Raw genomic sequence first — 63,619 nt, forward strand, 5'->3', positions numbered from 1 at the left:
ATGTTTCTGCCAAAGTATGTATTTTTCCCATGAGTAAGCTGTTTTATTTAATAACATCCTCAGTTTGGTCTGAATGTGCTGAGTTGTTTATTTTCTCCATGCATTTGCTGCATGTGACCTAGTTTGAGCCGTCTCTTTGTGTATTGCTTCTCATGTGATATTAACCCACTCAAAGATGCCATGGGGTTATGTTGCAGATCTCAGCTCTTTTTTTGTTGGATTAAAGATATTTGTAGGCTGGGCGCAGTGGCTCATGCCTGTAATTCCAGCACTTTGGGAGACCGATGTGGGCAGATCACCTGAGGTTGGGAGTTAGAGACCAGCATTGCCAACATGGCGAAACCGTGTCTTTACTAAAAGTACCAAAATTAGCTGGGCGTCATGACGTACACCTGTAGTCCCAGCTACTCAGGAGGCTGAGGCATGAGAATCACTTGAACCTGGGAGGTGGAGGTTGCAGTGAGCTGAGATTGCACCATTGTACTCCAGCCTAGGTGACACAGTGAGACTGTGTCTAAAAAAAAAAGAAGAAGAAAAAATATTTGGAGATACTTGTATAAAATGTTATTTCTAAAATTTGACTCCCAAATTCAGTCTCCTATTGATAGAACCAAAACCATTTAAGCAGTCAGTAGAAAGTTTTGAAAACCTGAAACGTGATAATGCACATTTCTTGACTTTTCTTTCCTTTCCTTTCTCAGGTACAAGAATATTCCACAGATGTCCTTTGATGATACAGAAAGGGAGCCAGATCAGACCTTTAGTCTGAATCGCGATCTTACAGGAGAATTAGAGTATGCTACAAAGTAAGCACTGGGCCTGTCTTCCATTCTCTGTGGCTTCTTGTAGGGCTTGCCATTTGTTTGTGGCCAGTCTCCTGCTCTCTTAGCATTGGAAATGAGTTAAAACAGTGGGGGAGACTGGATCTTTGGCTTGGTCAATTCTTGGCAGAGATTTCAGTGCAAGCCACAGACTTGTTAACTTGTAAGCAATTGGCAGATCTGAATGAACTCCTAGGGTGGTTTTAGGAAAGATGTATCTCCCATTAGTTTAGGTTAACACTAAATGTGCTTTAGAATCCCTGCTGGGTTATGCAGCATTTCTCATTCCTGTTCCTTGAGGGCAGGAGCAGTGTTTATCCCTACTGTCTTGGACAGGATCTGGCAGGTGCTCAGTAAATGGTCATTGAATTAATTGCCTGTCCAAAGGAGAAGGAAGGACTCAGGAGCTCTGACTTTGCCTGGCTTTTACAAGCTGGAGCTGAATTATTGTTTTACATGGTGGTGAGATACTCATTGAACTATAATTCATACCTTCTTTCCCTATTCCTGTCGTCCCCTAGAATTTCTCGTTTTTCAAATGTCTATCATCTCTCAATTCATATTTCAAAAAACTTCGGAGCAGATACGACAAAGGTCTTTTATATTGGCCTGAGAGGAGAGTGGACTGAGGTAAGATGGGGTTGGAAAGGTTGTGCCCTCATGTCTACATATCTGCACACTGTGGTGGTGGGAGCGGAAGGGAAAAAAGCAAGTGTCACAATTACTCCCAGTTTGTTATTTTTCTTGGTTTTATCAGTATGAACTTTTCGTCTCATTTGACAAACTACAGGTATTTTTAAGGGGGTTGAAACTGTTATTTTCAACCCCCTTAAATATATATTATATATATATATATCTTTTTTTTTTAATATATCTTGGCTCATTGTGACCTCTGCCTCCTGGGTTCAAGTGATTCTCCTGCCTCAGCCCCCCACCCCGAGTAGCTGGGATTACAGGTGCGTGCTGCCACGCCTGGCTAATTTTTTTGTATTTTTAGTAGAGACAGGGGTTCGCCATGTTGGCCAGGCTGGTCTCGAACTCCTGACCTCAGGTGATCTGCCTGTCTCAGCCTCCCAAAGTGTTGGGATTACAGGCATGAGCCTCTGTGCCCAGCCTGAAATTGTCATTTATATTCACAGTTTTCTCCTTTCAAATGCTTTCATTGAGTATTTTTGATAATCTTTTCTATTCATGCACCAGGGATAAGATAATACGATAGACAGGTTCCTGTTCGCATGGTACCCCCATTATAGTAGAGAGACTGAATCTTCAGAGTTACAGGGTGAATCATTGATCTTTGCAGCTTTCTGAAGTTAAAAAGTATCAAAATTGGGAGATATTAGATGATGACTTCTAAGTATTAAAATCAGGCGATATTAAATGATGACTCCTAGAAATGAACCTGAATAAGGACTACTGCAATGTGTGTGGTGTGGGAAAGGACAGTTCTTCTAATGGCTGGCTGACCCAGCCTCAATTTTCTTGCAGCTTCGCCGACACGAGGTGACCATCTGCAATTACGAAGCATCTGCCAACCCAGCAGACCATAGGGTCCATCAGGTTACCCCACAGACACACTTTATTTCCTAAGGGCTGGCCAAGGCTCCCATAGAGGTGCTGTGTCAGTGAAGATGTACGACTACCTGTTGGGAAGGACAAAGGGATGAGGCTCCACAGAGAGTTGGCTGCCACAGCCTCTGCCAAGCTTTGTCTTTGGGGCTTGCTGCAGAAACCTGGCCTACGGAAGATACGACACCACTGGGAGGGTTGTGTAGGTGCCAGGGGACCATCGTTGTTCTCTAGGGCACTGCGGAAATTGGGTCTTGGGCTGGGTAGCATCTGGCAGTCATGGATAACGTTTGCTTTTCCAGTCAATGTGGCCATGTGATTCCAAGTGTCATGTTGCTTTGTGGCAGGATTGTTGTGTGACTTGTTTTTTGTTTTGTTTTGTTTTTTTTAAAGGAAACTTTGTGGGTTATAGGAAACTTTCTGACGCCTCAGGATTGTGTTAATAGTAGCCATCATGAGGGTCTCCAATTAAAACACTTGTTCCTGCTTGCTCCTTTCCCCTCTCATTGTTCAGCATTCTTGTCAAGTTGCCCAGCTTGGAGTTGTCTGTCACGCACATGTGTCCTGTGGTTATAGCTAGAAGGTCAGGAGTCTCCTGCTGATGCGTGATAGCTTAAGCTTGGGGAGAAGGTCTTTTCCACTGCCTAGCTAAGCAGTCTGGGGAGAGCATGGGGATCATTTCTGTGTGTGTGGGTAATCTGGTCGGTAAGATTGAGACTTAGTTAAGATTTCCCTTGGAACTTCCTTAATGTTTATTAGCTTCTAACTAGTGTTGTAAGTCCAATGCCAGAATTTGGAGATCTGAGTTCTTCCTTTCATGGCTTTTATTCACTGTGACTAATAAGCTTCCTAATAAATCCTTGCCAGACTTAATGTTTGTATTTTCTTTTGAGTTCTTGACAGCAGTGATGCAACTTTCATGTCATGGGGAACTGTACTGAACTTTGAAATTTTTTGTTGTTGTTTTGGACTAGGTAGATTATAGGAAGTGCCACAATTAAATCAAGACTGGATCAGTTTTTCCAGGAAAGGTCAAGCTTAATTTTGTACAGTAGACCAAAAACACTCCTACACCCATATATAGTAAAGAAGAAGGTGGGGTTGAAAACCTGTATTTCACAAAAATTAGCTGGGCATGGTGGTGTGCACCTGTAGTCCCAGCCACTTGGGAGGCTGAGGTGGGAGGATCACTAGAGCCCAGGAGGTCAAGGCTACAGTAAGCCATGATTGTGCCACTGCACCCCAGCCTGAGGTGACAGAGTGAGACCTTGTCTCAAAACAACAACAACAAAAACCCTATATTTCATTTTGCACAAGGGAAGTAATTTGTAGAATGACATTTACAAAAATGAGGGAGAACCGATTCTGGAGCTTATCAGAAGAAATGAGGGTGAAGAAAGTAATTGAGCAGCTCATGTGGTCTGCCAGTGGACCAAAGACTTTGGACTTAAAACTCAGTTCAGCAATTCAAGAGAATGTAAGTATCTAAAAAGGGGATTTGATATGGTCAGTATTCTCTCCTTTGCAGAAAACAGGAACAGGTGATAAAGGGAATTAGTGTTGAATCTGATCCTTTTGGGAGAATTCGTCTGAGGGATTGGCCCATGCTGCTGTTTGGAGGATATAGCCACTGTTTCTCCAGCCTGTCCTAGGAAAACTCTGCCACCACCAAACCTTGTTGGCCCTCAAAATTTCTAAAATGCAGCCTGAAATAAATCAGAATACAAATGCTGTTCTTGAAAAGCACGAAGGGTCCTATTCACTCAGCCACAGCCTCTTTATTTCAGTTGGATCATTTTTTGGAGTTAAAAGAAGGGCTATGTTTAAATTTGGAGTAGGGGGAAAAATAAAGTTAGAAATCTTAGAGCAGACGAGCCCTTCACTAATTCCACTAATTAAAGCATTAATCACAGCTCCTGGGACTGAACCTCTGAATTTGAAGCTTCACTGAAGAATTTGTTGTAAGTGTCATGGTGTCTCAGGTGATTGAGGTTGCAGGAGGAACTGTTCATTCTTCCATAAGTGGGGACATTACCCTCCTTTTTCTTTTACATTCAGTCCCGAGTCCTTGGCTTGCGGTGGTCCCCTAGGCCCAAAGTTTTCTGCCCTGAATCCTGGTATTGTAGGCTCCCTGACCTGTTGAGTACTTAGGACCAAATTGCCTCTGGGCCTGGGGGAAGTGCTTCGTTGAGCTTTCAACTTTGTACTGTTTTCTTTCTGTTCAAAGAAAACACTAGTATAGGTTAAGCTGGCAGAGTGAGTCCTAAGTGACTGAGGGGCAAGTGTGCCTCATTTCCTATTTGCAGATCCCCACACATTCTCAGGGCTTCAACTCAGTTTGCCTCCCTTCTGACTTTTATGTGGTCCCTGATACCTATTTCCACTTCAGCTTGAAGGCAGCGTTTTGTGCACTGTCTGCATGACATTGCTTGTGAAGGGCAGCGCTAACACTGCCAGTGACTGTCCAGCTCTTCTGATACGGCTTTTGTATTTTTCCTAGGTCCTTTTTTGCGTGATTAACGCATCATGCTGTGATTTTACTGTATAAAGCATATTCACACAACTTCATTTAAACCTACCAACAAAGCCGTGAAGGAGGCAAGGTGGTTATTTTATATCTCAGGAAGCAGATCCAGAGAGGCAGAATTTCAATGGAATCCCGAGGTCGCTGTTTACTTGCTTCCTTGAACCTCAGTTTCCCCATCTTTAAGGCTGGAGAACTAGATCTGTAAGCTCTCTTCGGTTCGGAGTGTGTCATTCCATTCATGATCCTGGAATAGGGCATGAAAGCCAGTGGCAGACACCCGAGACCTTAAGAAGTGTGTCCCATAGGGATGGCAAGGTGGTAAAGTTTATGCCAACAATAGTGTGAGGGATGCCTCTCCTTCCGGTCAGCCCTCCTCCAGGAGGCGCATGGGTGGTGGTAGCAAGTGGGAGTCTTGGGTGCCCTGTCTCGATTCTACAAGGTGGGAGCGGGAGAGAACCCAGCGACTGCACGACTGAGTGACAGGGAGTGGCCCCACTGCCTCCAACATGGCAGCCTCTATCCAGCGAAGCCGGGTCCCCGCTTCCGGGTTCCGTACTGCCGGCCAGGCTACTTCCGGCAGCGCGATGGCTGGGTTCCCGGGACTCGAACGGAAGTTCCGGCGGGGGCGGCCGAGGGGGAAGAGTGTGTGTCTGCGGGAGAAAGAGGAGAATTGCCCAAGCGGCCTCGGAAGCCCCAGGGAGTGGAGGTAGCCAGCCGGCGGCTGCGGAGGAAGGGCATATGGGGGAGGTCGGCCTTGGGAGGGTCCCGGAGAGCGGGGAGGGGGACCGCGATAGGGGAGGATGGGGGTGGGGAGTGAGGTGCGAAGGCGCTGTCCAGTCTTGGGGACTTCGGGAGTGGAGTGGGGCTAGGCAAGGGGGTGTCTGGGTATAATGGGACAGACTTCGGGGTCGAAAGTAGAAGAGCCCATTGTGGGGCGGGGGCTTCCCCAGAGTCAAAGGTACAAAGCCCCATTGTGGGCAGGTGCGAGTCCCGGGTCGGGGTAGAAAATGTTACTGGGGAGGGTGACCCTTGGTCAGAACAGAAGTTCCCATTGTGGAGAGCAGGAGATCCTGGGTTAGGGTGGAAGTTCTCAAGGTGTAGAAGGAGACAGATCGGGCCCCAAGGAGGGAGCCTGGGCGGGAGGTGCAAGTCCCCACGGTGGAGAAGGAAGGGAATCGCAGCTCAGGGCGGGAGGTGCGTTCCCCAGTGGGAAGAGGAGCCCCGGGTCACAGGTGAACGATCCCATTGTGGGGAGCTGCCCTCAAGGGCCAGAGATGGAAGGTGAGGCCAGTTGGGAGGGGTGGGCAGGCACTTGGAGGCAGGTAGTGGAAGCTTCCGGCGAGTTTGGAGGACGCCGGCGAGTTTGGAGGATGGGGAGGGGCCAGCCAGCCTGACATTCTTTTGTGTGTTTGGGAGTCCCAGAGCGTGGTCAAGCCGGGGCTCGTTTGCAGTCAGTGGCAGCAGCAGCAGGTAGCTCCGTTTAGGGGGGCGTGGAGCACCAGTTTGGGGTTGGGTGGAGTTCTTAACGCTATCTGGAGACATGGGCAGCCCCCTGGGGGTCTGGGAATGGATGGGCCAGAAACTGCTGTGAAGGCTGGATGCGGGCTGGGTCAGGTGAGGTTGAGATGGGGGTTGGAGGCGGCACTGAGTAGGGGATGGAAGCTCCTTTCCCTGGCATTTTTCTCTGTATTTCCCATAGGGCCGGGAGCTGGGGAGGCAGGGACCCAGGGATGATTGGAGAGGAGGGGGAAGGCACTGACCCCTGAGGAGTTAGAGGGGGAATGAAGCAGGCGTGCCGCTGCCTCCCCTCTGCCCCCTGCCCTACAGTCCCTGTGCCCTGCCTCTGCCTGTCTCCAGCAAGCTCAGATCCTGTGGTTGGGCCAGAACCAGAGACACATGTTCTGGGCCACTAGGGTGGCTGCCTTTGCCTTTCAACCCTGGAACTGAGGCAGACTTCCTTCCCCTGTGCCCTGGGACTTCTTGCCTATTTGTGCCCAAGACAGAACCTGGGTGCTGTGTGGGGCTGATGGCCTGGTGGCCTCTTGGGCCAGGAGTGTGTCCTGTGCCTGGTTTTGCTCTTGACCGCCACCCCTAATGTGTGCAGGCCCCCGCCGTGGAGCCGTGTGGTGTATGTGTGGTAACACCATGTCTGTGCCCCTGCTCACCGATGCTGCCACCGTGTCTGGAGCTGAGCGGGAAACGGCCGCGGTAAGGGTCCCCTTTCACGCACGGCCAGACACTGTGGGAGCAGTTGGAGGACCAGCTGGAGGGGGTGTGGGAAAAATGGAGGTGGCAGTGATGAGCAGGGAGTATCCTGAGGCCAGGAGGCTCAGGGTAGTAACCTGTTTGCTACCTGGGTTCCTCCAGATCCTTGGGGGTGGGGAAGGGGTGGGCAGAAGTTGGAGAACCTAGAGGGAACCTTCCTGTCTCCCCATTTCCATCCTTTTCCAGGTTATTTTTTTACATGGACTTGGAGACACAGGGTAAGTGACTGAGGAGGGATGCTTCTTAAGGAGGGGGCCTGGGCCCAGCAGCGGACTGGAGACGCCTGTACGTCCCCTTCTCTTTCTACCACATCGGAGCCTTTTCTCCCATCCCTCCTACAGGCACAGCTGGGCTGACGCCCTCTCCACCATCCGACTCCCTCACGTCAAGTACATCTGTCCCCATGCGTGAGTGTCACCCCAGCAAGGGAGGGGCTGAGGCTGGGGATCATCTGGGGGTGGTCCTGGCATCCCAGGCCTGTTCTCTCCTGTCAGCTGCATCCTGGGGCTTGGGCTCAGGGCAGTCAGAAGTGGCATTTTCAGCCTTAGCTCCTGTGGAGCCCCCAGGAGTGGGGTCCAGCACCAACCCCCAGCTCTAGGGCCTCCTAGACCTGAGCTCTCCTAGAACCCACACCTCCCTTTGCCCCTTCCCCAAGTACTCACTGACTAGCTGGGACCCCGTCACACCAAGCGCTGGGCTCTGCTTCTCCATTGCTGGTGCTTTGCTCCAACCACAGCCTCCAGCCCCACGTGGCAGGTTGCCTGGCAACACCTTAAACACAGGCCCTGCCTGCTGGGAGGGCCCCCAGGGGCGGCGCGGCCCCACTCTGGGCTGTGGGCTGTGGCCTCGTCATTCCTCCTGAGCATGCTGGGCCCTCTGGCTGTCTCCCCAGGCCTAGGATCCCTGTGACCCTCAACATGAAGATGGTGATGCCTTCCTGGTGAGTCTGGGAGCAGGGCTAGGCAGGGGGACGAGGACACTTGGGCTGAGGGAGCTACAGGAGGCTAGCTGGCTGGGGTTTTCTATAGCTGCCTGTGCCTCTACTCCCCAGGTTTGACCTGATGGGACTGAGTCCAGATGCCCCAGAGGACGAGGCTGGCATCAAGAAGGCAGCAGAGAACAGTAAGACCCCAGCCCCTCCTCTGCCTCCTCCTTCCCCCGCCCCCCAGGAAAGCTCTGGGCAGTTCCTCAGCCTGGCTCCGTTCTTGGGCCCCTTGGCAGCTTCCCCCCACCTACTCATGCCCCCTCCCCCCAGTCAAGGCCTTGATTGAGCATGAAATGAAGAACGGGATTCCTGCCAATCGAATCGTCCTGGGAGGCTTTTCACAGGTGAGGGGAGAGGGGTGGGGGTGTGGGGGGTAGGGGTGGCAGGTGAGTGAGTTGTGCCGTCATGATTCCTCTCTTCTCCCTCCAGGGCGGGGCCCTCTCCCTCTACACGGCCCTCACTTGCCCCCACCCTCTGGCTGGCATCGTGGCGTTGAGCTGTTGGCTGCCTCTGCACCGGGCCTTCCCCCAGGTGAATGTCCCCACTGACCCCCCCACCCTTTGGGTCTGCATCCTTGTGGCTTGGGGACTGCTGCAGCACTAGCTTTGCCCTGAGTCCTATCCGGCCCCCAGGCAGCTAATGGCAGTGCCAAGGACCTGGCCATCCTCCAGTGCCATGGGGAGCTGGACCCCATGGTGCCTGTACGGTTTGGGGCCCTGACGGCTGAGAAGCTCCGGTCTGTTGTCACACCTGCCAGGGTCCAGTTCAAGACATACCCGGGTGTCATGCACAGCTCCTGTCCTCAGGTCAGTGGGGGACCATTTCCCACTCCCACTTCTCTGCCTCCAGCCAGGAACCTCTCGTGATCCCCTCTTAATCCCCTCAGGAGATGGCAGCTGTTAAGGAATTTCTTGAGAAGCTGCTGCCTCCTGTCTAACTAGTCGCTGGCCCCAGTGCGGTGCCCCAGCTCATGGGGGACTCAGCAAGCAAGCCTGGCACCATCTTGGATCTGAGCCGGTCGAGCCCCTGTCCCCACCGTTCCTGACCTGTCCTTCTCCCACAGGCTTCTGGGGCAGGTGGCAAGGCCTGGCCTTTCTTCCTGGCCTCAGCCACCTGGCTCTGTCTGCAGCAGGGGCAGGCTGCTTTCTTATCCCATTTCCCTGGAGGCGGGCCCCCCTGGCAGCAGTATTGGAGGGGCTACAGGCAGCTGGAGAAAGGGGCCCAGCCGCTGACCCACTCACTCAGGACCTCACTCACTAGCCCCGCTTTGGGCCCCCTCCTGTGACCTCAGGGTTTGGCCCATGGGGCCCTCCCAGGCCCCTGCCCCAACTGATTCTGCCCAGATAATCGTGTGTCTCCTGCCTCCACTCAGCTGCTTCTCAGTCATGAATGTGGCCATGGCCCCGGGGTCCCCTTGCTGCTGTGGGCTCCCTGTCCCTGGGCAGGAGTGCTGGTGAGGAGATGGAGCCTTTTGAGGGGGGCCTTCCCTCAGCTGTTTCCCCACACTGGGGGGCTGGGCCCTGCCTCCCGGTTACCCTCCTTCCCTGCAGGCCTGGAGCCTGTAGGGCTGGACTGAGGTTCAGGTCTCCCCTCAGCTGTCTCCCCCCCACTTTGTCCCCACTCTAGAGCAGGGAGGCAGTGGGGGAGGAGTTGTGTCTCGTCTTCTGTCTCCATGTGGTTTTTGGGTGTTTTTCTTGTGTCCTGGATTCCAATAAAATTAAAGAAATTGCTTCCTCAGTGCTCAGGCCTGGCTCATTGTATTCCAGGGGTGGATAGTGACCATCTGTGAGAACCTGCCCCAGTGTAAGAAAACTTGTTTTTATTTTTAAATACTTTGGAAAGCTCTTTCAGAGCAGTATAAATGAGTGCCTGGGAGGAGGAGGTTTTGTTCCAGTCACTCGCTCTTGGGGGTCCTGATGAACTCTTGGACCCTGTGGAAGATAAGAGTTAGAGACCTCGGCCTCCTGGTCAGTGGAGCCCTTGGCCTCATGCCTGGTGGGATGAGTGGGCCCAGCTGGGGTTTGAGGTAGGGGAGGCCGTGGCTTGGCCCCAGCAGCTCCAGGGCCCTGGGTTCCTGCCAGAAGCTAGAGAGCAGGCAGCTGCTGCTTTTCCTGGTCCTTGGTAGGGGAGGGTCCTCAGGCCTGCGCACCAAAGCCTGAAGGATTCTGCTTCTGCCAGCGCCACAGATCCTCACCTGCAACACGGCGAGGTGTGTGCTCAGGGCCCACGGTGGAATGCAGAGCCTCCCCCCACTCCACAGCCTGCCCTGGGTGGTCATGCCCAGATCTGATCAGCCCCTCCCTGGCCCCTAACTGCAGGGGTCCAGCCAGCACTCACACATCCTGTCCAGTCCTAAGGCTGCTGTCCACCCCAGCTCCTTGTGGGCCAGGCTGGGGTTGGCGTAACAGGCTGCCACATCACCTTCCCGCCGTGCCACCACCTTGTACGGGATCTGCAAGACAGGAGGTAGTTGGAGCTTAGCTGAGCCGGCCCTGGCCCAGCTGCCGGCCAGGTCTTCAAGAAGCGGAAGTGCAGAGCAGCGGCTCGCCCGCAGGCACCTGGTGCCGGGTGCTAGGCAGGCTGAGACTGGGCAGTGCCAGGTGCCCACAGGAGAGGTGAGTGGGAAGGGCCAAAGCTGCTGTGCTGCTGAGAGCTGGGTGGGGTGAGGTGGGTGGGGCAGGGGGCCTACCTTCTTCCCAGAGGCCTTCTCCATAGCTTGGACCATCTGCAGCACTGAATAGCCTGTGCCCGTGCCCAGGTTGTAGATCTGCCCCGCAGAGAACAGGGTTTATGGAAGGAGCTGGACTGACCACCCCTCTGGGCCTCTCTGCCTGGATCTGGTCCTTCCCCTCCCTCATTTCTCCCTTCTCTTCCTACCCGGCAGCCACACTGCTCTTTCAGCTTCCTCAAGGCTGCAATGTGGCCCTTGGCCAGATCCACGACATGGATGTAATCCCGGACGCCTGCAGAGAAGGGAGTGTGTTGGATGGGGAGTCTGTTCCCCCTGACTCTCCCTCCTGGCTCCCACTCCTAGGCTCACCTGTGCCATCCTCTGTGTCATAGTTATTGCCAAAGACATTCAGGGCCTCCCGTCGCCCGATCGCCACCTGGAGGTGGAGATCAGGTCAGTTCCCCTCAGATCCCAGGCACCAACTATAACCCCAGGGTCACTCCTGTCCCTTCCCTTCTGCCTTACCTGGGAGATGTAAGGCATGAGGTTGTTGGGTATGCCCTGAGGATCCTCGCCGATGCAGCCAGAGGCATGGGCACCTGTGGGGTTGAAATAGCGCAGCAGCACTGCGTTCCAGGTCTGTGGGATGTGGGTCAGGCGGTGAGGCCAGAGGCACAGGCAGTGTGTCCCAACAACCCAGAGCCCTCCCCATGCCTATTCTGTTTTTTTGAGATGGAGTCTCACTATGGCCCAGACTGGAGTGTAGTGGCCTGATGTGGCTCACTGCAACCTCCGCCTTCCAGGTTCAAGCAATTCTTATGCCTCAGCCTCCGGAAGAGCTGGGACCACAAGCACACACCACCATGCCGGGCTAATGTTTGTATTTTTAGTAGAGATGGGGTTTTACCATGTTGTCCAGGCTGGTCTCAAACTCCTGACCTCAGGTGATCTGCCCACCTGGGCCTCCCAAAATGCTGAGATTACAGGCATGAGCCACCGCGCCTGGCCAGTTGCCTATTCTTTATCTTTAGAAACAAGCAGGGGATGGGGCCCTCCACTGCGACTGCCTGAGCCTTAGCTTCCTCCTTAGCGGGGGTGTTCAGAATCCCACCCTCAGGCTCAGGGTGGGCCATCAATCAGTGGAGCCAGGGCGCTATCAAGGGGGCCCTCACCTTGTCTGCCTGGCACAGGTCCCGGATCATTTCCTCGATGAAGAACTTGGACTTGCCGTAAGGGTTGGTACAGCCACCCGTGGGGTGGGCCTCGTCCAGGGGCAGGTACTGGGGGTTCCCGTACACAGTGGCTGAGCTGCTGAACACCAGGTTCTTCACCCCATGGGCCTTCATGATCTGGCCATGGAGAGGTGGCGTCAGTGGCCTCCACCTCACACATTACTCCCACCCTGTTACTCCTCCACAAGAGAATGGGGCTGAGGTGGGGAAACTGAGACTGGGACATAAAGACCTGAGTCCAGGATGATAGAGCTTGGGCTCTGTGTTTGGCACTGCCTGCCAGACTGGGGCCCAGCTGGGCACCCTCCTAATGTCTCTGCCCTGCCCTCTCACCTCCAGAAGCTGGATGGTCCCAGTCAGGTTAACTCTGTAATAATCCAGAGGCTTCTGCACCGACTCGCCCACAGCCTTGAGCCCCGCAAAGTGGATGACCGCCATAAAGCTGTGCTGCAGGGGTGACATGGCCAGAGATTGCTCTACTGGCCTTAGTCCTTGGCAATGCCCCCGGCCTGCCTGCCTGCACCTACCTTTTTTTTCTTTTTTTGACAGTCTTGCTCTGTTGCCCAGGCTGAAGTGCAGTGGTGCCATCTCAGCTCACTGCAACCTCCACCTCCCGGGCTCAAGCCATCCTCCAACGCCAGCCTCCCGAGTAGCTGGGACCACAGGTATGGGCTACCACACCCAGCTAATTTTTGTATTTTTCTGTAGAGATGGGGTTTCACCGTGTTGAGCAAGCTGATCTTGAACACCTGGGCTCAAGTGATCTCCTCACCTCGGCCTTCCAAAGTGCTGGAATTACAGGCATGAGCCACTGTGCCCAGCCTGCACCCACCTTTTTTTTTTTTTTTTTTTTTGAGACGGAGTCTCGCGCTGTTGCCCAGGCTGGAGTGCAGTGGCTGGATCTCAGCTCACTGCAAGCTCCGCCTCCCGGGTTTACGCCATTGTCCTGCCTCAGCCTCCCGAGTAGCTGGGACTACAGGCGCCCGCCACCTCACCCAGCTATTTTTTTGTATTTTTTTAGTAGAGACGGGGTTTCACTGTGTTAGCCAGGATGGTCTCGATCTCCTGACCTTGTGATCCGCCCATCTCGGCCTCCCAAAGTGCTGGGATTACAGGCTTGAGCCACCGCGCCCAGCCTGCACCCACCTTTTTGAAGAGACGCTGTAGGGCTCCCTGGTCCAAAATGTCCATCTCCTCAAACTCCACAGAGCGGCCTGCCAGCTCCTGGACCCGCCGCAGGCTCTCAGGCAGGGAGCCCCCTCCTGGTAGGGTACATGTAGGCCACATCATCACGACATGGGGTGCTGTGTTCCCAGGGACTAGCCAGACACACGTTCCCCACCCAGTGGTGGAGGTGGAATCCAGAGTTTTGCTTCTGCCATCCCCTCAAGTAGTCCCAGCCCCACTGCCCCGCTCACCACGGAAGGCGTTATGGAAGTTGTCGATGACCACGGGCAAGTAGCCGGCCTCCAGCAGCTCCAGCACCGTGTGGCTGCCAATGTAGCCAGCGCCACCTGTTACCAGCACCTTCTCTGCCATGGCACCTGGCCCAGGATACAGAGTCTCAGAGGTGGCTTGGGCTGCCCGCTCAGAGCTTCCTTCCCACTGGAATCCTGTCCCCTACGCTCACTTTGGAAGGAGGCAGCAGTGTGCCCTAGGTACCAGGCTGGCTCAGAAGTCAGCCCTGGGGCAAGTCTGGATACTATCACTTTCTGGCCTTAGGAAATTAGCCTCTTGGCCTCAGTTTCTGCCTCTGTAAAACGGAGCTAATAACTGTATAAACATCATGAGGCAGTGTGAGGGTTCAGTGAGGTGATCTTAAGGGCCCACCACAGCAGAGCTGGGGAGACTGACACAGGCACCTTATTTTCTAGTTCCACTTGTCTTGGAGTTGGAAAGATGGAATCTGAGGATCCACACTTCTTTCTCCAAGGTGACTGAGGAGTGGAGAGTCCTGGGCAGAAGGAAAATGGCAGCAGGATTGGGACTCCAGGGTCCCAGGAAGGAGTTCTCTCTGCTCAGACCCAGGCCTGTCCAATGCCTCCACCTTCGCTAGGTGTAAATTGGCACCTGGGCTCAGTGACTAATACTTCCTGCTCTAGGCGGCCCCCACCCCCTTTCCCTCAAGGGTCAGCTAGGAGGAAGCAGGAAATAGATCACATGGTCTCAAGGATGAGGTCTTTGCCAGGCAGGCTGAGGCCAGCTCAAGGGCAACCACACCGTGGTTGGTCCTGGAGCGGGCCCCACCCAACCCTCGCTCAGTCTCTGCCCATGCCAGGGCCAGCCCGGTCACTCCTGGCTCGGAGTTAGGAATGCCGCCCAACTTAGGCCTCTCTGGGTAGGCCGTGTAGACGTGGACTTGGCCAGGTGCGCACCTCCACCCTGAACAAACTGCGGGCAGAACGGGCGGGACGGGGAGGAAGCCCCAGACACTGAGGCCTTTCATTCCCAGCGACCGGGCCAGCTGCCACCTTCCTCCACGCTGCCTCTATCCCCTTTTGGGCTCACGCAGCTCCAACTCACTTGACCAAGAGCTCTCTGTGTGCCAGGCTCTGTACCGGGCACTTTTGCATGATTTTCCTGAATTCCCCCAGCATCTCGGTGAGGCAGGTGTTATCACCGGCATTTTACAGATACAGACACTAGAGTCAGAGAGGTGAAACAGTTTCCCTTCGGTCCCACAGCTGGCGACAGCGGGCTGGAATCTGGATCGCCAGGCTTGCAGCCCGGCCCCCTCCCCAGGCGGCTCGCCCTTCCCCCACCGCTCCCCGCTGGACTCTGCCCGCCGCGCGGAAGCCGCCCCCGCCCCCGCCCCGCGCCCGGCGCGGACCCCGAAAGTGGTGGCAGAGAGGCCCTGGGCGGCAGGAAAGCTGGTCTGAGCCCGGCTGCGCCCCCGACCCGCGGAGTGACCTTGCTCAGCCGTCGCCCCCTCGGTTTTCCCAGTCTGTCTGCTGGAGGAAAGGGGAGCCGGGCCGTGGGCACTCTAGGGCGGCTGGGTCTCAGGCTGGGCTTTGGGCTGTGGCGCGGAGCGGCGCCGAGCTAGGAGTCCCCAGGCCGGGAATGAATGAACCCCGGCCGCCCCAGCCCAGGCAGCGGGGAACTGGGACAGAGGGGGCGGGCCTGCCCCGTAGGGACTCTGCCAGGAACGCGACCCGCCCCTCGGAAACTCCCTCGCTCCCCGCGGACTCCCCGGCCCCTCGCGAGCCCACCCGGCCCTTCATTCCGCCTCCCGAACCTGCTCGGGTTCCCGCGCCCCGCACTGACTCCAGAGGCACCGCCTCCTGCGCCCGAGCAGCGGGCCCTTTAAGTGCTGACGGCCCACCCCGACCCCGCTCCTCCACGCCCCCAAGGAAACGTGTCACTCGGGTTACGGCCACTACGGGGACGCCGGGAGGACAAAAGACCTCTGCGCTGTGACTGCGACTGCGCGGCGCACGCCCACGGAAAGCGGAAGTGGGCGGTGCCACCCCGCGAAGGGCGCAGCTGGTGCCAGGTCCCGGGAGCGGTTGGGTCCCTGCCGGTGCCCCGGGTCCCCAGGCCAGCTTGTCCCAACCCCTGGAAGAGGGCCGCGCTTCCGAGGGGGCAGGGGGCAGAGGGTAGGGGGCCCACGCCTCCGCCCCATTCTGACCCGTAGGTTTTCAAACTTGCCGGTGTCTACCAGACCCTGAATTCAAAATCTTGAACTACCCGATCCCACGGGACTAAGGCAGAAGAGGGTCGCAGGGGGGCCGTGGTGCCGGAAGTCCAGTCTGCAAATAATGGAGGAATCTGTCAGGCCACACTAGCGGTTCCAGCGCCCTTGGCTCTCAGCCCTCACCGCGGCCCACACCTGCCGGGAATACTCTGCACTCTGCCTGCCACGACGGCAGGTTAGAAAATGATTTTGTTTGTTTACAATGAAAAGTAGTAGAGCTAAAGAATAATATGCACAAAATGTGACATCCTGCGTGATGAAACCAGAGCAAAGGAGCCCTAAATGCAGGAGCGCACAGGTGTCCCGCAGCCGAGAATCAGCGCCTGACCGCAGAGTCTGGGGGAACCGACAGGTGAGCGCTCCCGGGCCTGAGAACGCCAGGGAGAGGCCGGGCCACCGAGGTCCAAAGCAGCAAGTGTGCCCTCGGGGGAGCTTGTGCAATAGCCCCAGTCACAGAGGCAAAGCTCAGAAACAACCCTGTCGGGTGTTCTGGCCAGCAACTGCTGCAAGCAGCCTCCTGAGTAAGCCCAAAGCCACTGATTTCCAGTCACTATGGATTTGGGGCTCAGGTGGGGAAACAGGGAGGAAATGCAAAGATTAATAAACTAGTTCATAGTCTCCATTTTTCTCTCAGAGTGCAACATGGTAAAGTATTTTCCTCCCCCCCGCTCATGTAGACACACAGCTGCACAACTGAATGCTGGAATGATTCTGTGCCATTCAACCTTTAATTACATAAGCTGTTTTCAAAAATCACATTCAGCGTGGAGATTTTCCAGAGATGCTGGAGTTGGCAGATGGCCAGCACGAAGCTCTCCACTTTCCACAAATGGTCTCTGCCAGCTTGGGAAGAAGCCTCATGACCTGTGTCCTGAGAAGTCAGAGAGCAAGGGCCCAAAAGCCATGGCAGGGTGGAGCTGTGTAGAGGGCGGCCAGGTGGCCAGCTCGCAGATTCCATCCAGAGAAGAGACTCAAGGATCATGCCAAGTAGGGAATGGGGTTCCCACATGTCCTCAGGGATTCAACTCCTGGGCCAGGGTCCATAATGAAGGGAGACTTCAGCCCTCAAAGCCTCTTGCTCCTACTCAGGTCTGGGCAGGAGGTCCTGCTGCCAAGCAGCTCCTCCCGCCCCTCACCTGCTTTCTGCCAGGAGAGACCTCTGTGTAGAGCTGGCTATGAGGTACCTGCACCATTTAACCTCATTCTCATTTCCGTGTTTCCATCCATGAATCATCTGTGTGTGCACCTATTTCCATACCATCCCCAGGGCTTCAGGTGGGCAAGGGGCTCAGAGTTTACAGGTAGCCTGAGCCACTTTGGAGCTAGTTTTTCTGTTCAGGGCTTGACAGATAAAGTTCCCAGCTTCCAGAAGCTTCTGGAGATTCACACCCTTTGAGAAACAAGTTAGAGGATGTGGTAAGTCATGGGCATAGCCCTCAACACCAGGGAAAACATCAGCATGGATAGACAACTGTGGTACTGAAAAAGTAAAAGTGAAGAGAAACAGGCTTTTTCCTTGACAGCGGGGCACCAGCTGCCTGTGAGTTCCTGTCTGTCTGGCACCTGGATTATTCCTCTGACTCCCCCTCATGTAAGATGCCCAATCTGTATAATGGTTTGTAGTGCCACTACCAGGGCACAGATCTCATCAGTCTTGTTCAGTACTCTCTCTTCAGGGCCCAGCACAGGGCCTGGTCCACAGAGGTAAAAAACTGATATTCAAGTGAGGATTGTGAGGCAGAGAGGGAGGGATAAAAACACCAACTGAAAGGGCCAGGCAGAAACCCTCTGTTCATACAGTAGCTCATATTTGCTGAAATGCACTCTGTGTTCAGCTGTGTGCTAAGCATTCTACATAAGGTTTCTTTTTTTTTTTATTTTTTGGAGACAGAGTTTTGCTCATGTCGCCCAGGCTGGAGTGCAATGGCGCGCTCTCAGCTCACTGTAACCTCCACCTCCCGGGTTCAAGTGATTCTCCTGCCTCAGCATCCCAAGTAGCTGGGGTTACAGGTGCCTGCCACCACACCCAGCTAATTTTTGTATTTTTAGTAGAGAAGGGGTTTCACCATGTTGGCCAAGCTGGTCTCCAACTCCTGACCTTAGGTGATCTGCCCGCCCTGGCCTCCCAAAGTGCTGGGATTACAGGCATGAGCCACCGTGCCCAGCAATTTTTCTATTATTAGTAGAGACAGGGTTTCACCATGTTGGCCAGGCTGGTCTCGAATTCTTGACCTCAGGTGATCCACCCGCCTTGGCTTCCCAAAGTGCTGGGATTACAGGTGTGAGCCACCACGCCTGGCCCTCTACATATATCTTCTTACTTAATCCTCACAATGGCTCCATGAGATAGATAGCATTATTCTTCCCATTTCTTAGGTTCAGAGAGATGAAATGATTTGTCTGAGGTCTCATAGCCTGTGAGTGGCAGGAGTAGGCTTTAAACCCAGTTCCATCTGATCCTCAAGCACAGATGCTAGTCTGCTTCTGTCCCACCACTGAGGGCCCTGGTGGACTCTGGTAGATCCCTGGTGAGCTGTTTAACTCTACTGTCCGCATTGTACAGAGAACAAAACAAAGCCAAGAGAGAACTGACTCATTTCAGGTCATGAGCCTGACCCTTCCCAGGGCCCCTTCCATGTTCCCTGGTGTCTCCTAGGACTGAACTGTCAAAGTCACCCTGACACTCCAGCCTTCTTGTGCCCATGCGTGTGGCCTCACTAAACCCTACTCTCACAAACATTAAAACATTAGATCAAATATCCATAATCCCTGGCACCCTTCCCCTCTTTCGTTTTGTTTTGAAGAGACAGGGTCTTGCTCTTTCACCCAGGCTGGAGTACACTGGCAGGATCATAGTTCACTGCAGCCTCAAACTCCTGGGCTCAAGTGACCTGCCTCAGCCTCCCAAAGTGCTGAGATTATAGGCACGAGCCACTGTGCCTGGCTAACCCTTTCCCTCTTTACTCCTCCGCACTTTAATAACCCCAAATACCCCCATCTGCTTTTGTTCTCAGCTTCAGGCCAAGCCCTGGTCAGTTCAGGGCTGTCGCCACCAGGGGGTGGGCGGGCTTACCGTGTGAATGCCCAAGCCCTCTAGCATGTAGACCAGGTCCTCCGTGGCCAAGTTTCCTGATGCCCCCTGTGCATAGGGACAGCCTCCAAGTCCTGCCACAGAAGAGTCCACGACACTCACTCCCATCTGGAAACATAAGGATGGTGAAACACGGTTGGCACTGGGGACAAGAGCCCACAGAGCTGGGCCTTGCAAACCTCCCAAGCATCTGTTGCCTGAAATTCTAGAGTCATTCTTTGCTTTGGCTTATTATTCTGTTGACACGAAAATCCCACAGAGACAGTGCTTCTCCCTTTAGTTTCTGTTACACTGTTTCCTCTGCCAGCAGTATCTTTCCTTTCATGGTGGACTCTCACCCTTTAGGTTCCAGTCTGAAAGCTACCTGCTCAGGGAGACCTTTTCTGATCACCAGCCTGACCCCCTCCCAATGCTGAGATTTCAGACCTCTGTTGTTTACTGTGGTTCATTTATTACCCCCCGCTTACCCCTTACCACCTCCAGGCTGGTCTCACTCAGTCAGGGCCTTGTCACATGAGGCCCACATCCCATCTTCCCAGGTCAGTCACCTCCCACTCTCCCAAATGACTATTTCACTTTCTCCTCTCTTGTTAAACCTCTATCACCCCCTTCCCCATCCTCATTCTCATCTGCTGCTTTATGGAAATGGATACAATCAAAAGAGATGTCTCCATTGACTCCCACCGTCACATCTACCCACCTGCCTACATCTGGGCCTACAGAACCACTGTCCCTCATGCTGCCTGAGATGGACCCCGAGCTCCTAGCCAAGCCCAACCTTTCCACCTTGGCATGAGGCCCATTCCCACCTGCTTCAGGATGTGCTCCAATAAATCTATCTCTCCCTCTCTCCTGCAACCTGTTACTCCCCTCCACTGGGTCATCCTCACACAGCCTGCGATCTCTCCCATCTTTTATAAACCTTTTTGGAACCCTCTAACCTCCCATTTCTTTCCCCCCATTCAAAGCAAAGTCCCTCAAAAGAGCTGTTCCCATTTAACATCTACCATTCCCACCTGAACCCATTTGAAACAGGTTTGCATCCCCACAACTCCTCCACTGAAACAGCTCTAGTCAAGGCCACTGGTGGCCTCCATGTAGCTAAGTACAAAGGTCAAGTGTCTTCATCTTTGCACTTGACTAGCTGCATCATCTTGGACACCTTCTCCGCGTGGCTTCCAGGGCTCCACATCCCTTGGTTTTCCTCCTAGTGCTCTGGCCTCTCCTGAGGCCTCGATCCAGTCTTTGCTGGCTCTTCCTCACCTCCCTGATCTTGGCTGGAGCCCTTACTGCTCACTCCTCAGACAGCTTCTCTATCTCCACTCCCTCCCAGTTAACTGCACCCAGGTTAACATACCTGCCTATAGATGTCTCGAGCTTCACAGATCAGACTGCTGAGATCCGGTCACGCACCTCCGCCCTCCAGGTCTCCTTCATGTCTCTCACCTGGATTGCTGTAGGCTCCAAACTGGTTTTTCTGCCTCTATAGTGTATTCTCTACACAAGAGCCAGAAGAGCCTCTTTTTTTTTTTTTTTTTTTTTAAGGAGTCTCGCTCTGTTGCCCAGGCTGGAGTGCACTGGCACTATCTCAGCTCACTGCAAATCACTGCAACCTCCACCTCCCAGGCTCAAGTGATTCTCATGACTCAGCCTCCCAAATAGCTGGGATTACAGGCCCCCACTACCACACCCAGCTAATTTTTATATTTTTAGTTGAGATGGGGTTTCACCATGTTGGCCGGGTGGTCTCAAACTCCTGACCTCAAGTGATTCACCTGCCTCAGCCTCCCAAAGTGCTGGGATTATGGGTGTGAGCCACCGCGCCCGGCTGAGGAGCCTCTCAAAGGGAACATTCAGATCATCTCTCTCCCTGCCCCTGCTCAAGACTCTCTGTTAGCTTCCCAGCTCAGTCTGAAAGAGTCAAAGTCCTACGGGGCCCCCGATCTGGCCTTCCTCTAACCCTGACATCTCTGCCCCCTTCTCCTCGGTCACACTGCTCCTGCCACAGGCCTCCTCCTGATCCCTGAACATGGCAAGCACACTCCTCCCTCAGGGCTCTGTGCCTGCTTTCCTGGGTGGGGCTGCCTTCCCTCCCGCTCCCTGCTAGGGGTCCGCAGGGCTCACTCCCTTGCTTCCCTCAGGTCTCTCTCAAATGCTTCCTTCTGAGTGAGGCCACTCTACAGAAAGGCCTGGCACTGCCTTAACCTGCTTCATTTTTCTCCACAGTGCTTATGAGCACCTGGCCTGCTGTATGTTTATGTGTTTATTTATTATCTGCCTCATCGTACTAGAGTGTCAGCCTCATGAGGTCAGAGACTCTGTTTTGGTCGCAGCTGAATCCTTAATGCTAAGAACGGTGCCGAGCACACTAGGCACTGTCAGGTTAGGTTTTAATAGGTGAATAAATGGTCTGACAATGTGTTATTTACACGCCTGTAATCTTCCATCCGTCTTCCCCACCCACCATGACATGAGCTCCCAGAGGGCAGGGATTGGGTTTTGTTACTATTATCTAAGTCAGCACTTAACCTGGCACATCGATCCATATTCCTGAAATAACTGATGGAAGAGGGAGGTCAGAGGAAGCTGCTGCCAGACATCATACAGCTCAACCTGTTCCCTGATAAATTTTCAAAAAGGGGATTCTGAGACATCATTGCCAAGAAACAGAGAAGCACAGAGGAGCAGGAGTGTCCCGAGCCTAGTCAGGATGGAGTTTTGCCTGAGACTCACCTGGGCTGTGCAGAATTCCCCTTTACCTGCCTGGCAAGGTCTAGGACGGGAAGTCACTCTTCCTGACTGCCTGGCCGAGAAACGCATGAGCTGAAGGAAAGCCCAGGAGCCAGGGCGGAGTGTCACAGTAAGCCGAGAAATGAGGAGACCACAGAGCTATGAACCTTAACCTTGACAGCCACAACTCTGAGGAAACCGGCCCAGAATGTAACAGACTCACCTGGCTTAGACACGAACCTCTAGGGGATAATTGAGAGGAAAAAAAAAGTGTCTGGGACTGCCATCACTATCCTAGAGATGGAAGGGTAGGCCAGTGCTACAGCAAGGTAGCTGTGGTCAGACACCAAGAATGTCCCTTCTATCTGGCTGCCAGCCAATGGATCACCATCCTGGACCAGCCCATGAGAAGCAAACCTCAAGGGAAACTAAATCTGAGGGGAACGGCATTAAAGCCTCTCTCTCTGAGTGACCTCTGCTGGCCTCTCTACCTCCTGTCTCCTCACCTGCTTCCGCTACACACCCGCACACTCACAACCCTGTACGTTGTATGAGTCCTCCCTGAACCCTACATCAGTCCTGAGGTGCAGTTCTGCCCAGTCACCTTTCCTCTTCCCTCGCCAGTAGCTTACTTTATATCCTTCAAGCTTCACTCAGGCCTTTTCTGGAAATCCTCCTAGATCTCCTCAGCTGGGATGGGGCCCCTCTAGGCTTCCTGAGCCCCATGCTTCCTCCCTTCATGGCATCTGTCATAATGCAGTAGGATTGCCATGTAACTCCCGTGACTGTCTCTCCAACACAGAGGTGTACACTTCACATCTGAGCGGGGTCACCATGACAATGTCCACCATTGCCCGCTCAGAACCTGGCATACTGGCATCAGTAAATGTTTGCTGAAATAAATAATAACAAGCTGTCCTGCCCACCATGACCTTTGGGAGAATGGGCATATGATTTTGATTACCTGCAGGGCCATCAGGGTGTTGGCCAGGGCTTGGCCATAGGTGTCATGGCAGTGGACAGCCAGGGCAGCCGGAGGCACTTCCTGCATGACAGCAGACAGCATGTCTTTCATGATCCCTGGGGTGCCCACACCAATGGTGTCCCCCAGGGAGATCTCGTAGCAGCCCATTGAGTATAACTTCTTGGTGACCTAAGGAAGCAAGCAGTCACTTGGAGGATACAGAATCCACCAGCCAGGGGATCCATGCACTCAGAAGCAGGGGACCTTTGCCTGGACAGAACACTTCTGTGTATGAAGCACTCAGTTCCTACCGGATGACACGCTCCTCACAACTCCAACTGGGAATCATGATCCTCTACCTATGATCAGGAGGCGGAGGCTTAAGGGGCAGAGCCAGCCGCTGGAGCCAGCCCACAGTCCTGAAGCTCCAACCCCTGTGTTTTCCTCCTTACCTGTGCCCCTCACACTTCAGTCTTTCACTTACCACCGTCACGTCATACTGTCAGACCCAGGTGCTGGAATCAGTGAAGTTGATTCCTTCTGTGTCATTTTATCCTCAGCAGTAAAATCCATGAAATCATGGGTCTGAGATGCTAGTTACATTTTTTTTATTTATTTTTTTTTTGAGACAAGTTCTCACTCTGTCATTCAGGCTGGAGTACAGTGGTGTGATCTCGGCCTCTCAGGCTCAAGCAATCCTCCCACCTCAGCCTCCCAAGTAACCTGGACCACAGGTGTGTACCACCATGCCCAGCTAATAGTATATATATAATGTATATAATATATAATACATATATTATGCATATAATTATATATTATGTATATAATTGTATATGTAATATATAATGTATATAATTATGTATATAGTTATATACAATACATGATATACATATTATGATATATAATGTATATTATACAGACATTAATTATATATAATTATAGACATTATATAATTATATATAATTATATACATTATATTATATATGTACTATATATATTTTTTGAGACAGTCTTGCTCTGTCACCCAGGCTGGAGTGCAGTGGCACAATCTCAGCTCACTGCAACTTCTGCCTCCTGGGTTCAAGTGATTCTCCTGTCTTAGTCTCCCAAGTAGCTGGGATTATAGGCACCTGCCACCACGCCCCGCTAACTTTTTGTATTTTTAGTAGAGACGGGGTTTCACCATGTTGGCCAGGCTGGTCTTGAACGCCTGACCTCAGGTGATCCGCCTGCTTCGGCCTCCCAAAGTGCTGGGATTACAGTCGTGAGCCACCGTGCCTGGCCAATAGTTATATTTTTTAATAGAGGTACATCACTATTTAAATTTTTAGAAGCCCATTTGCACACCTCTAAAACCACTGCAAAATGGGTCCATATTGGAATAGGTCCAATATGGGTCCAATTGGAATAAGCCATACTGGAAGAGGGTTGGCCCCTAATCCCCATATGACTGGTGAACTTAAAAAAAAGATGGCCTCACCCAAGGAGCTGCTGCCAGCATGGGGCTGCTGGACAAGGTGCGGAGGGATGTGGCGGGGCAGGGGGACCAGAAGACACCAATGATCTGCTAGATAAATGAAATGGTGATGTCGTTTCCCCCAGTGGCCCTGCACAGAGGGCGGCAGCAGTGGGTGGCCTTTAGGGGGCAGCAGGGTGCAGGGGAAGGAGCAGACCCTTGAAGTCACGAGATGCTGGGTTAAAGTCCTAGTTCTGCTGCTCACTAGCTGTGGGCCTTGCCAAGGAACTTAACTTTTCTGAGCTTCAATTTCTGCTTCTGAAAAATGGTGATGACCATTTGGTCATATGGCAAGGACTGGTGCAACTGAGGCTAAGACCAGGGCAGCTACTCTCAAGAAACAGTTGCTACTGTTACCATTCCCCCTATCTGGATGCCACAAAGTATCCTGGGAAGAAGCGGGCTTTGGAGGGAGACAAAATGGGGTTTGACACCTGATTTTACCATTTGTAACCTGTGGCAAATTATTTAGTGTCAGTTTCCTCAACTGTAAAAGGGAATAATAACACCAAATTTGCACAGTGGTTTTGAGGACTAAATGACGTAAGTTCTTGGGCTGGTCAAACTCAATTCCTGTGCTGTGTTCTTCTCAGTGTTGACCTGGTGACTGTTCAGAGGACATCAGGGTTGTGGCCTTTCAATCACTACAAGGAACTGTGGCAACTCCTGGGTAAGGAGCCTCTCCTCAGAGAATCACCTCAAAGACCAGACTGGAAACTGAATCAGAGGTTTTCAGGCTGGGTAGAGGCCAGGGGCTTCAAGGACTACATGTCCAGCTAGGAGGGGGTCCTCCAGGGAGCAAGTGCAGGGCTGTGCTCACGGGGAGAGCTTAATGAAGGAGCTGGGTGAATGAATGAAATCAGGAACCTGCAGGAAAGGGTGGGGAGAGGAACCTATGCGCTCAGGGGCAGACAAGGTGGCCAACCCTCACCAAACCCCCCACCCTGACACATGCACACACCTCAGCTACTTTAGCTGGGGAGATCTTCCCTTCATAAGGGCAGCCAAGCACACAGGAGACGTACCTGTGGGAAGACAGGGGAGGAATGAGGTCAGTGTCCTGAGCTCTTTGGCTAGCAGAACTGAAGCAGGGCATTTAACACACATTTCCGATCAGTGTGCAATCAACACCTGCAGCTGGGCGGAGGAAGGGCAGGGATGGTACAACTCAGTGCCAGCAGGAGGCAGTAGAGAGCAATGGCAGGGAACTGGGGGACAATGGACCTACAGTTCAGGAAGCAGAAGTTGCACAGGCCTCAGGAGTGGCAGCCAAGGATTTACAATAAGCGGAGGAGGAGGAGCTAGACAGGGCAAGGAGAGTAAGCAGCTGGGTTGTACGGTGGGGAGACGGAGCAAAACTACGTGCCAGAGGAGCTGGGGCCAGTACTCCAGAAGGAGACCAAAGACTGGGTAAAACCAAACTCAGAACAAGAGCTAAGTTGGATATGAGTCAGTAACAGGCTGCGCTGGCCTGAGGGCCAAGGGATGAGCTGCCCCAGTGAGTTGCTAGAGGATTCATTCATTCATTTATTCGCCTGATGTTTACTGAGTTGCCTGCTATGTGCCAGGCACTGGCATAGAGCAGTGGGCAAGACTGATAAGGTTCCTGCCCTCTCAGAGCTTATCTCAAGTTAGGAAGATGGCCAATAAAAAAGCAACCAAGTAAGTAATGGAGAAACTCTCAGAAGTGATGTGCTACAGAGGAAAGATGGGAAATGATAGAACAAGTGGAGGCCAGCTGTAGTGAGGATCCAGAAAAGACCCCTCTGAGGACAGGATGTTGGAGCCGAAAGAAGCTGGGGGTCTGTGAGAAGAGCATTCCAGGCAGAGAGAAGAGCCTGGAGAAAGCCGTGAGACAGAAGAGCCAGGCGTGCTCCAGACAGAACAAAGGATAGCTGAAGCAGAGAGAGCAAGGGGAAAGGAAGTATGAGATGAGGAGGTCAGCAAGGTGGGCACAGGTCTGATCATGGGTCTTAGGGCTATGGTAAGGAGGGTAGATTTTGGATGTGGGTGACTTCTATTCCCACCCACCCTCTTGGAGCTGAGATGTATTCAAAACCCTTTAGAGTCAAGCAAAGTATTCTGCATATTAAGAGGCATAATAAACGTTCTATAGATAAATAATTTCAGACTCAAAGATCTCAGTGTACTTTTCCATTTTGATGCTCCCACTTATTCTCCAACCACTGCTGAGCAAGAAAAAGGTAAGAGAGATGCTTAGAAAGACACAGATCTGGAAGTCAGACTGATGTTACTGGAGCCCCTGCTTCCCCATTCATCCACCTGCCCATCAGTGACTGAGTGCCCACTGTGTGCTAGGCCCCGAGCTGGGAGAGCGGAGCACCCCAGGGACTGGGAGAGATGTGGGCTTTGCCCTCAGGGAGTGCATGGTCTAGTGAGGTGGGGCAGGGAGGGAATTTAACAAGCAGCTAAGTGCTACATTTAGAGGATGTCCCGACACTATGGGCGCCCAGAGAAGGGCACTAACTCCAGCTGAAGGACTGGAGCAGCTTCTCAGAGGAACTGACTCCCACAAGAAGACCTGAAGGATGAGCAGGAGTTATCTCCGAGAAGCATGATGTGGAGGAAATGTTCTTTTTTATGTTTTGGAGACAGAGTCTCACTCTTTCACCCATGCTGGTGTGCAGTGGCATGATTCTGGCTCACTTCAGCTTGGACCTCTCAGGCTCAGGTGATCTTCCCACCTTAGCCTCCTGAGTAGCTGGGACTACAGGCACATGCCACCATGCCTGGCTTTTTTTTTTTTTTTTTTTTGTAGAGCTGGGGTTTCACCATGTTGCCCAGGCCCAGGCTGGTCACAAACTCCTAGGCTGAAGCAACCCGCCCACCTTAGCCTCCCAAGGAAGGTTGTTCTGAGTCTACAGAAAGCACGTGCAAAGGTCCAGAGGCAAGAGAGAGTGGAGGCATGTGACAAACGGAAAGAAGTTCCAGTTGGGCTGGAGTGTACCATGAGGAGGAAGCAGGGGCCAGAAGGGAACTGGAACAGTAGCGCTACTGAAAAGAGCTGGGACCAAATCATGCAGGGTTTGTTAGCCTCATTAAAAAGTCTGCACTTGATTAGTCATGGAAAGCTTTTTAACTGGGAGGGATGTGATCAGACGTGCACTTTTGTGGGATTTTGTTTTTTGTTTTTGAGACAGAGTCTTGCTGTCACCTAGGCTGGAGTGCAATGGTGTGATCTCGGCTCACTGCAACCTCCGCCTTCTGGGTTCAAGTGATTCTCCTGCCTCAGCCTCCTGAGTAGCTGGGATTACAGGTGGCGCGCCACCATGCCTGGCTAATTTTTGTATTTTTAGTAGAGACGGGGTTTCCCCATGTTGACCAGGCTGGTCTCGAACTCCTGACCTCAGGTGATCCGCCCGCCTCGGCCTCCCAAAGTGCTGGGATTACAGGCATGAGTGACCATGTCCAGCCCAGATGTGCACTTTTGAAAGATCATTCTGGCTGCAATTTTTTTTTTTTTCTTTTTTAGACAGAGTTTTGCTCTGTCACCCAGGCCGGAGTACAGTGGTGTGATCTTGGCTCACTGCAACCTCAACCTCCCAGGTTCAAATGATTCTTCTGCCTCAGCCTCCCAAGTAGCTGGAATTACTGCTAATTTTCGTATTTTTAGTAGGGATGGGGTTTCGCCATGTTGGTCAGGCTGGTCTTGAACTCCTGACCTCAGGTGATCCTCCTGCCTTGGCCTCCCAAAGTGCTGGGATTATAGATGTGAGCCACCATGCCGGGCCTCTGGCTGCAATTTGCACAGCAGTGTGACCTTACGGTAGACTATTCACCCTTCCTGGGCCTCAGTTTTGTCATTTATAAAGTGGGGATAACCTACTCCCTGCTGGGCTATTATGAGGTTTCAATTATTATAGATAATACACACACAATGCCTGGAATCACTGATATCAGAGATGTGATGTTGGAAACATAGAAGCCCAGGTAATTCTCCAGGGATGTGTGAAGAGCTAGTTATAAACCCAGGACTCAACTGATCTCCACAAACTCCAGTTAGTGTCCCATCCTGCTCGATTCCTCTAGCATGATGGCAGTGGTGCTATCATGGCTCACTGCAGCCTCGAACTCCTGGTCTCAAGCCATCCTCTGCCTCAGTCTCCCAAGTTGCTAGGACTACAGGTGCATGCCATAATGGTCAGCTGGTAAACTGACCCAAAATTCAGATTTGAGAGAAGGTACTTGCTAGGATTTCTTCTGACCACACTTATTTGGGAAAAGACATCTAGGTGTGGAGTTTGGGCTGCCCCCAACCAGGATAAGAAGTTTGTGGCAGGAGGACCACTTGAGTCAGAGTCTAGCCCCATTCCAGAATGGTACAGAGGAAACGATACCAATGTGCTCTGACTCACCCCCGCACAGAAATATTGGCTGATTGTGCTGCCTTCAAGATCGCGTCAAACCTCTGAAAACTCTCCTCTATGGAACAATTGATGTTCTTCTTGGTGAAAAGCTCTGAGGCAGCTCCAAAGATGCTGACTTCCTTGGCTCCAGCAGCAACCTGCCAACATCCAGGTGAACTCCTTTCAGCACTTTTCTCTTTTTTTTTTTTTTTTTTTTTTGAGATGGAGTCTTGCTTTGTCACCCAGGCTGGAGTGTAGTGGCACGATCTTGGCTCACTGCAACCTCCGCCTCCCAGGTTCAAGCGATTCTCCTGCCTCAGCCTCCTGAGTAGCTGGGATTACAGGCGCCCGCCACCACGCCTGGCTAATTTTTATATTTTTAGTAGAGACAGGGTTTCACCATGTTGGTCAGGCTGGTTTCGAACTCCTGACCTTGTGATCCACCCGCCTCGGTCTCCCAAAGTACTGGGATTACAGGTGTAAGCCACCGCGCCCGGCCAGCACTTTCTTGTTTAAGGAACACTGGCACAGAGTGGCAAAAAATTTCTCTGAAGGTAAATTTTATATTATGTGAATGTTATGGGTTGACTTGTGTCCTCCTAAAAAGACACGTTGAAGGATTAAAACTCAGCACACCTCAGAATGTGACCTTATTTGGAAACAGGGTCATTGCAGATATAATTAGTTAAGATGAAGCCATACCGGAATAGGGTGGGCCCCTAATCCCATATGACTGGTGACCTTGAAAAAAGATGGCCAGCCGGGCGTGGTGGCTCACGCCTGCAATCTCAGCATTTTGGGAGGCCGAGGCGGGCTGATCACAAGGTCAGGAGATCAAGACCATCCTGGCTAACACAGTGAAACCGCGTCTGTACTAAAAATGCAAAAAATTAGCCGGGCGTGGTGGTGGATGCCTGTAGTCCCAGCTACTCTGGAGGCTGAGGCAGGTGAATTGCTTGAACCTGGGAGGCGGAGCTTGCAGTGAGCCGAGATTGTGCCACTGTACACCAGCCTGGGCGACAGAGCAAGACTCTGTATAAAAAAAACAAAAACAAAAGATGGCCATGTAAAGACACAGAGACACAGAAAAGGTGGCCCTGGGAAGATGGAGGCAGAGACTAGAGAGATGCATCTACAAGCCAGGCAATGCCAAGGACTGCTGGCCACCACCAGACCCCAGTAGAGAGGCATGGGACAGATTCTCCCAGAGGCCTCAGAAGGAACCAATCCTGCTGACACCTTGATTTGGGACTTCTGGCCTCCAGAACTGTGAGAGAATAAATTCCTGTTGTTTTAAGCAACCCAATTTGTAGTGCTTTCTTTTTTTTTGAGACAGTCTCGCTCTGTCACCCAGGCTGGAATGCAGTGGCATGGTCTTGGCTCACTGCAACCTCCGCCTTCTGGGTTCAAGTGATTCTGCTGCCTCAGCCTCCCGAGTAGCTAGGATTACAGGCGCCTGCCACTACGCCCGGCTAATTTTTTGTATTTTTAGTAGAGATGGGGTTCCACTGTGTTAGCCAGGATGGTCTCTATCTCCTGACCTCGTGATCTGCCCACCTTGGCCTCCCAAAGTGCTGGGATTACAGGTGTGAGCCACTGCGCCCAGCCTGTAGTGCTTTCTTACAGTAGCAGTAGGAAATAAACACAGTAATTTCTCTTAATTAAAAAAAAGCAACTTTGACTTTTCCCAAGGAAACCACCACACCACCATCACCACCCTGGAAGTCACTCTTGAGAAAACGTTTTTTTTTTCTTGCTCTGTCACCCAGGCTGGATGAGTGCAGCAGTGTTATCATGGCTCACTGCAGCCTCGAACTCCTAGTCTCAAGCCATCCTGTGCCTCAGTCTCCTGAGTAGCTAGGACTACAGGTGCATGCCATCACAGCCAGCTAATTAATTAATTTTTTTTTTTTTTTTTTTGTACAGACAAGGTCTCCTTATGGTCTGGTCCATAAAGCTGGTCTCAAGCTTCTGGCCTCAAGCTGTCCTCCTGCCTCAGCCTACCAAAGTGCTGGGATTATAGATGTGAGCCACTGTGCCCAGCCAAATAAAGGTTTTTGCCTAAATCCAAAACTGACATCTCCAAAGATGTTCTTGTCTAAAATTGTAAGAAAGTTGGCAGATGCCAGCAACTACTGTTGAAACTTGTGGAGAGCTTGGTTACCTTTCTCTAAAGAAGTGGATAATCAAAAGAGCTATCATTTATTAAGCAGTTACCTTTTATCAGGCTCTTGCTAAGCAATGTACATGCATCCTATCTTCTGAAATGCTCACAACTTCAGGTATTATCATTTAGCCCTATTTTATAGGCTTGTCAACTCGTCAAGATCACAGAGCAGTGAGTGGCAGGGCCAGGTCTGCCCCAGGGTCTGGATGACAGACAAGCTGTTCAGATGGACATCCCAGGACAGGGGACTGAGGCCCCAAGACAAGGCAGGGACCAATGCCATCAATCTCATTTCAGGAGCCCCCACCAACAAGCTATCCTCTTACCGCTGCCTCGAAGCCTTTCAAATTGGGGGTCAGGACTGGGTAGGTGATGCCAGGAAACTTCTGAATGCCCTTCAAGACTTCAGCATGGTCAGCCATCTAGGAACCAAGGGAGACACTGTCAAGCCATCACCAAGAGCAGGCAGAGAGTTCAGTTAGAGAAAACCTTTTCATCACAAAGCCTCTGATCTCCAGAACTCTTAGAGAGTAATTCCTTCTGCAGAGCTGAGTCTCTCCAGTACTTTCACTGTTTGACTGCTGCTGAGTCCCAAGGGCCCGTGGTTTGGGTGAGATCCCAGTTTCTGCATAGGGCCCATACTGCCAGCTTTACATATGCAGAAACAGCAGGAATACTACTGCCAGCCATTTATTGAGAACGTACTCTGGGCCAGGCACTGAGCTCAGCTGTGTGTTAAACACTCCTTTGTAACAGGATGTATCTTCTCCACTTAACTATCTTTGTGAAGCAGGAGTTGTCAGTCTTCCTCTTTTACAAACAAAGAAACCACAGACAGGCATAGAGGGTCTTAGACTTTAGGGCTAGAAGAGGTCATCTCTAATATCGAGGAGGGGAAAGGCCTTAGCAATGTCACTGAGCAAGTCAGATGAGCAGAGCCAAGACTGAACCCAAGGCCCTGAATCCTGGGCCATGTTCTTTTGCTGCAACACAGTGCTATGAATCACCTGAGACCTCTCAAAGCCAGGGGCTTGGAAACCTATGTTCTTGACTTCTACTTGCTTCAAAGGCAAATGCAAAACTTTTCATCCCTGGAGAAAGGCCTCTCATTGAGGGCTAGGGCTCACCTGGGGAACCCACTTAGGAGACACAAAGCTGGTTGCTTCTATAACAGAGAGTCCTGCTTCAGAAAGCATGTCTATCAGCTTGATTTTCACTGGAGTAGATACGATATTCTATAGTGGAGAAACACCAGGTCAGCAAAGTTAGTATTAAAACAGCCTTAGAATGCAGTACCTGTTAGTTCAAGTACTATAGATAATTTTTTGCAGTGAATGCAGCTTCTCACCTGAAAAAGAGTTATTTACATGGAAACATTATTCCGCCATGCAGGTTTTCCCATAAGTAAATGTATGTTAATTTATAATCCCATCATAAACAAATTGAGAGCAATGTGTGACGGCCTGAAAGGGCAGAGATGGCTAACCCTCTAGGGGGTATGGGATGGGGCCCCGAAAGTATCACACCCTCCTCTCTTCTGTCTCCCAACTGGCACAGGACTTCAGCCTCATGTGTTCAGCGTACAGCTTCTTTATCTTCCTCCCCACCATGTCCAGTAGCTCACCAGATTCTATGGATTCCTCTTTCCAAATCTACCATCATTATTCTGTATATAACATGCCATGGTCTCATGCCACTAATTCATCCTAAACAGGAATCCTCCTAAAATGCAGCTTCCAATCTTCCATTCTCCTGCATCAAAAGCTTTCTATGGCTCCCTAAGATTTACAGGATTAGGCAACAAATTATAAGAACTCCAGGTCCAGGAGGACACATTGGCTCACGCCTGTAATCCCAGCACTTTGGGAGGCTGAGGCAGGTAGATTGTTTAAGCTTAGGAGTTTGAGACCAGCCTGGGCAACATGGCGAAAAATACAAAAGTTAGCCAGGCGTGGTAGCACGTGTGTGATCCGGCTACTCAGGAGGCTGAGGTGGGAGGATCGCTGGACCCTGGGAAATCAAGGCTGCAGTGAGCAATAATTGTGCCACTGCACTGAGTGACACAGATCAAGACCCTGTCTCAAACAAAAAGAACACACAAAAAAACTCCAGGCCCTTCTTACTAGGTCCTCCCTTCGCCTGCCTTCTCCAATTTCTCTCCCACTGCTCTAACTTAATCTATTCCATATATATATATATATATATATATATATTTTTTTTTTTTAGATGGAGTCTTGCTCTATTGCTCAGGCTGGAGTGCAGCGGCACAATCTCGGCTCACTGCAACCTCCGCCTTCTGGGTTCAAGCAATTCTCCTGCCTCAGCCTCCAGAGTAGCTGGGATTACATGCACATGCCACTACCACGGCTCATTTATTTTAGTAGAGATGGGGTTTTACCATGTTGGCCAGGCTGGTCTCAAACTCCTGACCTCAGGTGATCTGCCTGCCTCAGCCTCCCAAAGTGCCAGTATTACAGGCATCATGCCCAGCCTGTTAAATAATTTTTGAAAAGCCCTCCATGTTCCAGGCATTGTGCTAGGTGCCAGGGATATAGTGATAAGCAGAACAGATAGGATTCTGCCTTCCAGGAACTTACACACTATTGTTTCCAACAAGCCCTCACTATTAAAGCTAGGATGGACGTGCTAAAAGAAAAAAAAAAAAAAGGAAAGAAAAAAAGCTTTTCTTATTGAAAAATAATCAATATATGATTCTTTCAGAAAAACATGCCAAAAACAAAAGAAAACTACCCTTAGAACCTCTGGTGATAACACTATTAACACCCTGGTGTGTAACTTTCTAGATCTGTGCAGTCCAATATGTCACTAGTCACATGTAGTTATTTCAATTTAATAAAAATTGTGTAAAAATAAAAATTCAATTCCTTGGCCACACTAGTCACATCTCAAGTTCTCAAGGGCCACATGGGTGTAGTGGCCACCACATGGAAAAGCTCACGTCCAGAATATTTCCATCTTCACAGAAAGTGCTGGTCTAGGTCCTAGTGTAGATAAATGTTCCCATATGTATACAAACTTTTTTCTTACATAAAAGTGTAAGATAAAAAAATACATGGCAGGGCGCAGTGGCTCATGCCTGTAATCCCAGCACTTTGGGAGGCCGAGGCAGGTGGATCACCTGAGGTTGGGAGTTCAAGACCAGCCTGGCCAACCTGGTGAAACTTCGTCTCTACTAAAAACACAAAAATTACCTGGGCATGGTGGTGGAGTCCTGTAATCCTTGCTACTCGGGAGGCTGAGGCAGGAGAATCACTTGAACCGGGAAGGTGGAGGATGTGGTGAGCCAAGATTGTGCCACTGCACTACAGCCTGGGTGACAGAGTGAGACGCTGTCTCCCCCGCCAAAAAAAAAAAAATACACACACACACACACAAACACGCATACGCACTATTTTTGTTTGGAGACAGAATTGTGCTGTCACCCAGGCTGGAGTACAGTGGCACGATCTCAACTCACTACAACCTCTGCCTTCCGGGTTCAAGTAATTCTCATGCCTCAGCCTTAGGATTACAGGTGTGCGCCATCACACCCAGCTAAATTTTTTTTTTTTTTTTTTAAGTAGAGACAGGGTTTCACTATATTGGCCAGCCTGGTCTCAAACTCCCAGCTTCAAGTGATCTGCCTGCCTCAGCCTCCTGAAGTGTTGGGATTACAGGCATCATGCCCAGCCACACGCACTCTTTTATAACCTGCTTGAGTCACTTTATATATACCTATGTTATTAATGGCTTCATAATATTTCATTTTATAAGAAGTCCATAATGTATCTGACCCAACTTTCCTCATATGAAACATTTAGGTTGTTTCCAACAGTTCTGCGCTTACCAACAGGTTCATAAGGAACACCTCCAAGGCTAAATCTCTACATTTGGCCTTCATGACTTGCTTTGGATAAATCCCATTACATGGAATTGCTGGGTCTAAAGGCATGCCCTCACCTTCACTCCACACCACCTACCCCACCCCACTGGGCTGTGGACCTGGGGACACCAAACCTGTTGCACCACCATTCAATTTATGTATATATATGTATATACATTTTTTTAAATAAGATGGAGTCTTGTTATGTTGCCCAGACTGGTCTCAAACTCCTGGGCTCAAGCCATCCTCCCACTTCAGCCTCCCAAGTAATTAGGGATGATAGACATGAGCCACCCACCCAGCTTGCCCCACCATTTTAGATCATTTAACTGTCACAGATGCCTGTCCCTGTTTGGCCTCCTCTACTCTCCCCTAACTTGTGCAGAGGAATCACATTTTGCGTAGCTCTGTCCACCGCCATTGCACCTACCACACGTTATACTCAAAGCAGATGCCTGAAACACTTTTCTGGCTCATTTCCATCTTTACCTTTTCATTTTGTAGACCGTCTCGGGGACCAACTTCCACAATTTTCACTTGCTTTGGTAAAGTGTCCATAGATGAGGTGCTGACCTTTGGTTTAAAAGAGGAAACAAAAAGTATGAAGAAGAGATTGCCACAATTCCCAGGGAGACCAATATGAAAGAATGGATCTATCTTCACTAATAATGACACAAGAAGAAATATTTCTCACCATTTAATTCACATTTGGTCTATTTGAGAATTTAAGAACAAAAAAAATATTTCACGGCCAGGCGCGGTGGCTCAAGCCTGTAATCCCAGCACTTTGGGAGGCTGAGGCAGGCGGATCACAAGGTCAGGAGATCAAGACCACCCTGGCTAACACAGTGAAACCCCGTCTCTACTAAAAATACAAAAAATTAGCCGGGCGTGGTGGCAGGCACCTGTAGTCCCAGCTACTCAGGAGACTGAGGCAGGAGAATGGTGTGAACCCAGGAGGCGGAGGTTGCAGTGAGCCGAGATCATGCCACTGCACTCCAGCCTGGGCGACACAGCCAGACTTTGTCTCAAAAAAAAAAAAAAAAAAATTTCACTTAGTAACAGGAACAAGCAAGAGATTCATGCTCCCAGTACAGGTTCTCTTCTGAAGTCTGGACTCCTTTTCCACTGCCTACCTGACAGCTCTATTTGCATCTCTTCAATTTAGCAGTCCTGAAACAGAACTCTAATTTCTCCTAAAGCCCGTCTGACTCCATCCTTTCCATCTCTGTAAAAGGCATCGCATGTACCCTACTGCTTAAGCCAGAACTTGATTCATCCCTTTCACCTATTCACCATGGCCTACAGGACTCTGTATGCTGCTGTATGTTCGTCAGAAGTCGTTTAAAAAGGCCGGATATCACAGTGGGGGGCAGTGGCTCACGCCTGTAATCCCAGTACTTTGGGAGGCTGAGGCAGGCGACCACTTGAGGTCAGAAGTTTGAGACCAGCCTGACCAACATGGTGAAACCCCGTCTCTACTAAAAATATACAAAAAATAGCCAGGTGTGGTGGTGCATGCCTGATTCCAGCTACTCAAGAGGCTAAGGCAGGAGAATCGCTTGAACCAGGGAGGCGGAAGTTGCAGTGAGCCAAGATCGTGCCACTGTACTCCATCTTGGGTGACAGAGAAAGACTCCATCTCAAAAAAAAAAAAACAAAAAACATAAAACAAAAGGCTAGGCACTGTGGCTCACGCCTGTAATCCCAGCACTTTGGGAGGCCAAGGCAGGCAGATCACTTGAGGCTAGAAGCTCGAGACCAGCCTGGACAACATGAACAAACTCCATCTCTACTAAAAATAGAAAAATTAGCCAGGTGCGCTGGAATGGACCTGTAGTCCCAGCTACTCAAGAGGCTGAGGTGGGAGAATCGCTTGAGCCCAGAAGGTCGAGGCTGCAGTGAGCTATGACTGTGCCACTACACTCTAGCCTGGTCAACAGAGCAAGACCATCTCAAAAAAAAAAGAAAAAAAAAAATTAACTGACTCTATATGTCACTTGATGCCTTCCAATTAAAAAAAGAAAAGAAAAGACTCTGTATGAGTTGGCTCCTCTGACCTCCTGGAATCATCACTTGCCCCTACTGTCCACTCCCAACCTTCACCCAACAGGTTGCTAAGCTCCCTGCCTTCTCTTCCTTCTGCCCCAAGGCTGCTTATCTGGCTTTAAAAAATAAAAAACAAAAAAACAAAACAAAACAAAAAAAAACCTAGCTCTTCTCACATCTCTCTCTCATCTTTCACTTGCAGAGAGGCTTCCTCTGACCACCCTTTGCAAAGCTGCCTCTCTTCCCACCCCCATTATGTTTTATTGCAGAGCTATAATTATTTCCTTCAAAGTACGATAAAGAATGCCTACTCAATGTCTCTTCCAGTAGAACATAAGCTCTTTGAGGGACCTTGTCTGTCCCAACTCCACTTCATCCCTAGTGTTTGGCACTGTGTTTGGTACAAAGTAGGCACTCTTTAAAGTCATTAAAATAACAAATAAACCATGAAGGACATAGCTGTCCCAGAAGAGAGCAATTACTGAGTGTGGGGAGGAATAGTCAGTCCTGGACTTTTCGGGGTGTGCGCGAGATGCAGGAGGGCTCTGTTACAGTCATAGGCTGGATGATGACAAGAATGGGTCTAAGGGGAGGTGACACCCCCAGTAGCTGAAAACATTTTTTACAAAATGCCTTGAGTCTCCTCTATGTAAAGTCTGCTCCAAATCTTAGTCTTCCCTCTCAAGTAACACAAGACTTTTTTTTTCCCTCTTCCCTCTACCTGTCTTGATACTGTAACTTTTCAAATCAACTTTGTTATATAGATTTAATCCGAATAAATATACCACAATGGGGCAAAGTGGGAGGCACACTGTGTAATCTGCTAAGGATCTCAACCCCCTGAAGCCCCTCAGGAATTCCCTGCTAGGAAGCAGCTGGAACATGTACAACTCACCTGACTGGCCTTGTTTCAGCCAACAAAGCTTCTTAGAGACTAAGGCAACGAGCCACTGAATTTCATGAAGTCAACAGGCTAAATTGGAAGGTCCCTGCAACTTGAATCTCCCTCCAACAGGGCTGTTCAGCCTCTGCTAGTATATCACCCTAAAACTATCTCACTGGAACATAAGTTTCATGAGACAGGGACTTTGTTTTATTCAATGCTGTATTTCTAAGGCCCTGGGACATAATAGGGGCTCGATAAATAACAGTTGAGTGTTGCTGAAAGAAACTAAAACCTGCTTCAGGCCGAGCGTGGTGGCTCACACCTGTAATCCCAGTACTTTGGGAGGCCAAGGTGGGCGGATCACCTGAGTCAGGAGTCCGAGACCAACCTGGCCAACATGGTGAAGCCCCATCTCTACCAAAAATACATAAATTAGCCAGGCGTGGCGGCAGGCGCCTGTAATCCCAGCTACTCGGGAGGCTGAGGCAGAAGAATCGCTTGAACCCAGGAGGAGGTTGCAGTGAGCCGAGATCACGCCATTGCGCTCCAGCCTGGGGGACAAGAGTGAGACTTCATCTCAAAAAACAAAAAGAATCTAAAACCTGCTTCCAAGTTGCTTTTATTAGAACATTATAAACTCAATTACACTTCCTTCACCGTAACACCGTAACAACTTCTTCACAAAATAATTCACAGTTTTTAAACACTTAACATTTGCCAGGCACATACAAGAGCCATTTACATATTTATTTCTTTATTTGAGATAGAGTCTCATTCTGTCTCCAGGCTGGAGAGTAGTGACGTGATCTCAGCTCACTGCAACCTCTACCTCCCGGGTTCAAGTGATTCCCCTGCCTCAGCCTCCCAAGTAGCTGGGACTACAAGTGCACACCACCATGCCTGGCTAATTTTTTGTATTTTAGTAGAGACAGGGTTTCACCAGGTTGGCCAGGCTGGTCTCGAACTCCCGACCTCAAGTGATCTACCCACCTCGACCTCCCAAAGTGCTAGGATTATAGGCACGAGCCACCATGCCTGGTGAGCCGTTTACATATTAACCCACATTATCGTCTCAACAATCTTATCAGGTAGGAACTATCGTCATCCCCATTTTACTGTAAGAAATCTAAGGCCCGGCCGGGCGCGGTGGCTCACGCCTGTAATCCCAGCACTTTGGGAGGCCGAGGCGGGCGGATCACAAGCTCACGAGATCGAGACCACGGTGAAACCCCGTCTCTACTAAAAATACAAAAAAATTAGCCGGGCGCGGTTGTGGGCGCCTGTAGTCCCAGCTACTCGGGAGGCTGAGGCAGGAGAATGGCGTGAACCCGGGAGGCGGAGCTTGCAGTGAGCCCAGATCGCGCCACTGCACTCCAGCCTGGGCGACAGAGCGAGACTCCGTCTCAAAAAAAAAAAAAAAAAAAAAAAAAAAAAGAAATCTAAGGCCCCACTCGGGAGGCTGAGAGGAGAATCGCTTGAACCTGGGAGGTGGAGGTTGTAGTGACTTGAGATTGCGCCACTGCACTCCAGTCTGGGTGACAGATGACAGAGCAAGACTCTGTCTCAGGAAAAAAAAAAAAAAAAGAAATCTGAGGCCCAAAGAGATTAAGTAACCTTCCTGAGGCGACATAGAGAGCTAGTCACTGAGGCAGCATCTAAACCTGGCAGTGTGGCTCTAGAGCACAAGCTCCTAACCTCCGGGCCACTGTTGCCTCTTTACCACCGTTCGGTCCACAGTCTTCTCTTCTCCTGGTTAAACATCCCATTTCTCCTCTGTAAAGCTCTGCTCAGAGAGGGTCCCCCTAACTACACAAGTACTGTGCCACAGTGTCCTGAGGTATGGTATACCTACATCAACATTAACAGCGAATACTGACTAAACCCAGTGTTAAACCACAGGCATTAGAACCTCAAGGCAGGGACTATTATTATCCCAACTCTATAGGTGAAGAAACCAAGCCTCAGGAAGATTACCCAAAAATCACAGTTAGAAAGTGACAGAGCTTGGACTTGAACCCATATCTGGTACTAATACTAATACTGGTTCCTATGCTTGGAACCCCATAGATGGCCATCTCATTACACCAAATATTTCTTAAAAGCATATTAATATCTACTATTTCGTTTAATTTTCTTAACTTTCTAAGTTGGAATTGCCATCTTCATTTTACACATGACCAGGTGGTGCAGGTGAATGGCCTAGTAAAGATGTTAACGTGGCTTTCTGAGAGGGACCCAGTGCCAGGAGTGTATTTTTCCCTCTGTACAGCTATAACTCCTTCTCAACTCTCTAAGGGAAAAATACAACCACCGACCGATCACTTATTAGGAGCCAGAACACTGCCAACTGTATTACTCACATTTTCTCTAATCTCAAAACCAACCCAAGAGAAGGTTGTCCGTTTTATAGATGAAAGAACTGAAGTTTAGAGAAAGTAAATAACTATGTAATTAAGCCTAGAAAGTGGCAGAACTATTGGGACACCCTAGCTTGAGCTTTTATTTTTTCTGTTCCATACAGCTAGGTCTCCTACATTTTACCTGCGCCGAAAATGGGAGAGGGGAAACATCAGGATCGAACAGGATCAAAGTGCAATTCCAAGGGAATCACAGCTTGGCTCCAGTCAACGCAAGTCCCGCTCGGTACGCTGGGATAGTTCCCCAAGCATCTCTAAAAGCAACAAGAGTTGGAAATGGAGGCGAGGGAAATGCAAGGGTGTTCGTGATTTTCACTAATGAAGAGTTGAAGAGGTCTGAAGCTCAATTAGAGGGAGAAAGGGGCCAGGGTCATCGGAAAGGGCCCTGGGCGGGGAATAAGGACGCCTAGGATGGCGTCCCAGGTCTCCACGACCTAGACAAATCACTCCACCTCTCCGGACCTCAGTTTTCCCATCCCCTTCAAAGGATTTGAGGGGAACAGGGAGGGTCCAGGACTCCAACGCCCTCCCGACTCTGGCCTGAGAGCTGTCCGGCCTCGCCTCTCCAAGCCCCCGACCCTGACAGTCACAGTGCCGGCAGGGCCGCCGCCTCGGCGGCTCGGGGCACTTACAGCCCGAAGGGACGCCAAGCCCACCAATCGCCGCGGAAGCGCCTTCGTCATTGCTGCCATCTTGGCCCAGTATGCCCCGCGGCAGTCCAGCGGGACCCCGCGTGACCGACGGCCGCCTGGTGGGCGAGGCCCCGCCCCGCCCCTCCGCCGTGACTTCCGAAGCTGGCTCCACCCCCAGCCTCTCTCCGTTTTGATTCCGAGAGCCTCTTACATGGCAAGCCAAGTGAGACGCTGGGAATACAAAGATGAGCAGAATTAGCCTGGACATCATGTTAAACCTAGCACTTTGGGAGACCAAGGCGGGTAGATCACCTGAGGTCAGGAGTTCGAGACCAGCCTAGCTAACATGCCGAAACCCCCGCCTCTACTTAAAAAAAAAAAAAAAAAAATTAGCCGGGCGGGGTGGTGGGCTCCTGTAATCCCATCTACTTGGGAGGCTGAGGCAGAATTGTTTGAACCCGGGAGGCGAGGTTGCAGTGAGCCAAGATCGCACCACTGCACTCCAGCCTGGGTGACAGCAAGATTCTGTTTCAAAAAAAAAAAAATGGCCAGGCGCGGTGGCTCACGCCTGTAATCCCAGCACTCTGGGAGGCCGAGGCGGGCGGATCACGAGGTCAGGAGATCGAGACCATCCTGGCTAACACAGTGAAACCCCGTCTCTACTAAAAAAATACAAAAAATTAGCCGGGCGTGGTGGCGGGAGCCTGTAGTCCCAGCTAATCGGGAGGCTGAGGCAGGAGAATGGCTCCGTCTCAAAAAAAAAAAAAAGTTAGGTATGGTGGCGGATGCCTGTAATTCCAGCTAATCAGGGGCTGAGGCAAGAGGATCCTTTGAGCCTGGGATGCTGAGGTTGCAGCGAGTAGAGATCGTGCCACTGAACTCCAGCCTGGGCGACACAGTGAGAGCCTGTCAAAAACAAACAAAAAACCCAAAACCAACCAAACAAACAAAAACATGAACAAAAATTAACCAAATTCTGTGGCTTCTTGTGCTTAGAGTGTGGGAGGTGTGAAGAGACAGATATTCATAGTTACACAGTCGTGTCATTTCAAACTTGCACTATAAGAAGCAGCTTTACGATTCTCCACTCACTGTTCCGAATTCTTAGCACGTATTAAGTCACACATCATTATCTTCAGGATTCAAACACAGGCAGGCAGCTCCAGAGAGTCGGACATCCTTAGACTTTCACACCTTAAAAAAATGATTAAGATCTATCTAGGTGTACTTTCTGAAAGGCTGAAAAAAGAAATCTATCCAGGTGAAGAGAATACAAGAAAAACTTTCCAGATGGTGTAGCATTCACAATGGCCCTGAGGCAAAGAAAATGCTTAGAATACTGTTTTTTGTTTTGTTTTGTTTTGGTGTTTGGTTTTTTGTTTTTGTTTTTGTTTTTTTGTTTTTTGTTTTTTGAGATGGAGTCTCACTCTGTCACCCAGGTTGGAGTGCAGTGGCGCGATCTCGGCTCACTGCAACCTCCACCTCCCGGGTTCAAGAGCTTCTTATGCCTCAGTCTCCCGAGTAGCTGGGATTACAGGTGTGCGCCACCACGCCCGGCTAATTTTAGCGTTTTTAGTAGAAACGGGGTTTCACCATGTTGGCCAGGCTGGTCTCAAATTCCTGACCTCAGGTGGTCCACCTGCCTTGGCCTCCCAAAATTCTGCGATTACAGGTGAGAGCCACTGCCCCAAGTCAGAGCACTGTTTTTCAAACTATATGTTGTACCCCACTAACTGGTCACAGTATCAATTTAGCGGGTACAAACTTTTTTTAAAAAATAAATAACTAGAATTTTGGGCCGGGCGCGGTGGCTCACGCCTGTAATCCCAGCACTTTGGGAGGCCGAGGCGGGTGGATCACAAGGTCAGGAGATCGAGACCATGGTGAAACCCCGTCTCTACTAAAAATAGAAAAAATTAGCCGGGCGCAGCGGCGGGCGCCTGTAGTCCCAGCTACTCGGGAGGCTGAGGCAGGAGAATGGCGTGAACCCGGGAGGCGGAGCTTGCAGTGAGCCGAGATTGCGCCACTGCACTCCAGCCTGGGCAACAGAGCAAGACTCCGTCTCAAAAAAAAATAAAATAAAATAAAAAATAAATAAATAAATAAATAACTAGAATTTTATTGATTGATTGATTGAGACAGAGTCTCACTCTGTTGCCCAGGCTGGAGTGCAGTGGCGTGATCTTGGCTCACTGCAACCTCTGCCTTCAGGGTTCAAGTGATTCTCCTGCCTCAGCCTCTGAAGTAGCTGGAATTACAAGTGCCCATCACTGTGCCTGGATAACGTTTGTATTTTTAGTAGAGATGGGGGCGTTTCACCATGTTGGCCTGGCTCGTCTCAAACTCCTAGGCTGAAGCAATTCACCCTCCTCGGCCTCCCAAAGTGCTGGGATTACAGGTGTGAGCCACTGTTCCAGGCCCAGAATATAAAATATTGCTCTATAAAAGAATGATCTAAAAAATAAAAATAATAAATAATAAAAGAGAAAAGGCTGGGTTCGGTGGCTTACACCTGTAATCCCAGCACTGTGGGGGGTTGAGGTGAGAGGATCACTTGAGGTCAGGACTTGAAGACCACTCTGGCCAATAAAGTGAGACCCCAAGTCTATACAATAAATAAGAAAAATATTAGAATACAATGTATAAAAGTAGTAAAGCTAAATACTGCTTTGCAAAACTTTTGTTCATTATATATATCAACAGGGTTGCAATGTAAAATAAATTTCTTTCTGTGGGCTGCACTCAGAAATGTTTGAAAACATCTTTTTAGCAAGATGAAAAGAAGGCTGGACTGATTGGAGAGCGGGGAGGGAGTAGGAAGGGGACTTCCTACTAAGACTGGAGAGTTTGGCAGGAACTGTCCCGCAGGGTTTTGGTGAACACACTAATAACAGCTGTCCTAATAGCAGTGATTTTGAATGGTTTAGAGCAAGGAAATCTGACTAAATTTGCATTTTAAAATAGTTACTGGGTGGATGCTAATTGGTGTGTCTTTGGTATTCTCAGGAAAGGCAGAGAAGGCACTTTCCTTGACTTTAAGGAGCTCAGATTTTATCTAAAGAAAAGACAAGACATGATACATATTCTGTTAGGTTTCAGCAGCACTGGAAATTTTCTCTATCATGACACTCAGAGCATTACCCACAGAATTCTTAAACCTGTGCTAGAGGGCTGCAGTTGGCCCAAACATACTGGCATGGTATTATTTAAAATACGACTTTCAAGACTTGTATACTGAAAATTATAAACCATTGGTGAAAAAAATTAAAGAAGACATAGTGGTAGGACATCCCATGTTCATGAATTGGAATGCTTAATACTGTTTTTTAGTTTGTTTGCTTTTGTTTTGTTTCTTAAATTTTTAATATTTATTTATTTATTTATTTATTTTTTGAGACAGGGTCTCGCTCTGTTGCCCGGGCTGGAGTGCAGTGGCGCAATCTCGGCTCACTGCAACCTCTACCTCCTGGGTTCAAGCAATTCTCCTGCCTCAGCCTCCCGAGTAGCTGGAATTACAGGCACCCGCCACCATGCCTGGCTAATTTTTGTACTTTTAGTAGAGACAGGGTTTCACCATGTTGGCCAGGCTGGTCTCCAACTCCTTAACTCAAGTCATCCACCCTCCTTGGCCTCCCCAAAGTGCAGGGATTACAGGTGTGAGCCACCACACTCGGCCTTTTTTTTTTTTTTTTTTTAGATGGGGTCTCACTCACTCTCTTGACCAGGCTGGAGTGTAATAGTGCAATCATAGCTCACTGTAGCCTCAACCTCCTGCGCTCAAGCCATCCTCCCACCTCAGCCTCCTGAGTAGCCGGGACCACTGGTGTGTGCGCCATCACACCCAGTTAAGTTTTACATTTTTTGCACCAACGAGGATCTTGCCATGTTGCCCAGGCTGGTCTTGAACTCCTGGGCTCAAGTGATCTTTCTTGTCTTGGCGCCTCAAAGTGTTGAGATTAAAGATGTGAGTCCCAGCACCTGGCCAAGAAGACTTAATATTGTTAAAATGTTAATACTATCCAAAATGATCTACAGGTTGAATGCATTCCCATTAAAATCCCAAGGATTTTTTTGCAGAAATAGAAACATTCATCCTAAAATTCTCATGGAATCTCAATGGCCCTTGAATAGCCAAAACAATCTTGAAAAAGGACAGTTGGAGGACTCAAACTTCCTGATTTCAGACCTCACCATAGTAAACAAAAGAGTGTGGTACTGAAATAAAGACAAACATAGACCAATGAAGTAAAATAGAGAGCCCAGATACAAACTCTTGTATATACGGTCAAGTGATTTTTGACAAAGGTGCCAAAATCATTCCATGGAGAAAGACAGCCTTTGTAAACAAATTATGCTGTGAAAACTAGATATCCACATGTGAAAGAATAAAGTTGGACCCTTACCTGATACCATATACAAAACCTAACTCAAAATGGGTAAAAGGCCTAACCATAAGAACGAAAACTATAAGACTCTTGGAAGAAAATGTAGGGGAAAAGGCACAGTCATAAAAAACAATGAAATCATGTTCTTTGCAGCAACATGGATGGAGCTGGAGGCTATAATCCTAAGTGAATTAACTCAGGAACAGAAAACCAAATACCACATGTTCTCACTTATAAGTGGGAGCTAAACATTGAGCACACATAGACATAAACATGGGAACAATAGGCCAGGCGTGGTTGCTCACGGATGTAACCCCAGCACTTTGGGAGGCTGAGATGGGTGGATCACTTGAGCTCATGAGTTTGAGACCAGCCGGGCCAACATGGTGAAACCCCATCTCTACTAATGATACAAAAATTAGCCAGGTATGGTAGCAGGCACCTGTAATTCCAGCTAATTGGGTGGCTGAGGCAGGAGAATAACTTGAACTCAGGAGGTGGAGGCTACAGCGAGCTGAGATTGTGCTACTGTACTCCAACCTGGGCAACAGAGTGAGACTGTCTCAAAAAACAAAACAGGGCTGGACGCAGTGGTTTATGCCTGTAATCCCAGCATTTTGGGAAACCGAGGTGGGTGGATCACGATGTCAAGAGATCGAGACCATCCTGGCCGACATGGTAAAACCCCGTCTCTACTAAAAATACAAAAATTAGCTGGGCATGGTGGCGCGTGCCTGTAGTCCCAGCTACTCAGGAGGCTGAGGCAGGAGAATCGCTTGAACCCTGGACGTGGAGGTTGCAGTGAGCCAAGATCGCACCACTGCACTCCAGCCTGGTGACAGATGGAGACTCCATCTCAAAAAAAAAAAAAAAAAAAAAAGGGCGGGGGAACAATAGACATTGCAGACTACTGGGAATGGGGTAGGGAGGGGGAATGGCTTGAAAAACTACCTATTGGGTACTCTCCACCTGGATGCAAGAGACCCACGTAACAAACCCGCACAGGTACCTCCTGTATCTAAAATAAAAGTTGATTTTTTAAAAAGAAAAAATATGTAGGGGAAAGAGCTTCACAGCATTGGATCTGGCAATAATTTCTTAGATATTACACCAAAAACACAGGCAACAAAAGAATAAAAATTGGCCAGGCTTGGTGGCTCATGCCTGTAATCCCAGCACTTTGAAAGGCTGAGGCGGGAGGATCACTGGAGCCCACAAATTAAGGTCAGCCTGGGCAGTATGATGAAACCTCATCTCTGCAAAAAAAATTAACTGGGCATGGTGGCATGCACACCTGTAGTCCCAGATACTCCAGAGGCTGAAGTGGGTGGATCTCTTGAGCCTGGACAGGGAAGTTGCAGTGAGCCAAGGTCACACCACTGCATTCCAGTTTGGGCAACAGAGCAAGACTTTGTCTCAAAAAAAAAAAAAGAAGAAGAAGAAAAGAAAAAAATTAATAAATGAGATTTCATCAAAATTAAAAAGTTTTGTGCATCAAAGGACACTACTCACAGAGTGAAAAGGCAACCCACAGAATGGGAGAAAATATTTGCAAATCAGGTATCTGATAAGGGCTTCATATCCAGAATATATAAAGAACTCTTAAAGCTCAACAACAACAACAACAAAACCCGACCCCAAAATGGGCAAGGACTTGCACAGAGATTTCTCCAAAGAAGATATACAAATGACTGATAAGCACATAAGCTGCTCAACATCACTAATCATTAGGGAAATGCAAATCAAAGCTAGAAAGGGATACCACTTCATACCAGCTACAATGGCTATGACACTTTTTTAAACAAAAGCCTGAAAAATAACAATTGCTAGCAGGGATGTAGAGATATTAGAACACTGGTGCATTGCTGATGAAAATGTAAAAGTTGCCACCACTGTGAAAAACAGTATACCTCAAAACATTGAACACGGAATTAACAGCCAGGTGCAGGGGCTCACACCTGTAATCCTAGTATTTTGGGAGGCCAAAGTAGGTGGATCACTTCAGCTTAGGAGTTCAAGACCAGTCTGGGTAACATAGTAAACCTCGTCTCTACAAAAAACACAAAAATTGGGCCGGGCGCAGTGACTCACGCCTGTAATCCCAGCACTTTGGGAGGCCGAGGTGGGCGGATCACAAGGTCAGGAGATCGAGACCATCCTGGCTAACACGGTGAAACCCCATCTCTACTAAAAATACAAAAAGTTAGGCAGGTGTGGTGGCGGGCGCCTGTAGTCCCAGCTACTTGGGAGGCTGAGGCAGGAGAATGGTGTGAACCTGGCAAATGGAGCTTGCAGTGAGCCGAGATCCGGCCACTGCACTCCAGCCTGGGCGACAGAGCGAGACTCTATCTCAAAAAAAACAAAAACAAAAACAAAAAAACCAAAAATTACCCCAGTGTGGTGGCATATGTCTGTAGTCCAAGCTACTCAGGAGGCTGAGGTGGGAGGATCACCTGAGCTTGGGAGGTGGAGGGTGCAGTGAGCTGTGATTGCACCACTGCACTCCAGCCTAGGTGACAGTGAGACCCTGTCTGAAAAAATATAAAAAATAAAAATAAAAATTACCATATGATCCAGGAATTTCACCTCTAGGAATATACCCAAAATAATTGAAAATAGGGAATTAAACATATATACATATACCAATAGTGTTGCTATGTTGCTCATAAATACATATTCTTGTATATACGGAATATAAATATATTTATAAATATATATTTATATATCAAATGTATAGAATGTAAATTTATTTATAAATATATATTTATTTATATTCTGTATATACAAGTATATTTATGAGCAACATAGCAACATTTGTATTGTTATACCAATTTACATATAAATATATATTTATTCTGTGTATACAAGAATATATATTTATGAGCAAACATAGCAACATTATTAGTATGTGAATATCTGTTTAATTCCCTGTTTTCAATTATTTTCAGTGTATTTCTAGAAGTGAAATTCCTGGATCATATGGTAATGTCTGTTTTTTATTTTTGTTTTATTTATCTATTTATTTATTTATTTATTTTTTGAGACTGAGTCTCACTCTATCGCCCAGGCTGGAGTGCAGTGGTGCAGTCTCAGCTCACTGCAACCTCTGCCTCCTGGGTTCAAGCAATTTTCATGCTTCAGCCTCCCGAGTAACTGGGATTACAGGCACACACCACCACACCTGGCTAATTTTTGTATTTTTAGTAGAGATGGGGTTTCACCATGTTGGTCAGGCTGGTCTTGAACTGCTGACCTCAAGTGATCTGTCCACCTTGGCCTCCCAAAGTGCTGGGATTACAGGTGTGAGCCACCGCGCCCAGCTTGTTTTTTTTTTTTTAAGACAGGGTCTCACTGTGAAACCTAGGCTGGAGTGCAGTGGTGCAATCACAGCTCACTGCAGCCTTCACCTCCCTGGGCTCAGGTGACCCTCCCACCTCAGCCTCCTGAGTAGCTTTTATGTATATATAAATTTACATATATAATTTTAATGTATTAATATATAATATATTTATAAATTATTATATACAAATTATATAAGTATATCATATATTATATATTTTTATTTTATTTATAATTATATATTTTATATAATATATTTATATATAATATACTTATATATGTATATATAATATACTTATTATATATGATCTCCTATTGGTTCTGTTTCTCTGGAGAACCCTGTCTAACATAATGAGCAATAATGTGGCTCGTAGTAACGTAGCAGGACGAGCCACAGACAAAACTCCTCATCCACCGGATTAAAGAAGAAAGTGGTTTATTCGGCCGGGAGCGTCAGCAGATTTGAGTCTTAAGACCCGAGCTCCTTGAAAAAGAAATTCTTGGCCTTTTTAAAGGCTTACAACTTTAAGAGGTCCACGTGAAAGGCTCGTGATAAATTGAGCAAGCGTGGGAAACGTGACTGGGGGCTACATGCATCAGCTAACAGAACAAAAAGTTTTACAATGCTTTTTTTCATACAGTGTCTGGAATTTACAGATAACACAAGTAGTTTAGGTCAGGGGTTGATGTTATTATTACTTTTTTTAACTCCTAGGGCCAGGTGGTGGTGCCAAGGTTGTCTGGCTATTTATCTTTTGTTTCTTTCTAACTTTTTGCTTTCTCTCCTTCCTCCTGTCTTGTGAACTAAGCAAGGTGTGGGGAGGAGGGCAACCAGGAGTAGCAGTAGTCTCCTTCCTTAGTAACATTATGTGTGATGGCCGAAAGGTGTAAAGAACCCACATGTTCATTAACAGATAAATGGATGAACAAAATGTGTTGTATACCTACAATAGTTACTCATTCTTAAAAATATATACAATTCTGATACATGTTACAACATGGATAAACCTTAAAAATATTCTGCTAAGCCAGACACAAAAGGGCAAATTTCATGATTCTACTTATGTGGGTGTGATGGTTAATTTTATATGTCAACTTGACTAGGCCACAGGGTATCCAAATATTTGACTACACATTATTTCTGGGTGTATCTGTGAGGGTTTTTCTGAATGAGGTTAGCATTTGAATCAGTAGAGGGAGTAAAGCAGATTACTCCCTCAATGTGGGGGGCATCATCCAATCCTTCGAAGGCCTGAATAGAACAAAAAGGTGGGGAAAGAAGAATTCTCTCTTCTGCATTCTGACTGGGACTTACACTACACCGTTGGCTCCCCTTGTTCTCAGGCCCCTGGGCTTCCACTGTAGCTACACCTCACTGGCTTTTTTTGGTCTCCCGCTTGCTGACAGCAGATCATGATATTTCATATATACAGACATATATATATATATTTTTATATATATATATTTTTTGAGATGGAATTTTGCTCTTGTTGCCGAGGCTGGAGTGCAGTGGCGTGATCTTGGCTCACTGCAACCTCCACCTCCTGGGTTCAAGCAATTCTCCTGCCTCAGCCTCCCGAGTAGCTGGGACTACAGGCGCCCAACACCATGCCTGGCTAATTTTTGTATGTTTTAAATAGAGACGGGGTTTCATCATGTTGGCCAGGCTGGTCTTGAACTCCTGACCTCAGGTGCTCCAGCAGCCTCCAAAAGTGTTGGGATTACAGGCGTGAGCCACTGCGTCCGGCCTATATATTTTATTGGTTTTGTTTCTCTGGAGAATCCTAACTATTACAATGAGGACTTACAATAGTCAAATTCATAGAGAAAGAAAGTTGAATAGTAGTTATCGGGGGCTGGGAGTGGAAAGAAATTGGGAGTTATTGTTTAATGGGTACAGAATTTCAGTTTAGGATATGAAGGAGTTCTGGTTAGTGGAGATGGTTATATAACAATGTGAATATACTTAATAGCACTGAGTTAAAATGGTAAACTTTATGCTATATATATTTTACCACAATAAAAAAGAAATAAGTAACTGCATAAGAAAAAAAAAAGACTTAGGGGAGGCATACCCTTGCCAGCTCCCCAGTCCCTAGTACTCCTAATTGTCACAGACACGAGGCTTCCCTCCTTCCCCTCTTTGCCCCCTAAAAGCCCTTGTTGGCAAATTCTGCAAAAGCAAATAATTTACAAGCACAGCTCTGAGGGAAATGTCTAAACTAAAGGGCAGAGAGTTTATCTGGTTGTTGAATGTGGTGTCTCCAATACCAGGCACATTTGATGGCATTAAGTAAATACTGAAAGAGTAATATTAGCAACTGTAAGATACTTGGCTCAGGGTCACCCTTAGTTGGAATCTTATTTTAACCAAGACGTTTCCTTCTTTGCATCGTAACCCACCTTCAGTTACAAAGCTTACAATAATTATTAACAATAGCAGCTACCATTTATTTAGTATCTTTTCTACATTGGTTGTGATATATAGTAACTTTTCATGAGTTATCAAACTCTGCAACATAAATATTTCTCTTTCCATCTGAGAGATGAGGAAACGGAGGCTTAAGAGACATTAAACAACTTTTCTAAGATCATGTGTGGTAGGTAAGTTCAGATCCAAATCTGACCCTAGAGAATGCTTTCTTTGCTACATGCTAACACTATTCCCTCTTTCCTCTTCCTTTTTCTCCAAACTACTAAAAGAGACGGCTGCTGTGACTAAGGCACAAGTTGGTGCTAGGTGCTGAGACCGCAGTAGTAAATAAGATTCACCACAATTCCGTGCACCTTTCTCAGACCTTCAGATTTTATGGTAATAGGTTTTTTCCCCAGGACTTTTTCTTTCTTTCTAAATTTTTTTTTTTTTTAATGAGACAGAGTCTTGCTCTGTCACCAGGCAGGAGTGCAGTGGTGTGATCTTGGCTCACTGCAACCTCCACCTCCCGGGTTCAAGAAATTCTCCTGTCTCAGCCTCCCGAATAGCTGGGACTACAGGTGCCCACCACCACACCTGGCTAATTTTTGTATTTTTAGTAGAGATGGGGTTTCACCATGTTGGTCAGGCTGGTCTCAAACTCCCGACCTCAGGTGATCCGCCCGTCTCGGCCTCCCAAAGTGCTGCAATTACAGGCGTGAGCCACCATGCCTGGCCTCAGATTGCATTTCTAATGGACCACAGCAAATCTCTGTTTACAGTTTTTCCTTAACAACAGCAGATGACCTCTCTTCTGCAAGTGGGAATAATAACGTTTAAATTGCAACATCTGCCTTTCTGCAAATGCTGTGAGAGCAATAGCAGACTTTTTACATTAGTGGAACTTAGTCAGTGTGAACTTTTATGAATGTTTATGATATTCTAGGCCATAAAGCAAATTGCAAAAAATTGGTGACATACATATCCTATTAACCATAGTTAATGACAAATGGATAACTCTGTGTGTGTGTGTGTGTGTGTGTGTGTGTGTGTGTGTTAGAGACAGGATCTTTCTCTATCACCCAGGCTGGAGTGCAGTGGCACAATCACAGCTCACTGCAGCCTTGAGCCTTTGGGTTCAAGCGATCCTTCCACCTCAGCTTCCCGAGTAGCTGGGATGACAGGCACATGCCACCATGCTCAGCTCAATTTTTTGTTTTGAATTTTTTGTAGAGATGGGGGTCTTACTATGTTGCCTAGGCTGGTCTTGAACTCCTGGGCTCAAGTGATCCTCTCACCTTGGCATCCCAAAGTGCTGGGATTACAGGCATAAGCCACCATACCCAACTGGATAACTCATGTTAAGAGGAGACAAGATTATGTTGAAAATGAAGCCCACAGCAGCAGGTCATCCACATCAATTTTTGAGGAAAAAAATTCATCTTGTTTGTGCTCTAATTGAAGAGGGCTGATAATGAACAGCACAAACAATAGCCAACACCATAGACATCTCAATTGGTTCAGTTTACACAGTTCTGATGGAAAACTCGAGTTAGAAATAGAGCAATTAAGTTAGACATAACAAAACCTTATGCTTGGAAAGTATGGGGGGAAAAAAACCCTAACTCATGAGTCAAAGAAAAAAATCATAATAGAAATTATAGGCCAGGCACGGTGGCTCACACCTGTGATCTCAGCACTTTGGGAGGCCGATGCAGGTGGATCTCCTGAGGTCAGGAGTTCGAGACCAGCCTGGCCAACATAGTGAAACCCTGTCTCTACTGAAAATACAAAAGATTGGCTGGGCGTGGTAGCAGGTGCCTGTAATCCCAGCTACTTGGGAGGCTAAAGCAGGAGAATTGCTTCAAATCGGGAGGTGGAGGCGGAGGTTGCAGTGAGCCGAGATTGTGCCATTGCACTCCAGTCTGGGCAACAAGAGCAAGACTTGGTCTCAAAAAAAAAAAAAAAAAAAAAAAAAAGCCGGGCGCGGTGGCTCAAGCCTGTAATCCTAGCACTTTGGGAGGTCGAGACGGGCGGATCACCAGGTCAGGAGATCGAGACCATCCTGGCTAACACGGTGAAACCCCGTCTGTACTAAAAATACAAAAAATTAGCCGGGGGAGGTGGCGGGCGCCTGTAGTCCCAGCTACACGGGAGGCTGAGGCAGGAGAATGGCGTAAACCCGGGAGGCGGAGCTTGCAGTGAGCTGAGATCCGGCCACTGCACTCCAGCCTGGGCGACAGAGTGAGACTCCGTCTCAAAAAAAAAAAAAAGAAAGGAAAAGAAAAGAAAGAAATTATAATAGGCCGGGTGTGGTGGCTCACGCCTGTAATCCCAGCACTTTGGGAGGCTGAGAAGGGTGGATCTCTTGAGGTCAGGAATTCGAGACCAGCCTGACCAACATGGCAAAACCCCATCTCTATTAAAAATACAAGGCCGGGCGCGGTGGCTCAAGCCTGTAATCCCAGCACTTTGGGAGGCCGAGGCGGGTGGATCACGAGGTCAGGAGATCGAGACCATCCTGGCTAACATGGTGAAACCCCGTCTCTACTAAAAATTACAAAAAAAAAACTAGCCGGGCGTGGTGGCGGGCGCCTGTAGTCCCAGCTACTCGGAGGCTGAGGCGGGAGAATGGCGTGAACCCGGGAGGTGGAGCTTGCAGTGAGCCGAGATCGCGCCACCGCACTCCAGCCTGGGCGACAGAGCGAGACTCCGTCTCAAAAAAAAAAAAAAAAATACAAAAATTAGTTGGGCCTGGTGGCTGATGCCTGTGATCCCAGCTACTACAGAGGCTGAGGCAGGAGAATTAATTGAACTCAGGAGGCGGAGGTTGCAGTGAGCTGAGATCACACCACTGCACTCCAGCCTGGGTAACAGAGCGAGAGTCCATCTCCAAAAAAAAAAAAAAAAAAACCAAAGAAAGAAATTATAATATACTTAGAATGATAATGGAAATATATTAAAAGACAAATGCTTGTATTGGAAAAGGTAGTTGAAGACTAGCGAATGAAGTTTCTAACTCAAGATGTGAGGCCGGGTGCAGTGGCTCATGCCTGTAATTCCAGCACTTTGGGAGGCTGAGGCAGGCAGATCACCTGAGGTCAGGAGTTTGAGACTGGCCTGGCCAACATGGTAAAACCCCATCTCTACTAAAAATACAAAAATTAACTGGGCATGTTGGCGTACGCCTGTAGTCACAGCTACTCGGGAGTCTGAGGCAGGATAATCGTTTGAATCTGGGAGGCAGAGGTTGCAGTGAACTGAGATCATGCTACTCACTCTAGCCTGGGTGATGGAGCAAGATTCCATCTCAAAAAATAAAAATAAAAAGAAATGAAAAGAAAAAGGTGTGAGAAAAAGAACAGACAAAAAGTAAGTAAAATAAAAGACAAAATACAAGGTAGAAATTTGTTTGTTTTTTGAGACAGCATCTTGCTCTGTTGCCCAGAGTAGAATGTGGTAGTGTGATCGCAGCTCACTGAAGCCTCAACCTCATGGGCTCAAGTGATCCTCCTGTCCCAGTCTCTCGAGCAGCTGGGACTACAGGCACACACCATCACACCCAGCTAATTTTTGTATTCTTTTGTAGAGAGGGGTCTCGCCATGAACTCCTGGGCTCAAGCGATTTGCCTGCCTCAACTTCCCGACGTGCTGGGATTTCAGGCATGAACCACCGCACCTGGCCTGAAAAGGTAGAAATTTGAGTAAAATAAGAAAATATTACAACAAAGAGGATCATCCAACAACAACAACAACAACAACAAAGAAACTTGGTTCTTTGAGTCTAATAAAATTGACAAGCTTCACAACAGATCACAAAAAAGGCATGCACGTCAAAGGGGGTCCCGGGCTGCTCAATGGCCCGACTCCAGGGGAAAACCTTCCTACTCCACTCTCTCTGGCTTCCAACATCTGCCAAGAGCTATCTCCACTCCCCTTTTTAAATTTATTTTTTATTTTTGAGACAGAGTCTTGCTTTGTCATCCAGGCTGGCGTGCAGTGGAGCGATCTCAGCTCACTGCAATCTATGCCTCCAGGTTCAAATGATTCTCCTGTTTCAGCCTCCTGAGTAGCTGGGATCACAGGTGCGTGCCACCATGTCAAGCTAATTTTTGTATTTTTAATGGAGATGAGGTTTCACCATGTTGGCTAGGCTGGTCTTGAACTCCTGACCTCAGGTAATCCACCTGCCTTGGCCTCCCAAAGTGCTGGGATTATGGGCATGAGCCACTGTGCCCGGCCATTTACTGCCTTTTAGAAGAACGCTGAAGGCTGGGCATGGTGGCTTACACCTGTAACCCCACCAATTTGGGAGACTGAGGCAGGTGGATCACGAGGTCAGGAGTTCAAGACCAGCCTGACCCAACATGGTGAAACCCCATCTCTACTTAAAAAAAAAAATACAAAAATTAGCTGGGGTGGTGGCAGGCGCCTATAATCCCAGTTACTCGGGAGGCCGAGACAGGGAACTGCTTGAACCCAGAAGGTGGAGGTTACGGTGAGCTGAGATCACACCACTGCACTCCAGCCTAAGTGACTGGGTGACAGAGCGAGACTCTGTCTCAAAAAAAAAAAAAAAGAATAACAATAACAACAACAACAACACTGAAATGTTTACTGTACAAATTTATGGACAATAAATCTGAAAACTTTGCTGAAATGGATAATTTCCTAGAAAATCATAACTGAAAAGAAGTGGCCTAAAAATAAAAGAATCTTCTCATCCACTAGGATGGCTGTAATTAAAAAATAGATAATAACAAGTGTCGACAAAAATGTGGAGAAATTGGCACCTTCATACATTACTAGTGGGAATGTAAAGCGGTACGGCTGTTGTGGAAAACAGTTTGGTGGTTCCTCTAAACGCTAACCACAGACTCACCATATGACTTAGCAATTCCACTCCTAGGTATATACCCAAAAGAACTGAAAATCAGAAACTCAAACATGTACTTGTACACCAATGTTCATTGCAGCATTATTCACAAAAACCAAAAGGCATAAACAATTTAAATGTCCATCAACTGACGAACGGATAAACATGCAATGAAGTATTATTCAGCCTTAAAAAAGAGTAAAATTTTGATACCTGCTCCATCATGGGTGAACCTTGAAATATGCTAAGTGAAATAAGCCAGACATAAGATGACAAATATTGTATGATTCCACTTATATAAAATATCTAGATTGGCAAATTTATAAAGACAGAAAGTAGATTAGAGGTTCCCAGCGGCTGGGGTGGTGTAGGGAGAGGAATGGTGAGTTATTGCTTAATGGTCATATAATTTCTGTTTGGGGTAATGAAAAATTTTAGAAATAGGTTGCAGTAACGGTTGTGATACCGAAAGGAAGTGCTGGGAAGGGAAGAGCATGGTCCCTATAAATAATATGGAAAGGAGGGAAGGAAGTGCTGGGTAGGAGGATGTGAGGACATGGTCCCTGGCTACGGCTCCACCCCCCCAGACTTAGGTGAGGACAGGCATTTTTGTTTTCCTGCCCCAATGTTGCATTTCCCAAGACCACCCGGCCTGCCACGCCCCCATCCTGTGCTATAAAAAACCCCAAGACCTTAGCAGGCAGACACACAGGTAGCCGGACGTGGAGAGGATCACATCAGTGGAGGAACACACAGGCGGCTGGACGTCCAGAGGAGCACATCAGCAGGCACTGGCATGCCAGCAGGCCACTGACCAGCAGAACGACGCGGAGTTTGGCTGGGACCGTCGAAGGGGGTCCCGGGCTGTTCAGTGGCCCGACTGCAGGAGAAAACCTTCCAACTGCACTCTCTTCTGGCTTCCAACATCTGCCAAGAGCTATCTCCACTTAATAAAACCTTGCACTCATTCTCTAAGCCCAGGTGTGATCCAATTCTTCCGGTACACCGAGCAAGGACCCGGGATACAAAAAGCCCTCTGTCCTTGTGACAAGGTAGAGGGTCTAATTGAGCTGGTTAACACAAGCCGCCTATAGACAGCAAAACTAAAAGAGCAACCTGTAACACACGCCCACTGGGGTTTCAGGAGCTGTAAACATCTAACCCTACGTGCTGCCGTGGGGTTGGAGGCCCACAGCCTGCCTGTCTGTACACTCCCCTAGAGGTTTGAGCAGCCAGGCACCTAAGAAGCGAGCCACACCCCCACCGCGCGCCACACCCCCACCGCGCGCCACACCCCCACCGAGCGCCACACCCCCACCGCGCGCCACACCCCCACCGAGCGCCACACCCCCACCGCGCGCCACACCCCCACCGCGCGCCACACCCCCACCGAGCGCCACACCCCCACCGAGCGCCACACCCCCACGCGCGCCACTCCCCCACCGCGCGCCACACCCTCATCGCACGCCCTGCGAGGGGGAAAACGAACTTTTCCCGTTTCAGTTGCACAACATTGTGAAAGTAATGCCACTGAGTTGTACACTTAAAAATGTTTAAAATGACATGTCTTAGGTTACATATATTTTATCACAACAAAAGAAGTTAAACATAGAGTTACCATATGACCCAGTAATTTCGCTTCTAGGTATACGAGGGGACTTTAAAAACTTACTGGAAAATGGAATCAAAAGATTAAGATAAAAAATATAAACCTCATTTCTCAGTATAAGCTCTATCAAGGGCAAGACATTTTTGTAAAGCTATGATATGCATCTAGTCTATCCTTAAAGGGCCGAGGGTCCTGGGAATTAAACCATGTCAATGCAGTCTTTTTTGTGTTATTAACTGAAGAAAAATGGGTGCCCTTTAAATTTTTTTTTAAGATTATAGATTACAAAATAAGAAGTCAGGAGGCCGGGCGCGGTGGCTCACGCCTGTAATCCCAGCACTTTGGGAGGCCAAGGCGGGTGGATCACGAGGTCAGGAGATAGAGACCATACTGGCTAATGCGGTGAAACCTCATCTCTACTAAAAATACAAAAAATTAGCCGGGCGTGGTGGCCGGCGCCTGTAGTCCCAGCTAATCGGGAGGCTGAGGCAGGAGAATGGCGTGAACCCGGGAGGCGGAGCTTGCAGTGAGCCGAGATCGCACTACTGCCCTCCAGCCTGGGCGACAAAGGAGACTCTGTCTCAAACAAACAAACAAACAAACAAACACCATGAGGAGCATTGTTGTGAGTTGGGGAAGTACTTGGTGAAGCTCTTCCTGGCCTTTTTGTCTGTTTATTTTTGAGCCAGTCTCACTCTGTTGCCCAGGCTGGAGTGCAGTGGCACAATCTCGGCTCACTGAAACCTCCTCCTCCCAGTTTCAAGTGATTGGGAGGCCAAGGCGGGCAGATCACCTGAGGTCAGGAGTTCAAGACCAGCCTGACCAACATGGTGAAACCCCGTCTCTACTAAAAATACAAAAATTCGTCACCCATGGTGGCACACGCCTGTAATCCCAGCCACTCAGGAGGCTGAGGCAGGAGAATTGCTTGAACCTGGGAGGCGGAGTTGCAGTGAGCCGAGATTGTGCCACTGCACTCCAGCCTGGGTGACAAAAGCGAGACTCCACCTAAAATAAATAAATAAATAAATAAATAAATAAATAAATAAATGCTCTGCTTTATAAAGCTGAGGTGGTGAGTTTTAAAAAATTATTTTGTTGTTATTATTATTATTATTTGAGACAATGTTTCACTCTTGTTGCCCAGGCTGTAGTGCAGTGGCTCCATCTTGGCTCACTGCAACCTCTGCCTCTGGATTCAAGAGATTCTCCTGCTTCAGCCTCCTGAGTAGCTGGATTACAGGTGTGTGCCACCACACCCAGCTAATTGTGTATTTTTTTTAGTAGAGATGGGGTTTCACCATGTTGGCCAGGCTGGTCTTGAACTCCTGACCTCAAGTGAACTGCCCGCCTCGGCCTCCCAAAGTGCTGGGATTACAGGAGTGAGCCCCCATGCCTAGCCTAAAAAATTATTAAATAAATAAATAAATAAAAGCAAGCTCTGCTTTTGCCTGCAGCTGATCTGGGTGCAATATTTTTTTTTTTTTTTTTTGAGAAGGAGTCTTGCTTTGTCGCCCAGGCTAGAGTGCAGTGGCATAATCTCGGCTCACTGCAACTTTCGCTCCCTGGGTTCAAGCAATTCTTCTGCCTAAGCCTCCTGAGTAGCTGGGACTACAGGCAAGCCCCACTACGGCCGGCTAATTTTTGTGTTTTTAGTAGAGACGGGGTTTCACCATATTGGCCAGGTTGGTCTTGAATCCCTGACCTTGTGATCCATCCGCCTTGGTCTCCCAAAGTGCTGGGATTACAGGCATGGGCCACCACGCCTGGCCTATCTAGGTGCAATACTTTTAGCACCCATTCATGGGAAAGTTTGCTGAACTTTTTCAGTCAGAATTGTGTAAGCCGAACCAATTAGATGTCTATGATGTTGGCTATTGTTTGGGCTGTTAATTGCCAGTTCTCTTCAGTTGGGGCACCAAGTGAATTTTTTCCTCGAAAATTGATATAGATAATCTGCTGCTGCAGGCCTCATCTTCAACATTGTCTTACCCTTTCTTAAAATAAGTTATCCATTTGTATACTGCTGATTTATTTGAGGCATTGTTCTCATAAACTTTTCATAAAGCATCAGTGATTTCACCTTCCTCCACCAAAGCTTCATCATAAATCTGATGTTTGGCTGGGTGTGGTGGTTCACACCTGTAATTCCAGCACTTTGGGTGGCCGAGACAGGTGGATCACCTGAGGTCAGGAGTTCGAGACCAGCCTTGCCAACCTAGTGAAACCCTGTCTCTACTAAAAATACAAAAAATTGGCTGGGCGTGGTGGCAAGTGCCTGTAATCCCAGCTACTCGGGAGGCTGAGGCAGGAGAGTCTCTTCAACTTGGGAGGCGAAGGTTGTAGTGAGCCATGATTGCACCACTGCACTCAAGCCTGGATGACAGAGCAAGGCACTGCCTCAAAAAAAAAAAAAAAAAAAAAAAAAAAAAAGGTTGATGTTTGTTGTTGCTTAAATTTTAGCAGAATTCATGTTGCTCTGATGGGGGCACTTTTCAAACTGATGTCTTTTTTCTTTTCTTAGTACCTAAAAGTAGATCCTGTGGCAGTAGAGGGGATGGAATAGTGTGAAATTCTTCGCAACTGTGTACAAATTTTCCCTTCTGCTCTGGTGCCTGGGAAGGCTTCTGTTCAGGTTGGCCTGTCTGTCAGGCACGGGGGTAAAATGTTGTGCTCACCCTGTAGACAAGAACAATGGACGATGATGATATAAATGTAGATAGCTGTGGATAAAAAAAGTAGATCCTGTTTCAGACATGATGAGAGTTTATTTTGGTGCAAAGGAATTTTAAAATCAATGCAGTTTTTTCCTTATATACATTTTCCATGAACTTTTTGAAGATCCCTGTCTACCTAAGATAAAAAATTATGTCCATGGCCGGATGTGATGGCTCATGCCTGTAATCCTAGCATTTTGGGAGGCTGAGGCAGGCAGATTACCTGAGCTCGGGAGTTCGAGACCAGCCTGGGCAACACAGTGAAACCCCATCTCTACTAAAATACAAAAAAAAAAAAAAAAATTAGCCAGGCATGGTGGCATGCGCCTGTAGTCCCAGCTACTTGGGAAGCTGAGGGAGAAGAATTGCTTGAACCTGGGAGGTGGAGGTTACAGTGAGCCAAGACTGTGTCACTGCACTCCAGCCTGGGTGACAGAGCAAGACTACGTCTCTTAAAAAAAAAAAAAATTATGTCCACACAAAAACTCGTACACAGATGTTTGCAGCAGCATTATTCACAATTAATCCAAAAGTAGAAACAACCAAAATCTATACAATAAATACATGGTATGTCCATACGATGGAATATTAGTAAGTCATAAAAATAAAGTACGTGATGTATGTTACAACATGGGTGAACCTCGAAAACATATGCTGTGTGAAAGAAGCCTGACACAAAAGACCACACGTTGTACGATTCCATTTATATGAGGTACCCAAAACAGGCAAATTCATAGATAGAGAAAGTAGATTAATGATTGTCTAGGGCTGGGAAATTTGTTGCATGGAAATGGGGAGTGACTGCCAAAATGTGTGAAATTTCTTTTGGGGATGACAAAAATATTCCAAAATTATTGTGGTGATGGTTGGACAATTCTGTGAACATACTAAAAACTATTGAATTGTACACTTTAAATGAATGAGTTTTATAATATAAGTTATATTTCAATAAAATTGTTTTCTAAAAGGCAAGAACATAATGAAATAAAGGGAGGGAAATTTCTCAAGACGACTGACAATGCAGTCACTTGGGTCTCAAAGGCCCACTCAATCTTTCTGCCCGCTGGAGGTTGGTCACTGGGCCTAAGGCCCAAGAAGTCCTCACTAGTACAGAGTCTGGATCTTGGAGAAGGTCTCCTTGGCTGCATCACGTGGTAGGATTGCCTCTACCTTTAGGAACCATGGCTAGAACACTTCCAGCCCATTAACAGATTGCATGCATCACTTTTGACAGCTTCCTAAGATAAGCGCAGTGCAAAAATTGTTTGTCACACTGGGATTTTGTGACAAATGAGAATGAGCGGCCTCCCAAGGTTGCTAGCTGAAGAGTTGAGACACACTCTGGGCCCTTATAACGCGTTCAACCCACTCTTCATTGCAATCCATCCTGACCTTGCCTGGTCATTTCAACACTGAATGACTTTAGACGTTTGAGTTGAGGTAAAATCTTTTAAGGCATTCAATTTATTATTTCCATTGTGGAAGACCCTCCAACATGGATTTACTGGATATAGATTTATTAGCAACATCTGATATAGTCTGGAAGACTTAAGAATTGGGGTCAGGCATGGTAGCTCACGCTTATAATCCCAGCACTTTGAAAGGTGGAGGTGGGAGGATGGCTTGAGGCCAGGAGTTCAAGTTTAAGAACCAGGACACACCTTGGACCTCCATTTTGTAAGGGGTTCCATCCATGTCTTCACAGCAAACCATCTGCGCCTGTCACTCTCCACAGACCTATTCCACCTGCTTAGGGAAAGGAAACAACATACCTTGGACCTTGATTTGTAAGAACTTGAACCTAACTCATCTCCATCGTAACTATTCTAGAATCCGGAATCATGTCCAACAGCACGGATTTACTCCAGATATTACATGCGGTCTGGCTCTCAGAGATGGGAACACAGTGTGGGATTTGATTTTATAAGGAGTTGGATCTACCTGTCTGTCTTGGAACCAGACTGCAATCAAATCAAATAGCGTGGATTTACTTGAGTCATTGGATGCAACATTGAATATTTAAGGATTAGGGACACATTTGGGAGTAAATTTTGAAAGGAGTTTCTCCAACTTTTCACAGCAGCCATTCTTGAATAACACCCAACAAAATTGATTTACTCAAGACATTGGATACTGCCAGGCGCGGTGGCTCACGCTTGTAATCCCAGCACTTTGGGAGGCCGAGGTGGGCGGATCACTTGAGGACAGGAGTTCAAGACCAGCCTGGTCAACATGGCGAAACCCCGTCTTGTCTAAAAACACAAAAAAATTAGCCAGGTGTGGTGGTGTGTGCCTGTAATCCCAGCTACTCGGGAGGCTGTGGCAGGTGAATCACTTGAACCTGGGGGGCACAGGTTGCAGTGAGCCAAGATCATGCCATGCACTCCAGCCTAGGTAAGAGAGCGAGACTCTGTCTCAAAAAAAAAAAAAAAGAAAGAAAAAGAAAAAAAAAGAGCTGAGAACATTTCCAGGGCTGCAATTTTGAGATTTTGCCAGGAGTTGGAATTTTTCATGGATTCACTCAACAGGATTTGCTCAATACATTCCACAAAGTCAGCAAGGCTGGGTCAAGAAACCTCCAAAAGGTCTGAGAGAGGCCATCTGGCACCATCTTGTCGCCCTTGCATCCCCTTCCTTTGGGAAATGGAAGTTGGAAACTTGGGGCCGTTGGAGCTGCAATGGTTGGGTGCTTCCTGCACAACTCTTGCTAATTTCGTTTTAGTTACTTTATATCTTTTGTTATGATAAATGGAATAGTTTCACTGTACTAGCTTCTGGACTGTAGAAATGCAATTGATTTTTGTTTCTGATCCAACAACTTGCCAAAGTATCTCATTAATTCTAATGATTCATTTGTATATTATTCGAAGTTTTCTATGTGGAGTTTCATCACCTGGGAACAATGACAGTTTGGTTTCATCCTTGCTGCTCCTTATATCCCTTTACTTCTTTTGCTTTCTAAATTTTATTTATTTATTTAGAGACGGGATCTTGATCTGTCACCCAAGCTGGAGTCCAGTGGTGTGACTGATCTCAGCTCACTGCAGCCTTGACCTCGCAGGCTCAAGCAATCCTCCTACCTAAGCCTTCCAAATAGCTGAGACTACAGGTGTGCACCACCACGCCTGGCTACTTTTTGTATTTTTTGTAGAGGTGGGGTTTTGCTATGTTGCCCAGGCTGGTCTGGAACTCCTGAACTCAAGAAATCCACCCACCTCTCCTTCCCAAAGTGTTAGGATTACAAGCGTGAGCCACTGTACCTGGCCTTCATTTCAGCCTTCTTTTTTTTTTTTTTTTTTTTTTTTGAGACGGAGTCTCGCTCTGCCGCCCAGGCTGGAGTGCAGTGGCCGGATCTCTGCTCACTGCAAGCTCCGCCTCCCGGGTTCACGCCATTCTCCTGCCTCAGCCTTCCGAGTAGCTGGGACTACAGGCGCCCGCCACCGCGCCCGGCTAGTTTTTTGTATTTTTTAGTAGAGACGGGGTTTCACCATGTTAGCCAGGATGGTCTCGATCTCCTGACCTCGTGATCCGCCCGTCTCGGCCTCCCAAAGTGCTGGGATTACAGGCTTGAGCCACCGCGCCCGGCCTCAACCTTCTTTTTAACATAAACATTTAATGCTATATTTTCCTGAGGTGCTTTTATTTTTAAAGCTACATCTTATAAGTTTCAATATATAGTGTTATTATCATTCCAAGTATTTTCTAATTCCCCAAATGGTGCCTTCTTTGGTCAATGTTTTTTTTTTTTTAGAAGTGTGCATGAAGTTGCTTTAAGATTGTGAAGAACCATATCAGCAATATTATCATCAACTTG

At 48.5% G+C, this 63,619-nt stretch overlaps 4 protein-coding genes across 9 annotated transcripts in view; 2 read left to right on the forward strand and 2 right to left on the reverse strand.

The window, feature by feature from the left end:
* The window catches only part of PITHD1 (PITH domain containing 1), a 10,712-nt gene extending 7,449 nt beyond the window's left edge, over nt 1-3,263 (forward strand). The window contains exons 4-6 of the mRNA XM_025403426.1: nt 702-806; nt 1,343-1,451; nt 2,310-3,263. Of these exons, the coding sequence (XP_025259211.1) occupies nt 702-806; nt 1,343-1,451; nt 2,310-2,411 (316 nt within the window). The 3' untranslated portion in view covers nt 2,412-3,263. The remainder of the gene's footprint in view (nt 1-701; nt 807-1,342; nt 1,452-2,309) is intronic.
* A 2,257-nt stretch (nt 3,264-5,520) lies between these two features.
* On the forward strand, nt 5,521-9,904 carry LYPLA2 (lysophospholipase II). Of its 2 annotated transcripts, XM_025361419.1 has the most exons (10): nt 5,521-5,623; nt 7,022-7,125; nt 7,369-7,400; nt 7,524-7,589; nt 8,075-8,122; nt 8,234-8,304; nt 8,438-8,511; nt 8,597-8,698; nt 8,800-8,973; nt 9,054-9,904. In XM_025361419.1, exons 2-10 carry the CDS (start codon nt 7,048-7,050, stop codon nt 9,102-9,104), a joined length of 696 nt encoding a protein of 231 aa, XP_025217204.1. In that variant the 5' UTR covers nt 5,521-5,623; nt 7,022-7,047; the 3' UTR covers nt 9,105-9,904. The 2 variants fall into 2 exon arrangements, with proteins under 2 accessions (XP_025217204.1, XP_025217194.1); XM_025361409.1 differs by having other exon boundaries at nt 8,800-9,904.
* Nucleotides 9,905-9,964: 60 nt separating this feature from the next.
* GALE (UDP-galactose-4-epimerase) lies at nt 9,965-40,551 on the reverse strand. Of its 3 annotated transcripts, XM_025385656.1 has the most exons (16): nt 40,467-40,551; nt 34,972-35,055; nt 31,727-31,834; nt 30,926-31,021; nt 28,442-28,590; nt 13,933-14,024; nt 13,489-13,614; nt 13,217-13,332; nt 12,404-12,517; nt 12,011-12,187; nt 11,364-11,477; nt 11,208-11,274; nt 11,045-11,130; nt 10,857-10,934; nt 10,505-10,619; nt 9,965-10,361 (listed from the first exon to the last, which is right to left on the reverse strand). In XM_025385656.1, the coding sequence occupies exons 7-16, from the start codon at nt 13,607-13,609 to the stop codon at nt 10,303-10,305; spliced, it is 1,047 nt and encodes a 348-aa protein (XP_025241441.1). In that variant the 5' UTR covers nt 13,610-13,614; nt 13,933-14,024; nt 28,442-28,590; nt 30,926-31,021; nt 31,727-31,834; nt 34,972-35,055; nt 40,467-40,551; the 3' UTR covers nt 9,965-10,302. The 3 variants fall into 3 exon arrangements, with proteins under 3 accessions (XP_025241441.1, XP_025241424.1, XP_025241433.1); XM_025385639.1 differs by lacking the exons at nt 28,442-28,590; nt 30,926-31,021; nt 31,727-31,834; nt 34,972-35,055; nt 40,467-40,551 and adding an exon at nt 15,306-15,362 and having other exon boundaries at nt 9,965-10,934; XM_025385648.1 differs by lacking the exons at nt 13,933-14,024; nt 28,442-28,590; nt 30,926-31,021; ... (1 more) ...; nt 34,972-35,055; nt 40,467-40,551 and adding an exon at nt 15,306-15,360 and having other exon boundaries at nt 9,965-10,934.
* HMGCL (3-hydroxy-3-methylglutaryl-CoA lyase) lies at nt 16,463-56,719 on the reverse strand. Of its 3 annotated transcripts, XM_025385678.1 has the most exons (10): nt 56,172-56,719; nt 41,559-41,660; nt 34,972-35,055; nt 31,727-31,834; nt 30,926-31,021; nt 28,442-28,590; nt 25,027-25,090; nt 22,550-22,738; nt 18,838-18,963; nt 16,463-17,154 (listed from the first exon to the last, which is right to left on the reverse strand). In XM_025385678.1, the coding sequence occupies exons 3-10, from the start codon at nt 35,038-35,040 to the stop codon at nt 17,053-17,055; spliced, it is 903 nt and encodes a 300-aa protein (XP_025241463.1). In that variant the 5' UTR covers nt 35,041-35,055; nt 41,559-41,660; nt 56,172-56,719; the 3' UTR covers nt 16,463-17,052. The 3 variants fall into 3 exon arrangements, with proteins under 3 accessions (XP_025241463.1, XP_025241454.1, XP_025241473.1); XM_025385669.1 differs by lacking the exons at nt 41,559-41,660; nt 56,172-56,719 and adding an exon at nt 40,467-40,611; XM_025385688.1 differs by lacking the exons at nt 25,027-25,090; nt 28,442-28,590; nt 41,559-41,660; nt 56,172-56,719 and adding an exon at nt 40,467-40,564.
* Nucleotides 56,720-63,619: the final 6,900 nt, after the last annotated feature.

This window comes from Theropithecus gelada, chromosome 1 (assembly GCF_003255815.1).
Source record: "Theropithecus gelada isolate Dixy chromosome 1, Tgel_1.0, whole genome shotgun sequence".
NCBI classification, from domain to species: domain Eukaryota; kingdom Metazoa; phylum Chordata; class Mammalia; order Primates; family Cercopithecidae; genus Theropithecus; species Theropithecus gelada.

Bases quoted from the DNA above. Each gene is read 5' to 3' on its own strand.
- GALE (XM_025385639.1), bottom strand. From the start codon at position 13,609: ATGGCAGAGAAGGTGCTGGTAACAGGTGGCGCTGGCTACATTGGCAGC. The intron at 13,333-13,488 runs GTGAGCGGGGCA...GTACCCTACCAG, and splicing joins CTTCCATAACGCCTTCCGTG to GAGGGGGCTCCCTGCCTGAG. The intron at 12,518-13,216 runs GTGGGTGCAGGC...TCACCCCTGCAG, and splicing joins TACAGCGTCTCTTCAAAAAG to CACAGCTTTATGGCGGTCAT.
- HMGCL (XM_025385669.1), bottom strand. From the start codon at position 40,526: ATGGCAGCAATGACGAAGGCGCTTCCGCGGCGATTGGTGGGCTTGGCG. The intron at 35,056-40,466 runs GTAAGTGCCCCG...TTTAAACCAAAG, and splicing joins GCTTGGCGTCCCTTCGGGCT to GTCAGCACCTCATCTATGGA. The intron at 28,591-30,925 runs GTAAGAGGATAG...GGATGTTGGCAG, and splicing joins TGAAAGGCTTCGAGGCAGCG to GTTGCTGCTGGAGCCAAGGA.
- LYPLA2 (XM_025361409.1), top strand. From the start codon at position 7,048: ATGTGTGGTAACACCATGTCTGTGCCCCTGCTCACCGATGCTGCCACC. The intron at 8,305-8,437 runs GTAAGACCCCAG...CCCTCCCCCCAG, and splicing joins CAAGAAGGCAGCAGAGAACA to TCAAGGCCTTGATTGAGCAT. The intron at 8,699-8,799 runs GTGAATGTCCCC...TCCGGCCCCCAG, and splicing joins TGCACCGGGCCTTCCCCCAG to GCAGCTAATGGCAGTGCCAA.